This window comes from Podarcis bocagei (assembly GCF_964188305.1).
Source record: "Podarcis bocagei genome assembly, chromosome: 4".
NCBI classification, from domain to species: domain Eukaryota; kingdom Metazoa; phylum Chordata; class Lepidosauria; order Squamata; family Lacertidae; genus Podarcis; species Podarcis bocagei.
Genome location: NC_138128.1, coordinates 95401108 through 95460421, shown reverse-complemented (window position 1 = coordinate 95460421; position 59314 = coordinate 95401108). Strand labels below are relative to the sequence as shown.

Below are 59314 nucleotides of genomic sequence, written 5' to 3'. Positions count from 1 at the left end.
TAACAATTGAGTCAAGTCCTGGTGATGTAAGTGATTTTATCCTCAAAATGCTTTGCAAAAAACAACAACAGCAAGATACCGTCAGTCCCACCACCTCCAGGCCAGACTGTAAGAAGCCCCTCACTCTCTGGAAAGCTCTAGGTAAAGGTAAAGGGACCCCTGACCATTAGGTCCAGTCGTGGCCAACTCTGGGGTTGCGGTGCTCATCTCGCTTTATTGGCCGAGGGAGCCTGCGTACAGCTTCCGGGTCATGTGGCCAGCATGACTAAGCCGCTTCCGGCGAACCAGAGCAGCACACGGAAATGCCGTTTACCTTCCCGCCAAAGCAGTACCTATTTATCTACTTGCGCTTTGACGTGCTTTCGAACTGCTAGGTGGGCATGAGCAGGGACTGAGCAACGGGAGCTCACTCCGTCGCGGAGATTCGAACCGCCGACCTTCTGATCAGCAAGTCCTAGGCTCTGTGGTTTAACCCACAGCGCCACCTGCATATTGAGGATGCAATGGAGGCAGCAAAGTATGCCTTCTTTACTGTCTCCACTGCCACTAGTGAAGCCTCAGGAGTGTTCAATTGCTGGAGGCTTCTCCACTTGGGTTTGAGCTGTCTCCCAGCTTGTTTCCTTGCCCTAAACTCTGGATTATACCAGGGAGCCAAGGGGACTCCACAAAGTGGGAGAAGGCACTCGGGGTAGTGGTGTCAACAGCCTGAGCCATTCTGATGTTCCAGCAGTTGGCTGGGGCTTTGACAGGAGCATCAGTCATATCAGCCAGGAAATCCCCCAGTGCTGTCTGGAAACCCATTGGAATTTCCAATTATTATTATCATCCTAATAGCTCTCCTGCGTCTACAGATGGGAAACGGTGCTGAAAGCCTAAATCTCAGCTCATCTGTGAAGCTCCCTGGGCTGCCTTGGGCGAGTCACTGTCAGCCTACATCTCAAGGTTGATTATTTTCATCAGCTAAGCAGAGAAGATGGGCAGAAATATTGAGGAAGCCTCTCAGTCCGGGAAATGCTTTAATACACTGTAATGCCTGAGCGGCAGGAGACTGAACCATGGCTGCAGAAGTTTGGGGGGACTAGAATCTTTGTAGGGCTACACCCCACTTTGCTCAACAGAGGAGCTTCCGCTGATTAAGGGTTACACGGATGTAACCCTTAGGCAGAACACTGATGCCAGATCGATACTGCAGGGTGGAGTCTCCCTTTTAACATAACGATAGATCAATCAAATATAGAACGCTGCTGACTGGAGAGCAGGTCCCCACCAGACTTCTCATTCTCTCCCTGACCCAACTGCTCTTGGGCTTTAGTTTCATGTCCAAAATCTTCCTCTGCTTTCCAAAAATAAGCCACTGCCACCATGCTGAAGGGAGAAAAACAAGAAGGGTGGTATTTTTAGGGCCATTAATTCTGACCACGTGCCCAGGAGGTGAACGGATGGCTATTGCACAAAGGCTTCTCATCACTATGTCCTACGAAGCCAGCATTCACTTGACGTTCCCTGCTTTTGTTCTCCTGGGCTTTCTGGCTGAGATTCTCTTTTCCTACCCAGTTGTCGTCAGAACAAATGGCACCCTCTTGGACAGAGGATGGGAGTCTATCTTATCCAGGTCTCTTGCTGGAATGTCAGGGGAGAAATCTGAAGTCAACTGGGAGACTGACTATTTGCTAGGAATCAAGAGGCGGCGGAGGCTTTACTGCAACGTGGGCATTGGGTTTCATCTCCAGATATTTCCAGATGGACAGATAAGTGGTATTCATGCTGAAAACCAATACAGTGAGTTGCAAACTGCATCACAATGCAAAATGGTGGAATTGATATCACTTTTTGACTTGATTTCTAACACCCTACCTAGAACCTGAAAGCTACTGCTGATTATTATTATTATTATTATTATTATTATTATTATTATTATTAGTCTTAAGTACTTCTGTGGCCTTTTTAAATGTTTCAGGATCAATCAGCACCCAAAACCTCCAGGCTGAAAGACGTCCTGAATACTTGGACAAAATTAGATACCAACTTATTTTTAGTTGGTTTGACTTTACAGCCTTGAAAAAGCAAAGAGGTTGGGATCTTTCTCTCTCTCTCTTTTTTTTAAGATGCTCTTCCAGCTCCCCCATGCCCCCCTTTTTTGCAGGTAGATGGACTTGCAGCCTGTATGTATGGGATGTTTGGGAAAAAGTTGGGAATACTGAGAAATCTTAAAAGACGGCTTTCACGGCAATAATATAGGTTGTTAATTTTAATCCAGGAAATTAAAAGACTGCTTTGAAAAATAATGCCAGCAATTGGTTGCGAAGTATAGAAAATGACTTCATCATTCATTTTGTGATCTACATTGTGGAGATCACTGTAAATGGGTTGGAATTTGAAGAGCTGAGTGGGAATTATATTTATGGTTTGTTTTAAATGCATTGCTGCAAGTTCTGAGCTTGCCAAAAATGCAGAGAAGGCGGGGCTTGCTGGCTCTGAACCAGCAATTACATTATGACAGCATCACCACAGATAAAAGAGAGGGATATTTGTTCATTAAAGCACCTATTATCACGACAAGAAATCACTACTTAAGCCTTCCATTTCGTTCCTCCTGCTGGATAGAGTATGTATATGTTCTGGAACAATATGTCCTGTATCAGATGTGCTACTAGATTGAGAACAATCATTTCCTGCTTTCTTTTAACAAATTAAGAATGCAAAAAATAATCTTTTATCTCACAATGGATCTGACTGCAGAAGAATGAAATCTGCCACTCAAACACCTTGAGCCGTATTTACTGTCTGGACAGATGGCTTGGGAGGGGGAATGGAAGGAAAACCAGCGTGTCTGAATCCCTGTGCGTACTTGTATACTAGAGATAAGATGCACACACATGGAGCGCTTTTACATCTAGAGACATGGAAGAAGGGGAAGAAACCTAAAGAACGTGTACATTTATGTACATGCTGCCATTTTTTTAAATGTTGCTCAAAAGGCAATACACAAATGAGGAAACAGTGTCTAGTTATGGACAGAAAATAGTCTGTGAACAAGCAAAACAGGATAGCTACCTATCACACAACAACTGGGCTGGGGTTTTTTTTTGGGGGGGAAGGGGTTACGCTGCTGCCCAGCTTCAGTTATGTTAAAATATTGAATTACTCCATTGATTTCTATGGGCAACTCTCACTTCCATCCCTGGGAACATTTAAGAATAGTTTCTCAGTAAGAACCAGGAAATTACCTAGCCAGACAATGAGATTGTGCGCTCTCTCTCTCTCTCTCTTTCTGGCTCTCTTCTTCTCCTTCCCAGCCATTCCGTTCCATTCCCTCTCTTCCCAAATTTTCAGCCTCCTCTCCCAATAATAGAATCGTAGAAAGGGACCCCAAGGGTCATCTAGCCCAACCCCTGAAATGCAGGAATAGGAGGCGGTTAGCATTCTGTTAGCACTATTCAGTCTTTGGTGTGTTGTTTTGGGGTCTCTTCTAAGTGGAATTGCCCTCTGGTGTGCGGCACACTCTCGTATAGACGCACAGAAAAGAACTAGAATTAAAAGAGGATGGTGATTTAGTGCACAGTCCAGCCACACTTAAACATATGTGTGTTCCTTTGATTAAGAATTAAGCTTTTAAGCCTCCCCCTTGAAATCAATGAGAAATGAAGGTGCTTAACTGTCGGGTTCTAAATTCACAGTGCAATCCTATATATGTCTACTCAGAAGGAAGCTCCATTCCTTTCAGTAGGACTTGCTTTCTCAGGTAAGTGTGCAGAGGATTGCAGACACAAATGATTTAATTCCTTGTCTAACTGATTATTCACTTATAAAAGGCAGATCGACTAAAATCCATTTATTTGTGGATCAGCCTATTTGTGATTTTTTAAAATTTGGTTTTAGTTTCTTAAGATCAGTTAGATGAAAAATCTGTTGCACAAAAGTTATTGTTTTCTATTAATTTTGTATAACTTTTTAAAATAGGGGTTTCTATATTTAATAATGTTCCTTCAGCAGCTATAAAAAAAGCGGCTTTCAATCTCCATTGCATCTGTCTGCTTCTCTAGGTCTCTTGGAAATATCAACAGTAGAGAGAGGTGTGGTTAGTCTGTTTGGTGTCAAAAGTGCACTCTTTATTGCAATGAACAGCAACGGGAAATTATACGGCACGGTGAGTAGTCTTACAATCTGGTTTTCAGTCAAGGAAATGCTAATACGTTGCTATGCGTTTTGCTGAGAAATCTTGAATATTTTCACCTTTGAAAAAGTATCAGCTCCTGTCAAGATCTGCATTCACTGGCATTCCAAAATGTATGAGATTAGTTGGTCCAAATTACCGTATTTTTTGCTCTTTAAGACTCACTTTTTCCCTCCTAAAAAGTAAGGGGAAATGTGTGTGCGTCTTATGGCGCGAATGCAGGCTGCGCAGCTATCCCAGAAGCCAGAGCAGCAAGAGGGATTGCTGCTTTCACTGCACAGCGATCCCTCTTGCTGCTCTGGCTTCTGAGATTCAGAATATATATTTTTTCTTGTTTTCCTCCTCCAAAAACTAGGTGCGTCTTGTGGTCTGGTGCGTCTTATAGAGAGAAAAATACGGTAACTGTATTTATTGTGCAAGATATAGTCTCTGTAACTTTTGTAGGATTCTCGTGTTGCCTTGTAGGCAGTTTTCCCATCTCTGTATGTTGATGGCTTTTACTGTACAACTGATGAATCAGAGCTGCATGTGTGAACTGTTTCTCAAACAGCGGCCACGGCCACCAATGTCACCAACCCGCTTTCAAAACCATGGGGAGTTTCAAAACATATTTGTGATGCATAGCGGGAACTTGCTGCTCAAAGGAAACTGGTGCTGGTGTGTTTTTAATCTATGGTGCTCACCCAGCCATCAGGAGATACCGAATTTTATCTGAGACGTTACAGCTATGATCACTGATTCACACATGCAAGTTACCTTGATAGCTGTATTAGCCAACAGGGGTCAGCAAGGTTTACCTCGCCTGGACTGGTTAACCCCAGTGGAGATCCCTCCGTGGGCTGGATCGTGCGCATGTGTGAGCACGCTCAGCTGCGATTTTCGGCGTCTGCGCAGACACGATTTCCGGCATCTGCGTCTGTGCAGACGCGATATTTGGCACCTGAGCATGCGCAGACGCGATTTCCAGCACCGCGGAAGCGAGTCCCCGTGCTGTGCTGCGCTGGTTTAGCGCAGTGGGTGGGGACTCTTCAAGCTCAGTTCGGGGGCAGCTCTTGGGCCGGTTAAACAACTCCTGTGGGCTACTTGTGGCCCATGGGCCTTAGGTTGCCTATCTGAAATATACTCGGAGTCAAGAATGGATTTCATGCTGTTTATTCAGCTTATAGTGGTGAGGAGGAATGGAAGTTCCCCCACAATATCTGCTTTATATACATAATTTACACAATGGGCTGCACGTGATTGGCTAATTCCGGAATTCTCCTGTGGGCCAATCAGGTTGTGGATTCATTTCCATCTGGAGCTGGATTGGGTGGCTCCTGCAGACCAATCAGACTGCTGCATTGCTCTAGGACCAATCAGACTGCTGCATTTTGGATCCTATTGTTCTAGGATCAATCAGACTGCTGCATTTTGGATCCTATTGTTCTAGGACCAATCAGACTGCTGCATTTTGGATCCTATTCAACTCAGTACATAACACTATCCCTGAGCCAACCATTGGTCTGCATTTTGCACTCACGGGAACCGTTAATTTACATGGGTAACGGAATACAAGGAGCCACCGTTTTCTGATTTATTCTATGGCAAGTCCAACCCTCTAGAGGCTGCAATCTACTCCCAGTATAATAAAACTGGCAGTGATTTACCCATTGTCATTGCCAAGAGTTTTTTGGGGGGAGCATTCCCCAGAGTTGTTGAGCTTTTTTGGGGAAGGATAGGCAAGAGTTGTTGGAGCGATCCATATAATCCCGCAATCAACAAGGGGTACCCCGGCAATCTACCAGTCAACTGTCTGTTCTATGGTATACTACCATGGTCTTCCGTGCTCAAAAAGTCATTGGGACTTCTGACCATGTTTTTCTTAGCATTTCGTTACAGGCTATTACATTTCCAATAAAAGGCCCTCCCAGTAGCTTTCCTGGCTGGAGAGGTGACGCGCGGCTATGGCAGGAACCTCTACAGCCCCGTGTCACTTCTCCAGCTGGGAGAGCGCACGCGCGGGGCTAAAGCAGCCCCCCGCGACCCTCTCCTGGCTGGAGAGGTGACGCGTGGCTATGGCAGGAGCCTCTCCGCTGCTCCCTGACCTGCTCTTTGGGGCTGGTGGTGGGCTTCCCCCTGCCAGCCCCAAAGAGCAGGTCAAAAGGAACCTGAATCCTGGAGAGCGAGAGGGGTCAGTGCACACCGACCCCTCTCGCTCTCCAGGCTTCCAAGGTAGCCGCCTGAACGCACCTTAAACGGCACCTTGTTTTAGAGCGAGAAAACAAGAGGGGGAAAGTTCTCCCCCTCTCTGTGCAGCGCCTCCTGCCGCTTCACTGAAGGGGCACTGGGCAGAGAGGGGGAGAATTTTTTTTCTTGTTCTCCCCCCTCTAAAAGAAAGTGCGTCCTATTGTCCGGTGCATCCTATGGTGTGAAAAATACGGTAGTAGGCCATTAATTATCACTCCCTTGAGAGAGCTTGACCAATCAGGGAGCTGTCTCCATGCCTCTGTTATCACCAGGCAGACTTACTCCTTCAGATTGCCTTCTGGCTGTCTGCCAAACCTTGATTGACTCTGTGTGAGTAGCTGCACGTACAGTTTCCCAACAGAAGCTTCCCATCCTGCTTGCACCATGGCAGAAATGGAAACAGAAACAGATCTTGCCAAGGGGCGCAAAGGATCCTAGTTGTGCCTCTGGATGGGGGCAGTGGCAAAGAGGCCCAGTGTTGGCACCTGAGCTAGCATGGGCATCCCTGGTCCTAGCAGCCATGACACTGGTTGTTTCGGCTTCCTTTCTTCTGATTTAAACATACAAAAGTAACAAGTGGGGTGCCACAGGATTCTGTCTTGGGCCCATTGTCGTCCAACATCTTTCCACCTGGACGGAGGAATTGAGGGGATGCTCAGCAAATTTGCAGGTGACACCAAACTGGGAGTGGTAGCTAATGCCTCAGGAGGCAGAATCGGGGTTCGAAAAATGACCTTAGCAGATTGGAGAACTGGACCCAAGCTAACAAAATGAATGTCAATAGGGACAAATGTGAGGATCTGCACTTAGGCAGGAAAAACCAGATGGGGAACACCTAGCTTGCCATTATTTTCATTATTTTATTTCTATACTGCCCTATACCTGAAGGTCTCACATTAAAAATCACTTACATAAAATCAAAACAAAAACCAGATCTCAACCCCCCCTCCAAAAAAAAAAAGAGCCAGCATTTTAAAAAGGGTATAGGATGTCAGGTCAGGCAAAGGCCTGCTTGAAGAGGAATGTTTTTGCCTGGAACCTAAAGATGTATAGTGAAGGCGCCAGGTGAACTTTCCTGGGGAGAGCATTCTACAGGCAGGGAGCCACTGTAGAGAAGGCCCCGTTCTCGTGTTGCCACCCTCCTGAGCTCTCAAGGAGGAGGCACACGAAGAAGAACCTCAGAAGGTGATCTCAGGTTCATATGGAAAGAGGCGGTCCTTTTTTTTTCTTTTCCCCCCAAAATTTTTTTATTGGTTTTCACAACATTATAAACAAACAAACACATAAGACAAACAAACATAAATCATAGCCTTATTGAAAATTGCACTTGTTAACATTGTTAAGTGACTTCCTTGCTTCCCCTTGGTTGAATTTCATTGCATGTCCTTTTAACGGTTTTCCAAATCACAGTTCTTATAAAATTTAACTTAAACATTAACATCCTTAGATCTTCACATTATGAAATTAAACATATTAATTCGATATTCAACATAAATAAAATCCTAAGCCAATTAAGTATCTGCAAATTGTTTTCAGTTAATTTAACTTAACATATTTAACTAAGTAATCATTAAATTTAATCCACTCTTCCTGATACTCCTCCTTCTGGTCGCGGACTCTTCCGGTTAGGTCGGCTAGCTCCGAAAAATCCATCATCTTCATCTGCCATTCTTCTATCGTTGGGTTTTCCACTTTTTAAGGTCCTTAAGGTATTACGGTCCTGAGCCATTTAAGGCTTTATAGGTCAAAACCAGCACCTTGAATTGAGCCCAGAAACTAATCGGTAGCCAGTGCAGTTGGACCAGGATTGGTGTGTTATGCTCACACCGTCTTGCTCCTTGTTGATACTTCTGCATCAACAGAAGTATAGCATTCAAATCTGCCTTGGAAAGAACACACCTGCACTCCTGTGTCCAGTTCCTGGCGCCAGAATATCATTTTTCCTATTTCTACCTTCTCTGTTTGGAAGGAGTATTTTCAGGAGAGTAGCAATAGGGGCATGGACCACAGGAACTGGCCATTTACCTTTCTCTCTCACACACATGCACCCATTAATTTAATTGATGTATACATTCCCATCGATTCATCTACCTACCTACCTGTATTTAATGTATACACCTTGAAACAATATGAAGCAATACAGATTAAAGGTGCTATTCCAGAAATGAAGGAATTATACAGGCAACACGTGATGACGAATGTGAGCAGATGTTGCAATCACACTGTGTTTCTTTCTTCTCTCTATCCAGGCAACTTTTCAAGACGAATGTAAATTCAAAGAAACTCTTCTTCCCAACAACTACAATGCCTACGAATCAGCCATGTACAAAAGCTTTTACATAGCACTCAGCAAACACGGTAGAGCCAAAAGAGGAAGCAAAGTCTCGCTTGTTCAGACTGTCACACACTTTTTACCCAGATTATGAAGACCAGCGTAAAATGCATTTAAACTGCCCTATTTCAATTTGCACATGAGAATCATCTCCCAGGTAAAGAATATATATTCCCTCATTTGTTACTATATATATATATATGCATATATAGGTGAAATCATTTGTACAGGATCCATTACACTAATTTTTCTACACTGATTTTAAAACAACTCCTTTCGAGATAGGAATTATTTATCCAAAAGTTACTACTTTGTCTAACTTTGTCAGTGGTGAACTTTTTGCATTTACATAAAGCAAAACAAGCAAATCAGTGGCGTAGCTGCAGAACTGGGGTCTAGCCGAGTTTGGATACTTGCCGCAACTACTGCTCTTTCAGTGTAACTTCAACAGAAAACAAACATATATCTTGAGATTTTTAGTAGTGTGATGAATCATTTTTCAGTTACTTCCCACTTCAATCATTCACATACAATCTTCTCATAGATCAAGCTCATTATATTAGGTTTCCAAATTGTGTTATCAGGAGCCCTGGAGTTTATTGGACCTTTATGAGGGATTTCGTAAAGGGAAGACTTGCTATGTTTGCAACCCTAGAGGTTTGCTGGGTGTAGGGCACAGGCAGTTCACACAAGGCAGTGGTGAGGATCAGTGTGGTGCTCAGAGACCCGGGACTCTTAGAAATAAGAACTTGACTTAAGCTGAACTTTGCAGAAGAACTGATTTATTGTTAGGGTTGCCATATTTCAAAAAGTAAAAAACAAGGACACCTCGAAAGTTGTTGAGCTTATTTTAGGAAAACCCAAATGCTGTTGAGCTTTTTTCAGACAAGATCTTGACTTGCCTAAGATCCAGGGCAAAGCACCGCCTTTCAGAAATCCACCCCCACCCCCCCGGACGTCAATTCCACCTTTGAAATCCCGGACGTATGGCAGCCCTGTTTATTATAGAGTTCAGCTGCCTGCAGGCTGGTGTTCTTCCTTGTAAAATTCCCCTTGCTGTGTCCATCTATTGTATACCGTATTTTTCGCCCTATAGGACGCACTGTCCCATAAGGCGCACCTAGTTTTTTGGGGGGGAAATAAAGGGGAAAAAATTATTTCCCCCCCAGGCGCGGGGCTGGGGCGGGGGAGGCCCAAGCTTGCCCCCGACCCCAGCCCCCAAACAGGCAGCTCTCTGCAAGCCGTGGGAGCCCAGCGCTGGCTCCCGCTGCTTGCGGAGAGGTCCGCGAAGCCTGGACGCACTGATCTCAGCGTGCGCAGGCTTCGGGATGCCGGCAACTCTCCCCAAGCAGCAGGAGCACTCCCGCTGCTTGCGGATAGGTCCGCGAAGCCTGGAGAGCGAGAGGGGTCGGTGCGCACCGACCCCTCTCGCTCTCCAGGCTTCAGCGAAAGCCTGCATTCACCCCATAGGACGCACACACATTTCCCCTTCATTTGGAGGGGAAAAAGTGCGTCCTATAGGGCGAAAAATACGGTATACATCAAGGCTGTGTTCGTACTCAGTTTTCTTTCACTCAGTGTTTCCAGTGTCAAGTTTTTAATCTGTGCTTAGCGTAAGCCTCCTGAAATCCTGGTGTAGGTCTACCATAATGGCCCTTCTGTGGTGCAATGGGTGAGTGTGCCTGGCTGTTAACCAGAAGGTTGGTGGTTCGAGCCCCAGGGATAGCTGTAGGCAAGATTGCAGACTGGATGACGGTTGGACTCCCCTTGAACTCTACAGTTTTAGGATTCTATAAACATAACATTAAATAACTTAGTTTTCTGCAGGGCTGCCAACTTGAATGAACTATTGTGGGGGCCCAGGTAAGCCCCACCCTGCACAATGGATCACATGACACAATGCACACACACCATTTGAATGGAAACGTCCATCAACTTTGTGCTCAAATATTTTATTGTGGAGGCCGAAGCCCCCACAGCCCCTAGGAGTTGGCTCCTATGGCTCTCTGTAATAACTGAGTTGGACATACCCTGTCCTATGGCTTAATGGTGGATTTCAGAAATCGCTTGTAATGTGGATCCATTTGGATCCGTGCCTTGGATCTATGCTTTTGCACCATGGCAGTGCCAAAAAACATTGAACCTGTCCGGGGTTGTTGTTTTTTACAATCTGTCCATGGAGGCAGAGGAGAGATGTGATTTGATGGTGGGCGAACATGTGAAAATATTGAGCGGTATCAAGAGGGTTTATTCTACGAGATCGGATATGTGTGCATGAGTGCACATGCAGTAATACATGCCCTTTTTCCTCCTGACTCTTCCCCCTGGCCCAGTCTCCCAGGCCCCTCCTGGTCCTCCCTTCCCTCTTGGTCACTCCAGGTTAAATCCAGCTTCTGTGGTCCCAATCGGAGTCTTGAAAAGCACTCTGATGGGGTAGCCTTCAATCGTGCCATCAAACAAGCATTTCCACATGCTCGTCGGTAAAGTCTCCCCTCTCCTCCGTCCATCTGTTGTTCTGGGGGGGGGTGTCTCTAGACCCCTGGAGCCAGCTGGGGGGGGAGCAAGAGGGCGATCCTGTTTGGACTTGTGGGGCACTGGCTCCCACCTGCTTAGTTGAATCCAGCCCACGGAGCTGAAACACAAAGTTGGGAAGAACCTAAGTCTTCCAGCTTCCTCCTTCTCAAGTGGTGGTAAACTACTCTCATCACCTCTTAACAAAGGGGACATTGAGCAGGGAGTGGGGACTCTCAGAGGCTTCACGGGCACCAGAGGAGTTCGTCAAGGCCAGCAATGCACCCACACGTGCCACGTGGCGGCCCCGGATCTAGTCCTTGGTTTGGGGGACAATTTTGGGAGGCGGGCTGACATACTCTAGTTATGCATTCCCCAAAATAAGGCCGCCATACATGCTTACCAGTGAGTAAGTCCCACGGAAGCCAGTGAAGCTTATTTCTAATTAGATATACCTATGATTGCACTGCTAGAACATTGTTTGTGCTGTGACACATTATTGACAAAATTTGCCAACTTTTGGATATTTGTTGGAACACATACTGACAGAAGCAGATAAATGATATATCGTGCCACTTGCACTGTTCATTCCTTTAAGCATCAGAATATTAGCCTGCAGTGTATAATTGATAACATGTATAAAACTAATATACACAGACAAGTGTTTTTCAGACTTCCTACTTAGCATACATTATTAGCCACTTCCTTTCCTGCTGTGAAATCAGTGCATGTTGCAGAAGATTCTGGGGCATTTTCTAGCTTGTTAAAAAACCCAGAGGCAGTCATCTTATTTTAAGTCATTGAGTGAAATACGTTTTACTTTGAAGACCTGTAGAGGCCACTCAACTTTACTCATCTGTTTATATAACCTTTCTCCAGAATGCCGGTCATGCCACATCCTTTAAAAAAGTATTTTAAGATACCCTAAGTCAATAGACACTATAAATATCTATGACCAGAAGCCTTGAGATACCTGAGTAGAGGGGGGCATTCCTAAATTTGAAACATCATTTACAGCCCACTCCTAACCGTGTCCACTCAGAAGTAAGTCCTACTGAATTCAAGGGGTCTTACTCTCAGATATACAGAATGTGAAGCTATAATCTGTTATCAGAACACGAGGAACTGAATCATATGCCCAAGGGAGAGGTTTGTTCCATCTCATCTGCAACCAAGAGCAAAACTAGACTTTTCTTTCTAAACTGTTTTTATTGTCATTTTTAAAAACCATAATGAAGAAGCGACAAGAAGAGAGTCACTCTATACAATTCAGAAAGAGAAACTGATAAAACACCAGAAGTTGCAGACTATCAAGAAATATCAAAATGAGAAGGAAGCTGAGGGTGGCCTTCTGTCAAAATCCGTCTTTATTAACAAAGCAGAGAAACAGGTGCCAGATCACCACTGAGTTGACAGAGTTGGTCCCCCACTACTACTGGAAGTTTCCCTGCATTCTTGTGCCAATTTCTTGCCAAGGGCCAATTGCCATAACCCATTATACCAGTATTTCAGCAAAAGGTATCCAGTTATTCCCCCATTTATGGCGCTGGCACAAACAGTTTTGCCACTGGGGGTTTGTAACATCTGGGATTCGCCAGCCCTGCTCAGAAAATGGAAAGGAGTGCTAATGTCAGTTCTGGGATAATCACTTGCTTAGCTCCTTACCCAAATATCTAAAGCCAGAACACCTACTCTTTTTTGCAATCTCACCAGAGGTTTCACATCCAGCAAAGTGAGCAAGGTGAACGTTTAGCTCTATGAATCACGCGTACAAAAGAAGCGACCTGAGCTACATGGAAGCAGCTGAAGCATAGGATGGATTAGCGCTGTCTCACTTTAGTAGTAGCTTATATGTGTAGCCTTCTATCAGTCTTCAAGGTGTCCATGCAGAAGCTGCAAGCTTGCCAAGTATACATAGATTTTCTTATTTTTTTTAAAAAAAACCTTTGTTGCATTTGTATATCCTGAAAGGAATTCAGACATTTACAGCCGTATCTTGGCTTTCGAACAGCTTAGTTCTTGAACGTTTTGGCTCCTGAACGTCACAAACCTGGAAGTGATTGTTCCGGTTTGTGAACTATTTTTGGAAGCCGAACGTCGGTCGGGGCTTCCATGGCTTCTGATTGGCTGCAGGACCTTCAGAAGCCGCGCTTTGGTTTTCGAACGTTTTGGAAGTTGAACTTCCAGAATGGATTCTGTTTGACTTCCAAGGTCTGACTGTATTTATTTTAACCCAGGCATGTCCAAAGTCCGGCCGGGGGGCCTAATCCGGCCCGCAGGTTGGGTTAATCTAGGGTTACCTGACATCCCCGGTTCCCTGGGACAGTCCCTGGATTTGCAAATCTGTCCCCGGACAAATTCTGTCCCCGGAATGTCCCCAGATTTGCAAATCTGTCCCGGGAAACGTGGCAGCGGCAGCCTCAGCAGCCTGTTGGTGCAGTTGGTTCTGGCTGCTTTCAGGAACTGCTCGCTGCCATGGCGTCTGCCATTTTTCCTGCGCCACGGCAGCGAGCATCTTCTGAAGCCAGCCACAGCCAACTGCGCTACCAGACTGGCCCCTGGGCAATGGCCACCCGCCTGTGACTCCCGAGCCTCCCCTGCTCTGTCAAAACAAAGGGAGAAGGGGCAAGGAGATCAGGGAAGGCTTGGGAGTCTTCACAGGGTACGAAATAAGGGCTTTGCACCTTTATGCAATATGCATGTGTGCTTGGGCCCAGGGTCTTTTGCCTCACCATCCCCACTACTGACTCCCTGTTGCTACTCGGCTTCAAAAGAACAAAAAAAGTGTCCCTGGATTCATTGAAAATAATCTGGTAACCTTAGTTAATCTGGCCCCTGTGACAATTTATTTCAATCCTTAGCTCAACAACTTTGGGGGGAAATCCAAAAAGAAGCTCAACAACCTCCATCCCCCCAAAAAGCTCAAGAAATTCAACCCTAAAAAAAGGTCAACACGCAAGTTCACTTCATCAAATCTGACCCTCTTTGAAAAAAATTTGGACAGCCCTGTTTTAACCTCCTATCCCTGTAAAGCTGTCAACACTGGGATAAAGTGACTTGAATGATCAAGCTGTGGCCAGGAAAATACTTTCTGAGACTTCAAGGTGATATGATGGAAGAATTGTTGCAAGGAGCACACATACTATTTTAATTAATGTGAGTCCTGCAGGGAACAGCAGCTCTTACTGCTTTTGAGTCTCTGAATACTGATCGTGTAGCTTGGAAAGGAAGCTGATGACAAAATTGTAAATACATCCAGTTTTTATCATTAACACCATCTGAAAATTTGTCCCCTAGATCTGCTTAGATGTGTACGTCAACCCACATTATCATTATACGAACAATCTATTTACAAAGGGTGCTCTGTAGGTAGTTGTTTCTGTGTCAGATATTTAACTAGGATTTCTGAATTGTTCTATGCTCATCTCAAAAGTCTGAGAGCGTGGAGCTTTTTGGCCTCTTAAACACTGAAAGATCCTGTATCTCTCACCAACTATGTACTTCTCAGCGAGGTAGACTTGAAAGGCTCAGATGTATCTTGCATTTATTGCAACTTATTGCTTCTGGTGAATGTAGAAGAAATTCAGACATTTTTGAGAAGGCAAAGGGTGGGAAATAAAATGGCATCTCGCACTTCTCTTGTTTGAAATGTGAAAACCAGCATATTATGCATCACACAAGGGCCAAATGGGATAATATCCTTCAGTGTGAAACACAAAATAATAAATCTAGGATTTAAATACAGTGGTACCTCAGGTTAAATACGCTTCAGGTTACAGTCAGCTAACCCAGAAATACAGTGGTGCCTCACAAGACGAAATTAATCCGTTCCGCAAGTCTCTTCGTCTAGCGGTTTTCTCGTCTTGCGAAGCAACCCTATTAGCGGCTTAGCGGATTAGTGCTATTAGCGGTTTAGCGGCTATTAAAGGCTTAGCGGCTATTAAAGGATTAGCGGATTAGCAGCTAAAAGGCTATTAGCGGCTTAGTGGCTTAGAAAAAGGGGGGGAGCGGAAAAAAATCGGAACACTTGCAAGACATTTTCGTCTTGCAAAGCAAGCCCATAGGGAAAATCGTCTTGCGAAGCAGCTCAAAAACGGAAAACCCTTTCGTCTAACAGGTTTTCCGTCTTGCGAGGCATTCGTCTTGCGGGGCACCACTGTAGTGCTTCAGGTTAAGAACTTTGCTTCAGGATGAGAACAGAAATTGTGCGGCAGCAGCAGGAGGCCCCATTAGCTAAAGTGGTGCTTCAGGTTAAGAACAGTTTCAGGTTAAGAACGGACCTCCGGAACGAATTAAGTACTTAACCCGAGGTACAGTACCACTGTACACAAATGAGGGAACAGTGTCTAGTTATAGACAGAAAATAGTCTGTGAACAAGCAAAACAGGATAGCTACCTATCACACACCAACTGGGCTGGGTACAGTGGTACCTCGGGTTAAGTACTTCATTCGTTCCGGAGGTCCGTTCTTAATCTGAAACTGTTCTTAACCTGAAGCACCACTTTAGCTAATGGGGCCTCCTGCTGCTGCCGCGCTGCCGGAGCCCGATTTCTGTTCTTATCCTGAAGCAAAGTTCTTAACCTGAAGCACTATTTCTGGGTTAGCGGAGTCTGTAACCTGAAGCGTATTTAACCTGAAGCGTATGTAACCTGAGGTACCACTGTATACTCTTCATAAAATCATTGAGGGGGTGGTGTAGGCCAACTTACTGCTTAGTGCAGGAAATCCAGAGCTGGAATATCTCCAACAGGTGGCTGTCTTGAAGACTTCTAGGGAGCGAAAAATCCTTCTTTTTTTGGATGGCTCTTACTGTTAAGAAGTTTCCTCTAAGGCTCAACCAAAACTATCCTCTAACTTAAGCCAGTTCAGCACAGTCATGCCTTTGCCCTCTGCAAGAGTCCTCCTCAGCCTTCTCTTCTCCAGACATCCCAAGCTCCTTCCATCTTTCTTCACAGGACTTGTTTTCCACACCACTGACCATCTTTGTTTGCCTTCTCCGATCCCATTCCAATCTCACCTCCTTAAAACGTGGTGCTCAGAACTGGATACAGCGCCCCAGATGAGTTTTTACTGCTACAGAATAAAGCGGAACTGCCAAATATACCTCATATCCTGATTCAACATGAACTTAACAATGGAAACTGTACATTTGTCGGAAACAAACATTTGTGTTCAACCACACGTCTGTCAAGTATATGCTTTTATTTCTCATATGTATGTGCTGTGCACAAGTGTCATTTTAATGTGCTCTTAAATAAATTACATTTTATGTTCCTCGTCGCATTTGGAGTCCAGCTTCCTATAAAGTTTGTTTCTTCCTTACTCCAGAGATGCTGTATTGAGTAAGGCAAATGTCTGTGTTGACTTTATTACCACACTGTGGTCATTTTTTTGGTTTGGGGAAACTCCATTGCTAGTAGGTCAAAGCAACAGTCCCATCTTGCTAAGCACATGCAAGTGTCTTGTCTGGTCAATACATGCATCCATATCTTCACACACTCAAGCACAAACAGGCATCTCCATTACTCAATCTGCTATCCTTGAACAATGGTTTAACAGGCATGGCTGTCTACATTTGAAGATCATTAAGGGAAAGTTTTGTTAAAATAGATACATGGAAAAGAGTTAAATTGGCTTTAGGTGGGGGGGCGGATAACCTACTTCTAGGGCTGCTGGAGATAGTGGTGGCATGATGTTAGCAAGCCTTCTTTGTAAATACTCCTTTCCCATACATGTATTCCCATACATAGGTGCTCGGAATCTTGTGAAACTGGATTTTTAAGCAGTGACGGTAGTGCATATTGGTAGATTTACGCAGTACAGTGGTGCCTCGCAAGACGAAATTAATCCGTTCCGCAAGCCTCTTCGTCTAGCGGTTTTTTCGTCTTGCGAAGCAACCCTATTAGCGGCTTAGCGGATTAGCGCTATTAGCGGTTTAGCGGCTATTAAAGGCTTAGCGGCTATTAAAGGCTTAGCGGATTAGCGGTTAAAAGGCTATTAGCAGCTTAGCGGCTTAGAAAAAGGGGGGAGCAAAAAAAAATCGAAACACTTGCAAGACGTTTTCGTCTTGCAAAGCAAGCCCGTAGGGAAAATCGTCTTGCGAAGCAGCTCAAAAATGGAAAACCCTTTCGTCTAGCGGGTTTTCCGTCTTGTGAGGCATTCGTATTGCGGGGCACCACTGTAGTATATATTTGCACAAGGGATGCGGGTGGCGCTGTGGGTTAAATCACAGAGCCTAGAACTTGCCGATCAGAAGGTTGGTGGTTCGAATCCCCGCAACGGGGTGAGCTCCCGTTGCTCGGTCCCTGCTCCTGCCAACCTAGCAGTTCGAAAGCACGTCAAAGTGCAAGTAGATAAATAGGTACTGCTCAGGCGGGAAGGTAAACGATGTTTCCGTGCGCTGCTCTGGTTCGCCAGAAGTGGCTTAGTCATGCTGGCCACATGACACGGAAGCTGTACGCCGGCTCCCTCGTCCAATAAAGCGAGATGAGCATCGCAACCCCAGAATTGGCCGCAACTGAACCTAATGGTCAGGGGTCCCTTTACCTTTACCTTTACCTATATATTTGCACATGTCTTAAATTGGTTTTTTTTTTTATCGCAGAGAGAGAATAAAAATACACATTTTCAATGGGGAAGAGCTCAGCAACAATACATAGATATTTACTTATTTTCAAAGAGGGAATTTGATAATTAATTTTAACCATGAGTAAGCTAACACACACACACACACACACACACACACACACACACACACACACACAAAAGAATGGATTGTTTTGTTTATCTGGAAAAGAAGCCCAAAGGAGAATCAGAAGACTTAGATGGGTGTGTGGAACCTGTAGGTGTGCAGGCAACAATTTGTAGGGAAAGCACCAGACAAGACAGAGAACAATGAGCAAGATTCTCAGCACTCTGGGCAATAAAAATGGAAAAAGGAGAGCTAGGACACATTGAAAGTCCCAAGTCAGGCAAGAAAACAGTCCGCAAGAGGGAGCCCTTAGAAGGACTTCTTGGCAGCTGCGGCCAGGATATCTGCTTCAGCAAGCAGGGATCCAGAGAAGCGGGGTTAAGGAGCAGAGCTCTGGAAGGGACCTTTGTAGCAGCTGCAGGAAGTGGGGTGGTCCAGAGGAACAGGAAGCCACGAAGGAAAAGCAGGTGAGGAGGACTGAGTCAGTCCACAGGTTTTACCTGGTGTAAGAGATGTGGGTGGCGCTTTGGTCTAAACCACTGAGCCTCTTGGTCTTTCTGATCAGAAGGTTGGTGGTTCGAATCTGCACAACAGGGTGAGTTCCCACTGTTCTGTCCCAGCTCCTGCCAACCTAGCAGTTTGAAAGCAAACCTGTGAAAGTAGATAAATAGGTACCGCTGTGGCGGGAAGGTAAACTGCGTTTCCGTGCACTGTTCTGGTTTTTGTGTTCCGTTGCACCAGAAGGGGCTTAGTCATGCTGGCCACATGACCCGGAAAGCTGTCTGTGGACAAATGCCGGCTCCCTCGGCCTGAAAGCGAGATGAGCACCGCAACCTCAGTCGCCTTTGACTGGACTTAACCGTCCTGGGGTCCTTTACCTTTACCTTTTTACCTCTATCTGGTGTGATGGGATCCAGCAGGAGTGATTTCAGGCAGCAAGTGAAATGGTGCAATAAAACTATTCCATACCCACCAACATTTTTCTGGCGAAAATAGGGATGTCCTAAGGAAAAGTGAGGGACGCAGGTGGCGCTGTGGGTTAAACCACAGAGTCTAGGACTTGATCAGAAGGTCAGCAGTTTGAATCCCCGCAATGGGGTGAGCTCCCGTTGCTCGGTCCCTGCTCCTGCCAACCTAGCAGTTCAAAAGCACGTCAAAGTGCAAGTAGATAAATAGGTACCGCTCCGGCGGGAAGGTACACGGCGTTTCCGTGCGCTGCTCTGGTTCACCAGAAGTGGCTCAGTCATGCTAGCCACATGACCTGGAAGCTGTACACTGGCTCCCTCGGCCAATAAAGCGAGATGAGGGCGCAACCCCAGAGTTGGCCACGACTGGACCTAATGGTCAGGGGTCCCTTTACCTTTACCTAAAGAAAAGTGAGACATATTGCAGGATCTAACCAGAACAGTTTCTGAAAATCTGGGACTGTCCTTGGAAAATAGGGACACTAGAAGGGTCTGCGTATTTTTGCTGTGAAGCCTGGGGTTTATATAGCCTCTAACAAATGCTTCAAAGCAAATTGCAAATATGACTGGACAAAAGAAGGCATCATTTCCAATGTCTTGTATGGTTCTGTGGTTCATGGCAGGATGGAGCAGGTCTCCACCCTGAGATTATTCCCTTTTGTTTCTTCATTCCTTGGCTAGCACAACTGGATTTGGATTCAAACATTGGCTGCATCTCCTATTGTCATGGCAGCTAATTGGATGGCATCAAAAAGGTCAGGTCGTAGGCATATGACTTGCAACACCATCTCCATCCGAGACCAGGGATGGTGGGAGGCTGCTGCCTGGAAGACACCCATGGAGAAGGGAGGAGGCTGAGGGAATATTCCCCAAGGGAGGGCGTTCAATAAGGGGCAATGGGCTGCCAGCTCTGCAGGAAGAGGTGACATAACTAGGCTCCTGAGCCCCACAGGGGACTTGCAGAAAGTATGTAGTAGGTCAAGGGAGCCGTGGACTCAACAAGGATGAAAACCTCTGCATTAAGTATTGGTAATGTAGATCACAAAATGCATTGTGTTGTCTTACACACACACACACACACACACACACACACACACACACACACACACACACCAATTCAGCTCAGCAGTCTTCCCCAACGATATGTTGGACTTTCTGTCTTACTAGAGTATCCCCTCTTCTTATTTTTCAAAGCCGCAAATAGCATTCCAGGAATTTTTCTAAGGTAACAATTCCATAGATGGAGGAAAACATGCAAAAAGAACACCGATGCATTTGGCATTGCATATATTGTGGATTTAAGCCTCAGTGGATTGTGTTGACTTGATTTGTTTCATGTAGTTAAGCCGAACCAGGATGTTTTCTGTGTGTGGGTTGCATGACAAAGACAGGCTGTCCCAAATACAGCCACTGCAGGATGTGCGATTTAACAACTTTTGGACTAAGATCTGCGGTGAGAAATGCACGCGTAATCCACAGTACATGTTGTTGACTTGGTCTGTAATTATTCCTGGAATATAACTGCTATAGAATAAACAGCCCACCTTCGTATTTCCACTCACACACTCATGTACTTCCTAGATCCCATGATTATAATGATGCTAAAAAGGAACAGTGGTGACTTTTGTTTTCTGTTAAAAATGCTCACCCTTCAAAATCTTTCTGAGCATCCAGAAACATTTATTCATCTTGGAAATTATATAAACCAATTTCTCAGCTTTGTTAATAATCCAGGGTGTGTGCTTGCATGAAGTCTCTTTGCTCTCCCCTATATGAGCAGAGAAACAAACAAGGAAGCCCATTATCTCCAAACCAGAAAACTATTGTTAATGGCTTCCAAAGGAGCGGAAATATGAAGGGATCATTTTAAGTTGGCTTTTGAATCCTGGCTTTGGAATGTTGTTAACTGGTTTGAAAGTAAGAGGAGGCTTCCTGGTTTTCCTTGAGGAAGGAAATGAGGCATGATGTGAGAGCCACAGGGCCTGTGGGTTGGTGCACAAACCTCATGTGTATTGTGGCTTTTTAAGACAGGATTTGATCGTCCTAATGCAGACATCCCAAGTGTAAAACTGCCCTGCTTATCCTTAGAATACTTATGTAAATTTATGTTCAGTAACCTTAATTTTATTCTATGAAAATGTCCCTTTTTGACTGTTTCTTCATCAGTTCCTTCCCGTTTTAAAGAACAGTATTCCTGACTGATGAGACTCTGTTGTCCAATTAGTTGTTACTGCATCGGTGACTGAAGACAGTAGATACTAGCTTATGCATTAATAGGGAGAATAGCACTTCTTCTTCATCTACTTCATCATCTTCTTTGGCAAACCCTCACCACGATCAACTCCTGCCCAGAAACCTATGTCCCCACTGTGGAAGGACGTCTGGATCCAGAATTGGCCTCCACAGTCACTTATGGACTCACTGTTAAGACCGTGTTCATGGAAGACAATCTTACTCGGCTACAAGTGATTGCCAAAGAAGACTAGGGTCAATAGCACAAACTCTCTAGGTAGAAAGTTACAACATCAATCCCTCGTTTCTCCATTTAAAAAGTATGAAGGCGCAGAAGATGTCAAAGACCTCGGTCAGACATGCTGAAGAGCTGTTGCTGCTGCTTAAGCAGACAACACAGGGTCAACTGGGTGAGCAGTTTGACCTGCTGTAACCCTGCTGCTGCCGGGTTTCGGCAGGTGGTGTTTCCTTCGCATGGAAGGACGTGGGTGGCGCTGTGGGTTAAACCACAGAACCTAGGACTTGCTGATCAGAAGGTCAGCGGTTCGAATCCCCGCGATGGGGTGAGCTCTCATTGTGCGGTCCCTGCTCCTGCCAACCTAGCAGTTCGAAAGCACGTCAAAGTGCAAGTAGATAAATAGGTACTGCTCAGGTGGGAAGGTAAATGGCTTTTCCGTGCGCTGCTCTGGTTCGCCAGAAGCGGCTTAGTCATGCTGGCCACATGGCCCGGAAGCTGTACGCCGGCTCCCTCGGCCAATAAAGCGAGATGAGCGCCGCAACCCCAGAGTCGGCCACGACTGGACCTAATGGTCAGGGGTCCCTTTACCTTTACCTTTAAGGCAGGTAAGGTTCCTACACTGCCTACAACAGGAGTTAGAAACCCTTTTACGCTCTTTGAGAGAATGCCAAGGGCACGGCTGCCATGGGTCCCTTCTGCTGCTCCCCTAAGACCTGAGACATTAAGTGAATCTCTACACACTTCACTTTTCCAAGGGATCTGTGCAAATTCTAGAAGAATTGGATCTGTGCAGTAGACAGTATCATTCTTCCAATGTCTCCTTCAGCTCCATGTAAGACTTCCCATAGTCTTAGAAGCGCAAAGGCTACGTGGTTGTCAAGGAAAGACCACCCCAGGGCAGCACTGATCCTCACTAGCACATCAGATTCAGCTGAATTGTGTTGCTTTTCCTGTCTCACCCATGTATTTTACATCAAATGAATAACTTGTTTCCCCGCCTCTTCTTTTGACAAGAATTTAAATACTAATCAATATAATTTTATTCCCAACATGTAATTTAGGCTGTGATCCTGCCTCTTACGTGGTTTGTAAGCACCATTGGGATTCACTGTTGAGAAAACATGCATAGGATTATACTGTTAGTCACCTTATTCTTTTAGAGATTATATACGGAGGCAGGATTCTCCTGTGTGGACTGTGAAAAGATCAATTGCGAGAGGGCAATATAATTCTGCTTCATCCTGGATTTTATATATATATATGTGTGTGTGTGTGTGTGTGTGTGTGTATGCAATTTGTGCTTTTATGAGAGACCTCCGTTGAACCCAGCAAGTCCTCAGAAATAAATGCCTGAGAAGTAATGGACTCGAGTCAAGGGAGTTCTTGTGTTTTTATGCCAGTGTAAATAAATCCAAATTTGTATGGATGTTTTGCGTCGTACCAATTGTTTACATCCGCCCCACTGTGCCAGTTTACGCTCCCAGATAAGCACATACACCTGTGTACAAGTCTGTTGCGTTCCAACACCCATGGTTCAGTTCCAAAAGGACACCTGTGTAAATGACAGCACCTCTCTTTGCCCTTAAAGGTGAGAACATGGGGTACAAACCCAGACTGCAATCTTACGTAAGCCTACTGGGAAGGTTTTCCAACTTTTCCCCTTCAGGGAGCGGTTCTTCAACAGAGGCAGAAATTCCACAGGTCCAGCCTTCACTATGGCATGGAGAAGCAATGTAACAACTGAATTTCTGCCCAGCGCACAGCTTTTAAAAGCACTGAATTACAGCAAGAAAAAAAAGGTAGCCAGAGGATACACAAAAAACAGAGAGATTGGTGGCTGAGTCTAACTTCTCCATGCTATGAAGATCAAGCTTACAGACTTTAGATAAGATTAAGGAGATGGGACGCAGGTGGCACTGTGGGTTAAACCACAGAGCCTAGGACTTGCCGATCAGAAAGTCGGCGGTTCGAATCCCCACGACGGTGTGAGCTTCCGTTTCTCGGTCCCTGCTCCTGCCAACCTAGCAGTTCGAAATCACGTCAGTGCAAGTAGATAAATAGGTACGGCTCCGGCGGGAAGGTAAACGGTGTTTCCATAAGCTGCTCTAGTTCGCCAAAAGCAGCTTAGTCCTGCTGGCCACATGACCCGGAAGCTGTACGCCGGCTCCCTCGGCCAATAAAGCGAGATGAGCACCGCAACCCCAGAGTCAGCCACGACTGGACCTAATGGTCAGGGGTCCCTTTACCTTTACCTTTACCTTTAAGGAGATTTCAGGACAGTAAGAGAGGGTCACCCTCTACTGTACGTTGTTACAACTAAACAACAGGCGAAATCTTAAATGTTTCTGTATATCAGTAAGAAGCAAAGTTCTAATTCATAAAGAACTGGAATTTGTCTGCAAGTACAACTCCTAACCAGTCCCCCAAGATTCCTCCTGGCACAGAAGCAAAATATTTTCTCCCCCATCCAAACAGGGATCTTTCATGGCAAGGGTCAGCAAACTTTTTCAGCAGGGGGCCAGTCCACTGTCCCTCAGACCTTGTGGTGGGCCGGACTATATTTTGAAAAAAATAAAAATGAACGAATTCCTATGCCCCACAAATAACCCAGAGATGCATTTTACATAAAAGGACACATTCTACTCATGTAAAAACACGCTGATTCCCAGACCATCTGCGGGTCGGATTTAGAAGGCGATTGGGCCGGATCCGGCCCCCGGGCCTTAGTTTGCCTACCCATGTTTCACGGCATGCATTTTGGGAAATGTTCCTAGGGTCAGTGCTGCCTGTCCTAACTTTGCTAAGCTGTGTTTGCTTAAGTTACAAGGCCAAAGTAAATTTGTTTAAAGACTCCACTGCCATATGGTGACTTTGAAGGTCTTACTTGCTATCAAACTTTCCCCCTTTTAAAATCAGTGTGTGTGTTGTCTGGGATTGTTAACACTTTCCCACCAATTCTGTGAGAAAGTGATTTCTTGCTTTAGTGATTTGAAAACTTTACTACATGCATAGCTTTACAGAATAAAACCAGCTTTTTCCGTTAAGGTGGACTCATCCATCCACAGGTTGGAATCAGACCTGGTCCAACTCCTGGCATCACCAGTCTGTGGCCGGGCAACCCTAAACTGAGCTTTCTTTCTGCCAATACTACCAGGAATTCTGGTGTACATTCCCTGCCTTTCCAGAAGCAAGCTACATGGTAGGCTTCTTCCTGGATCCAATCTCTGCTTTTAATGTTTTATTTTTAGTGAGAGACCATGTGGCTCATTTGGAAACTGCAATATCCTCACCCCTTTAGCTCCTGTTACAACCTTGATTACTGGTGCGGGTGGCGCTGTGGTCTAAGCCACTGAGCCTCTTGGGCTTGCCGATCAGAAGGTCAGCGGTTTGAATCCCCATGACGGCGTGAGTTGCCGTTGCTCTGTCCCAGCTCCTGCCAACCAAGCAGTTCGAAAGCACACCAGTGCAAGTAGATAAATAGGTACCGCTGCGGCGGGGAGGTAAACGGTGTTTCCGTGCACTCTGTCACGGTGTCCCATTGCGCCAGAAGCGGTTTAGTCCTGCTGGCCACATGACCCGGAAAGCTGCCTGTGGACAAATGCTGGCTCCCTCGGCCTGAAAGTGAGATGAGCGCCGCAACCCCATAGTCACCTTTGACTGGATTTAACCGCCCAGGGGTCCTTTACCGTTTTACCTTTTCTGGTATTCTGCAGCCCTGTAGAATCAGGATCTATCACTGGTGTGTGTTTGGTGTGTTAAACTTCACTGGTTTGCAGTGCAAAACTCTTCAGCCATCAGATAGCCAGGGAATGTATCATAACTTTACGTCAAACACGCCAATTCTGCCTGGAAAAGCATGTTTGGGGGGAAATGACCTTCTCCCACGGTCTGCCATGTTTTCTGTTACAATATTAACAATTTACAACATTCCATTTTTCTATTTCATGGGTGGGCATAATGGGAAGCAATGGCAGAACTTATACAATTTGCAGCACATCAGTAAGAGTTTCTGATTCACAATGGTTTAACAAAAACAACATGAGAATCTGAAAATCTGAATTAAGTTGCTGAAATGAAAGAAAGCAAGGTAGAGCCGACCAGGAGGGGTTTTGTGGGGGAAGGGATTGTGAGCTCTGTTGTTTTCAGTTAATAATTATATTAAATTTCATCAAACTGGTAAATTAAAACTGGTCAAGTTCACCATCTAAAAATTTAAGAATATACAGACATAGCCAGAAAAATGAAAATGACATCTCAGAAAGTAAAGTAAATAAATCCCACTCAAGAAAAGAGGAAAGTAATATTTCTAGCTACAACATCATGTAAATAAATTTCCCATAATATGGAAATAAAAGGTGCAACAGTTCTTCAAACAATCATTAACCAAAGAAAATCTATATCACTGAAAAAGATGTAGAGGGAACTAGATGGGAGAAAGTAACACTTTTGAAGTGAAAAATGCCAGAAAATGAGAGGATCATAAGGCATGATTTCTTACCTTCTCTGCTGTTGAAGATTTCCAGAGCCTGTTACTTTCTCTAAACTTATGTGTTTCTCATGTACAAAACTGAGCATTGCTGCTGTGCATGTTTGCTTACCTGAGGATCCTTTGCTTTCCAAACATTCAGGTGTAAATGTTTAGTAATAGTGACATGTGATAGGCAGCTTCCTGTAGCTTTGCTAGAGCCCATGCAGCTGAAACCTATCTAGTTATTACAGTTACAAAATTCAGCAAACAAACAGGAGTCTGAGGGAATGTTCCGTCGCCTCAACCCCAAAACATCTAAAAGTGCTTTTATTTGTTTAAATTCCCATCCTGCCCTTTCCTCCCAATGGAGACCACGGCAGAAAGCAACACAGTATTAAAACAATACAATTAAAAACCAAACCAAAATGCATTTAAAAACAATTGAGGGTGTCTAGGAACTTTTTAAAACAACTACACACAGAGAAAGCTATAATTTCAAGGTTACAGGTGCCAACTAGGCAGCACTCAGCTTAGGTCATCAAATTGCACCCCTATTTTCCCTGTGCTATTCTTAAAATAAATTTAAAAAGCAAATCTGAATGGAACAGAAATGTAATCTCCACAAGTCTGGATCTAATTGGCACCGTTCTTGTGTCTTTTCAAGAAGTGTAGTTTTGATGTGTGCAGTAGCATATCAGGCATGCACCTTTAACTTTCCACACCTTCACTATTCTCTTTCCACCTCACTATTGACGTTTAGTTTTTTTAATGGCCTCCTTGAGCGCTTTGGGCTAGCTGGAATGTGTCCTTCAACTGTGATACTGTCTCTTACTTGCCTTGATAGAGAACGGAGAGGTGTGTGAGTGGAAAGCAGCCAAGTGTACCAAGGTAAAAACAGCATCCTTTGCCACACTCCTTTGTGCTTCTTGCCCTGCCTGCTTTTGCCTCTAACCTTGGTCACCTGCAGGCAGTTCCCAGACGTTTGCCTGTGCAGGGATGCAATCCTCAGCTGAACAGAAGATTCCTTATCCCTGCAAGAGAGGACCAAAGAATGGGCAAGAGGGTTTTCTCTTAATCCATCTAAAGTCCTCTTCAGGTGAGGGCCAACAGATGATCAGAAGTGGGATGGCAGGCCTAGTGCGCATGGGGACATTTCAGGCAGGGCTGATGAGAGCATCTCGCCACACTTTTGTCCTCTTGTGTCCAGAACAGCTGAAGAGAACAAGTTGCAGACGAAGCAAGGTCTTAGGGTGTTGAAAACTCCAATGTACACATTCCAATTGCTCATCCAGATTCTTCGCCTCATTTCCATCTCATCAGAGTCTAGACACCCACAGGGGTAGTGGATGGTGAGTGAGAAGTTGCACATGCTTGGATACACACACATCTCACAGGTAGGAAAGCAGTAGGATCTCAGCAATCACACTGTGTAATACCCCCTTCTCAGCTGCCCAACTGACTGGCTCTGGGGATTGCTGAGAAGCATGATGATCTGGCGCCTGCTTCTGATCCAGAGCAAGGGGGAGACTGAGGGGACCACAGTGAATCCACCAGCAGTGGGGAGGTGGATGGGTAACTCACTCATCTCTGATTTAGAGGATATAGAGAGGCCAATACCCATATGTCTAGCCCCTTTGAGGACATCATCTTCCTAGCTCATAAATGGTTCAAATGATGGTTTGCTGGAAGTGCCTTGGGCCATAAAGGTAAAGGGACCTCTGACCATTAGGTCCAGTCGTGGCTGACTCTGGGGTTGCGGCGCTCATCTCGCTTTATTGGCCAAGGGAGCTGGCATACAACTTCCAGGTCATGTGGCCAGCATGACTAAGCCGCTTCTGGCGAACCAGAACAGCTCACGGAAACGCCGTTCACCTTCCTGCCAGAGTGGTACCTATTTATCTACTTGCACTTTGATGTGCTTTCGAACTGCTAGGTTGGCAGGAGCAGGGACCGAGCAACAGGAGCTCACCCCGTCATGGGGATTTGAACCGCCAACCTTCTAATCGGCAAGTCCTAGGCTCTGTGGTTTAACCCACAGCGCCACCTGCGTCCTGCCTTGGGCCATAGCGGGGAGTCAAAAAGGGTCCAACAAGATATTCAGATTTTGTGTCTGACACCACATATTTACAGAATCAGCTGCACGGAAAGGTGGGGAGAAATGAAAATATCCTTCCCTTACAAAGGAATGGGTTGATCCCACCAGTGGGAAGCATTGTGATGTCAGAGGCTTTTTCCAGATAACATTTGAACATGTCATTAGTGCCCAAAAGCTTACTTTGGAAGCGGCGTAACCTCCCCTAAGAAACCTACATGCATTCCTTTTTTGCCCCCGCCTGGATTTGTTGAGGTCTCAGGACACTCCCAAAATATTGCTATTACAAAACAAAAGGGATCCCATGTCACTCCGCTGCCCTTTATAAAGCTGCTGCAAAAATTGTAGGGAGCCTATCTGAGGATTCACTCCAAAGGAGAGGGAGACACAGGCGAAGGGAGGAACAGATTAACGGATCGAGTTTCAGGTTTCAGCCACTCAGAAAGAAGAGCCATGTGCCCGGTCACTCGCTGCAGCTTCCTGAGGTTCATCCTGCTGGCCGCCTGTGGCTGCAAGGCAGCTACTGCTTTTCCCAACGCCTCGCCGCTACTCAACCAGAACTGGGGAAACACAGACAGACTCCTGCACTTGTACACATCCACAGCAAGAAACAGCTTCCACCTGCAAATCAACTCCAATGGCCATGTGGATGGAAGTCCTCACCAAACCGTTTACAGTAAGTACCACTGAAAGGTTGAGGGGAGGGGGAGATGTTTCTCTCAGTTTCTCATTTTTCCAGTAATAAATCCAGTTCACCACATTACAACGTTGCTTGCTTTTTAAAAAAAAAGTCCTCGTGAAAATTTGTCAGCCTTTTTAATCTGCATTTCTCCCCATCCACACATTTTCCCAAGCAATTATGCCTAACATGATTCATTTCTCTATGTTGTTTTCATTTCATTTATGCATTCTTACGGAAACTAAGCCCCTAACCTTTTGTGAACTGCTTTGGGGTTTTGTTTTGTTTCTTTTACAATCAAAAGGCGTATAAACTTTACGAAATAAATCGATGGCAACATAAGCATTTCCATGCACGTTATTTGCTTGGAGAACTGTGTGGCAAAGTTTGGAGAAGTGCGGATTGTGAAGGGCAGATTTCTTTGAGTTTGCATATAGTTTGGTAAGGTGCGAACTGCGGAGGTTTGCAATAAAAAATGTGACCTAAAACGACATTCCCTCCATCCTAGCCCCTCCAGAGGAAGAATGCTGGGAATAAACAAGGGAAAATGGGCTGCCTTCATTTGCTGTTAGTGGCTTCCTAGAAGTATTATTATAACAGCTGCATTACCGAGTCCACTATTAATCCCATTTTAGGTGGAGAAACATGAAGCCCAGAGCTCCTCTCTAGTCCTAATGTTTAATATGGAGATTTAATATTTCAAAATCTGTAAAAGTGGCAGACTTAATAGAAAGAGAAGGTGCCCATGGTTTGTTTCCATTAAGAAAAACCAGAAACTGAGCTCTAATTAAAAGCAAGATTCAGTCAAAAAATAAACGTCAACTGCATCGTGCCTTAAATTTCAAATATATACAGAAACGGATTTATTCATTCCTTTCACTGCAGACAAACTGAAGCACAGTTTTGCATAGAGGACAGGGAGCGTTTCCTGGACACGTCTGCATTTTCCAAATTTTAGGGGGAATTAGAACCTATATTTTGTAAGTGGAAATATTCATTCCACAAGCGGGGACCCACGATAGAAAAGGGCTGTTCTCGTGTTGTCTCTGGACCAGGAGCCTTGGAGGAAATTGGTTTTCTAGATCCATTTCAATCAGGGTTTAGGCCTCGTTTGTCAGGAGGAGGCACACAAAGAAAGGCCCCAAGGGATGAGTGCAGGGTCATATCACGAGAGGCTTGGGTATTATGGTCCTGAGCTATTTATGGCTTTATAGCTCAAAACCAGCACTTTGAATTGGGCCCGGAAACTAATCGGTAGCCAGTGCAATCGGGCCAGGATTGGTGTAATAAGCTCAAACAATCGGTCCGGAAAGATATCATGGTCGATGGTATCAAAAGCCGCTGAGAGGCTGAGGAGAATTAACAAGGACACGTTTCCCATGTCTCTCCAGACAGAGGTTCTCATACAAGGTGACCAAAGCAGTTTCTGTGCCAAAGCCAGACCTAAACCCCAATTGATATCGATCTAGAACAGTGTTTCCCAACCGGTGTTCCGCGGCACACTAGTGTGCCGTGAGACGTTGGCTGGTGTGCCGTGGGAGGGAGGCGGGCGAGTCGGGCGGTGAGAGGCGGCGGCGGCGAGGATCCGCGTCGAGCCGGGGGCGGCTCCGCGGTGGTGGTGCCGAGGTTTCTCTCTCCATTCTCCCCTCACACACACACACAGGAAATAACACAGGATCAGCTGACAGGACCCAGCCAATGGGGCGGCGGCGGGGCAGCGCGTGCAAAAGGGAGGAGCGCGAGACAGCGGACGAGGAGGAGGCCGGCATGTCCGGGCAGCAGCAGCAACAACAGCAGCAGCAACTCCCGGCGACGGCTCCTCAAGCCCCGGGCAACCCTACTCCCTCACTGGCCTCGGCCGCCCTCCTGCTCCACCCGCCGCCGCCTCCCCCGCCGCCGCCGGCCACCTCGGCCCCGCCGCCGCCCCCTCCTCCGCCCGCTATCGCCGCCACCACCACAACAGCCGCCGCCGCCTCAGCTGCCGCCGTCCCTCAGTCCCTCGCTTTGCTGCCTCCTCCCCCCCCCACCCCCAAAGCTTGGAGGTTCCCCGGCAAGGGGGAGGGAAAAAAATTGAAAACTTTCACTTTCGTGCGTCCCTCCCGGCGTGACGCTGCGCGCTGACGTCACGGGGCTGTAATGGTGGTGTGCCGCGAGATTTTTTTCATCAAACAAGTGTGCCTTTGCCCAAAAAAGGTTGGGAAACACTGATCTAGAAGACCAGTTTCCTGCAAGACATCTGGATCGGGTCCACAACCACCTGCTCAGAAACCTTGCCCAAGAAGGGGATATTGGCAACTGGCCGGTACAGTAGTTACTTAGATTTTCCAAATCTAGGGAGGGCTTCTTGAAGAATGGTTTTACCATTTCAAGCAGGCAGGGGGAGGCCAAATCTTGCAAGGAAGCATGCATACACACATACACAGATTGCGGCAGAGGTATTGTTTAGGGGTTTTTGTTGGGGGTGGGAGTTGTTAATTATTATATCTTTCTTTTGGATCTTATGATTTATGTGAAAAAAATTCAATTTGGTTGTGTACTCAATATTTTGTTCATGACTACTTCTGTTACATTTATAGTTACATAATTTTGCATGTGTTGTAAGCCGTCTTGAGCATGGTTTGAACTTTGGAAAGGAGGCATACAAATAAATGATTGATTCTTTGCTTTTCCACGGGGTCTAGCAAAAAGGGAGGTGTGGTGTGATGCCTCAAGATCAATGAACTGCTTGCCAGAGCAGGTGAAAAGTTTTTAATCAGCCAATCACTTTTTGCCTTAGCACTCCTTCGCTCGATATGTACGTTCATACTTATCTTTGGATAAGTTAATAATAATAATAATAATAATAATAATAATAATAATAATAATAATAATAATAATAATTTATTTATACCCCGCCCATCTGGCTGAGTTTCCCAGCCACTCTGGGCGGCTCCCAATCAAGTGTTAAAAACAGTACAGCGTTAAATATTAAAAACTTCCCTAAACAGGGCTGCCTTCAGATGTCTTTTAAAGATAGGATAGCTGCTTATTTCCTTCACATTTGAAGGGAGGGCGTTCCACAGGGTGGGCGCCACTACCGAGAAGGCTTGGTAACCTCACTTCTCGCAATGAGGGAACCGCCAGAAGGCCCTCGGTGCTGGATCTCAGTGTCTGGGCTGAACGATGGGGGTGGAGACGCTCCTTCAGGTATACAGGACCGAGGCCGTTTAGGGCTTTAAAGGTCAGCACCAACACTTGGAATTGTGCTCGGAAACGTACTGGGAGCCAATGAAGATCTCTCAAGACCGGTGTTATGTGGTCCCGGCGGCCACTCCCAGTCACCAGTCTAGCTGCCTCATTCTGGATTAATTGCAGTTTCCGAGTCACCTTCAAAGGTAGCCCCACATAGAGCGCATTGCAGTAGCGGGAGATAACTAGAGCATGCACCACTCTTGCGAGACAGTCTGCGGGCAGGTAAGGTCTCAGCCTGCGGACCAGATGGAGCTGGTAGGCAGCCGCCCTGGTCAGAGAATTGACCTGCGCCTCCATGGACAGCTGTGAGTCCAGAATGACTCCCAGGCTGCGCACCTGGTGCTTCAGGGGCACAGTTACCCCATTCAAGCCCGACATCCATCCTCCAACCGCACTTATATGCTATATGCACTTATATGCTATATGGGAGGCTTAAAATCCATAGAATTGTAGAGTTGGGAGGGACCATCAGGGTCAACTAGTCCAACCCCCTGCAATGCAGGAATCCTCTTGCGCAACGTGGGGCTCAAACCCACAATCCTGAGATTACGAGTCTCCTGCTCAACCGACTGAGCTATCTCCAGAGCATCAGTCAGGACCAGACATTACAATGCTTGCCCTGCACCTGCAACACGTATAGCTTCCCAGTCATCCAAATACAATAGTTACAACCAAGCTGGTACACCGATGGCAGCATGAATCTATCCATCCAATTTATTCAAGCTATCCAAGTGTGTAACCAGGAACAGCTCATCCAGGGGCGTCTTACCCATAGAGGCTAGTGTCGCGGGGCGCCAGGGAAGAGGCGGAGGCTGGATGCGGTGCCTCCTGGCATCAGCTCGCCATGCCGTGCCAATGCAGCGCCATGTCTGGAGCCTCCATCTGCCGTGGCCACCGCTGCTCAAAGCGGCCAGGTGAGCCGGGAGGGGTGCCGCGTCCAGCCCTCGCCTGTTTCCCGCTGGTGGAGCCACCCTCCAGCCGCTGCCCGCCTCCTCCAGCCCTGTCCTCCCTAAAAAAAGGTGGACAACTCTGGGAAACGGGGGGGTGTGCGCGCCGGAGGGAGCTTTGCACCACAGTGCCGGATATGCTTAAGACGGTCCTGAGCTTCTCTAAGCTCCCACAAAAGTGGCTGCTCTCCTCAGCACTCCCCTCTCACCAGGCAGCTAACACACTTCCTTAGACTTTGTCGTCAGTGGAGACCCATCGTCTCCAGAAGAGCAGGTGGTGGTGCTTGCGCCCTCATTGCTCCCTGCAGGGAATGACACCAAAGGAAGTTGGCTGGATCATACCCATTTCAAAAAAAAAATTATATTGGAGGCTTATAAAAAGAGAAAGCTTGCAAAACATGTAGCCAATGCAGACAACACTGCCTGTTTATTCCAACACAAAGAGTATTTCAGGGCATAACTAGACAAGGCAACAGAGATCTGTGACTGGAGGGGGGGATGTTGGGGCATTTCTCATACTGCAGGGGACCTGCATGAAATGAGTGGATGTTCAATCAGCTATCTGATCTGAACCTTCCATGTTCTTCCTTATTTATTTACTTTAGTCAAAATATTTCTAGAACACACTTTCTTATAAATATTGCAAGAAGACACACAACCCAAGAATGCAATACGGTGGTACTCGGCGTGTTGAACGGCTTGGCTCCCGAACAAATCGGCTCCTGAACGTCGCAAACTTGGAAGTGTTCCAGTTTTCAAACTTTTTTTGGAAGCTGAACGTCCAACGCGCCTTCTGCTTGAGTGCAGGAAGCTCCTGCAGCCAACTGGAAGTCGCGCCTTGGCTTTCAGACAGACTCCCAGAACAGATTAAGTTCGACAACCAAGGTACCACTGTACTAAAAGCAACATAAACGCCAAACAGACCCTTAAAAGCAGGCTGAGTGTTTTATTTATTTCTTCTCAGGTGGAAGAAGCCGCCCTTTGTGGGCCATTTTTTTCATTCATTCATTCATTCATTCATTCATTCATTCATACATACATTCAATTTGTATACCGCTTTTCATCTGAAGAACACAGGGCAGTTCATAACACATACCATCGACCCTATTATGGGGAATGTTTTGTTGAGATGTCATTGGTGTGAATTGCTAAGGGTTTTTTTGACAGTTAGGTGAGACCCTCCTCTCCGATCTTAGCACTTAAGAAATCTAGACTGACAATAGGTTTGGTTTGCTCAAAATGTCCTTATGGGCCAAATTCAGAGGCCTGCCAGGACTAATTAGGGTGGAGGTACAGAAGCTCCACTGGGACGCGGGTGGCACTGTGGGTTAAACCACAGAGCCTAGGACTTGCCGATCAGGTCAGCGGTTCGAATCCCTGCGACGGGGTGAGCTCCCGTTGCTCAGTCCCTGCTCCTGCCAACCTAGCAGTTCCAAAGCACGTCAATGTGAAAATAGATAAATAGGTACCGCTCCAGTGGGAAGGTAAACGGCGTTTTCATGCGCTGCTCTGGTTCACCAGAAGCGGCTTAGTCATGCTGGCCGCATGACCTGAAAGCTGTACGCCGGCTCCCTCGGCCGATAAAGCGAGATGAGCGCCGCAACCCTAGAGTCGGTCACAAGTGGACCTAATGGGCAGGGGTCCCTTTACCTTTACAGAAGCTCCACATTGCTGTCCTATAGCCTTGGGGGCTGTTCTGTTCTTCAGACAGTCTAGAGCTGGTTGTTGGTTAGGGGGTACATACTGAGTGCTCCGACTCCATAACCAAGTTGACTGGTTGGCATCCATCTGTCTCAGGAGACAATGAAGGAGTGTGCCTTTGGGAATGAGGTCAAACTGTTGGCGGGTTACAGTGCCTGCTGTGGCTGTAGAGATGGGATGTAGGCGAGACATGTTTTGTTGCAGCCGGTGCAGAGGAAGGTGCCTGGCTGTGCTGCCGCAGGTGCACGATGGCGCTTATTCTCTCTGCGCTCTTCCCAGTGGTGATTTCTCCGCTGGTCACTGCTGTGGATGCACTGCCCGTCACCAGGCACTGTGGCCATCTGCAGGGGATTCCCACATGGCAGGGTTAATGCTGCCAGCCTTAATCTCACATTTGCAGTCAATTGGCCAGCTCCTCATACGGCACATTTCAGCATGTACAGAAGTATAGCATTACATATAAATATTAGCATACATATTGCAAACCAAATTCGAAATGAAGTGATAGCATAACAGAATACACTATCTTTTCTTAGAACTTTCGTGTTCCGATTAAAATTGTGGGCAAGCTTTTTTGCCATACCTCAACTAAAAAATGGAAGGGTTAGCCAGATAACTCTTAATACTTTGGGACTGGGTCTTGCCCTATGGCCACCAGATGGTCATCTTTGGTTTACGGCATTAAATTATCTCCTAATGTTTAACCATTTAAATTTCAGGTGCCCTGATGATCAAATCTGAAGGTGCAGGCTATGTGGTGATAAATGGCGTAAAAACTGGGCGCTTCCTCTGTATGGATATTAATGGCAATATCTTTGGATCGGTGAGTTCTCATATGAATTTTTCCGGCATCTTTCAAGTGGTGCCACGTGCCACAACAGCCAAAGTGTGATTCTTTAACTTGGAAATGCAATAAGCCAGGTCTGCTGCACTTCTAAGGAAACCATTGTCTTTTACCCTTTCGCTTATGCCTGGGATATCGTTTTCCTTCAGGCTCCTGCAGTTCTTACGAGACACAATGATTTATGAAGGATGTCCCACATTTCTTTCTGCCTGCACAACACCACCGGCATGCCACACCTGTGCTACAGACAACACAGAGGGCTGCACAATTTGCCCTCTTCAGTTTGATATTGTGAAACCCAGGGCTTTACATAACTGTGAGGCTGTTAACCTAAGAATAGGTAAAGGTAAAGGGACCCCTGACCATTAGGTCCAGTCGTGACCGACTCTGGGGTTGCGACACTCATCTCGCTTTATTGGCCAAGGAAGCTGGCGTACAGCTTCCGGATCATGTGGCCAGCATGACTAATGCTGGCGAACTAGAGCAGCGCACGGAAACGCCGTGAAACACACGGAAACGCCGTTTACCTTCCTGCTGGAGTGGTACCCATTTATCTACTTGCACTTTGAGGTGCTTTCGAACTGCTAGGTTGGCAGGAGCAGGGACCGAGCAACAGGAGCTCACCCCGTCGCAGGGATTCGAACCGCTGACCTTCTGATCGGCAAGCCCTAGGCTCTGTGGTTTAACCCACAGGACCACCCGCGTCTCTTTTTAACCTAAGAATACAGGTGGCCAAACCTGGAAGATGTGAACTCTCCTTCCACCCACAAATATGCACACAATCTTGGCAATCACTCAAACAACTGCCAGTCTGCATGTTCCTCAACAAGTATTTCAGATCAAAGTATACTGCTTTATATCAGGGATGGAGAAGCTTTGGGGCAGGCATCTTTGTCTCTTCCCCTGCAGACCAACAGCTTAGTCATGACCTGGAAGCTGTACACCGGCTCCCTCGGCCAACAAAGCAAGATGAGCGCCGCAACCCCAGAGTCAGTCACAACTGGACCGAAGGGTCAGGAGTCCCTTTACCTTTACCTAAGACAACCCATCTGCCCATCACCTTATGACATAATGACATCAGATAATTGTCCAGTGGGTGGTCTAGTCCACTGGTTGATGTTTTATTGAAACTGCTGCTAAAAAGGAGCTTTTCCTTTCCATTTTAGCAGTGGTTTAAATGCAAACCACTCTGTGCTCCTGGAACAAGGCCCACTCCCACTACACCAGCAAGAAGATGCCAGGGCAGCTGGGCACTGTTTGCAAGGAATAGTTCTATGGCCCAAAGTGGTACCCCTGCCAAGCCACATTTGGCTCATGAGATGGAGGTTCTCACCCCTGCTTTATATCTTTATTCACTGCAAAAAAGTCCAGGTGTCCATTTATTAAATGGTAGCTTATCACGGGACATATAACCATTTGATAAAGCTTAGTTATCACACTTTTTAAAAAGGATTTCATCACTTTTCTGCTTCTGTGGATTTCTGATCCCCTCCCCCCAGCATTATTTGTTTTGAATGTGGTATTTTTCTCTGCAGAATCTGGATTTATTTTTTATTTTGTGTTATTTTTGGTAAAGGTAGAAGGGTTATCACTTGGAGAAAGAAAATAAGTAAAAACAAAGAACCATTGACAATGCAATGGGAAAGACTAATAACTCATGAGTTCAAATGTTTTAGATGTGAATGGTTTGGAAGGTACCAAACATCTCACAAGCTGTAATCTGTCAAACAGTAACACTGTTATCTATAAAATACTGCCAATGCTAATTCCATTGCACATGCAATTAAAAATACTAAAATATAAAATGTTGAAATCAAATATCGTAAAGACATTTAGACATACCAAATATGTGGTAAGAACCCGGACACCATCTGTAGCAGAGAATTTTGATGAGCATTTTCCACTCGAATTTTAATACTGTTCTGATTGTGGTTCTTGTTTCTTCCTTCAGCACTTCTTCAGTTATGAGGACTGCACTTTCAGACATTGGACCCTGGAAAATGGCTATGATGTTTACCAGTCTCCCAAGTACAACTATCTTGTCAGCCTAGGAAAAGCTAAGCAACCTTTATTCCCTGGTATGAATCCACCACCGTACTCCCAATTCTTGGCCAGAAGGAACGAAATTCCTTTAGTCCAATTCAACACACCAAAACCTAGCAGACATACGAGAAATGCGAGTGCCGATCCCTGTGGCAGTATCATATCAGCCGGAAACCTCTCTGACAACCCAAAGGCGCAATCATCCACATATCATGATGTAGATGATTCACATGCCGAAAATGGAGACCCCAACGGTGCAACGTTCAGCAGGTGGTTTTCAAGCCCTAGGACTGATATCAAAACCTGAACGAATCTGTAACAGTAACCTGTTTTCTGTCCTGACGAGGACATAATCTGAACAATTATTTTAAAGTATTTGAAAAAATGCTTTAGGACTCTGATACAGTTCACAGTATCAGTTTAGAATAAGGGTTTAAGAAATAATTTATATATGTTTTTAAAATTCTGGAATGTTTAGGCATTTTTGTCTATATAAAAAAAAGAAAACTCAGCAACTTTTGGGGTGCCCTGGTTTTTACATTTTGAAATATGGCAACTTGAGGCTAAACAGTACTGAATCAGAATAACCCATGGTCTGACAATATAAGGCAGCTTCATGTTGAGAACTTGTCTTGGAAGCAGCCATAACTCACAGAAGGGATAATTTTGTAATGTCCAGTATCCCCAAGAGTTGTTGCCTGACAGGTAGATAGATAGATATAGCATGGGGTAAGATGGACCAATGGTCTGATCCTGTGTAAAATACATCACTGTTTTCCTCCCTTCTCTCCTTCGCTGCAACTTTTACTACCAATTGTCCACTGTGTTTAACCATCACTTATTAAGAGCAGAATAGGTAAAAGGTAAAGGGACCCCTGACCATTAGGTCCAGTTGCGGCCGACTCTGGGGTTGCGGTGCTCATCCCGCTTTATTGGCCAAGGGAGCCGGCGTACAGCTTCCGGGTCATGTGGCCAGCATGACTAAGCCGCTTCTGGTGAACCAGAGCAGCGCACGGAAACACCATTTACCTTCCTGCTGGAGCGGTACCTATTTATCTACTTGCACTTTAACGTGCTTTTGAACTGCTAGGTTGGCAGGAGCAGGGACCGAGCAACAGGAGCTCACCCTGTCACGGGGATTCGAACTGCCAACCTTCAGATTGGCAAGTCCTAGGCTCTGTGGTTTAACCCACAGTGCCACCCGCGTCCCTTGATTAAGAGCAGAATACAGTATAAGAAATATGAATATGCTTCTCTCCTGCGCAAATCATTGCCATAATGTAAGGGATTATTTGAATATTCTCACATGAAATGAAGCAGTGTAAGCGTGACAGATTGGCTACTAAACCATTATAGTCTGAAACAGAGCAAAACTTGGAACAACTTCAGCTACAGCTGAATTGGAACCAGGAAACGTAGCAAATGGACTGCCTGGTTCTGTTTGCAAGGACCAAATTTTTCTTGACTGAAGCTGTGGGTGAATACATAAGCCATATAAGCCATGGATGAGAAAAATAGAAATAAACATCTGTCTGGGGTTTTAATAATACTTGGCATGTGTATCAGAGATACTAAGCAAATACATTTGTTTCAGCCCTAATGTTTTTGTAGCCTTTCAAGCTCTGAATTTTTGGTGTAGCGTGAAGAGGTGGCAAGTTATTAATACTACCACAATGGAACATATTTCCTTCAATTTACATAATCCTGCTGAGCTCTAAGAAACAAGCCAAGCTACATGATCAGCAGAATTATATGCCAGAGCTCTTAGTGGAGACAGTATCACTTCAGACTGCCAGTTAAAAATTACATGTTTGAATGCTTTTAAAATCTGTTAACATATCCCTTGCTCTTTGACTTATAGCCAACTGTCATACTCGAAGCAGAAACACTGAAATCTGTAGACTTTAGTTAAGTCCACAGATTTTTGTGGGCAGACTCCTGAGTATGACTTAATTGGATGCCACCCAGATCCTCCACATTTGATGTACACATTTTGTTCATCTCTGCAAAAGCTGGTCCAGGAGCTCCCATGGGGTGCTTCAAGACTTCAAACTGGTTTTCTTCCTTTCTTCAAATCTCTTGAAAGTGCAAGTAGGAAAATAAACCTACAATACGCTGGAGAGATTTCACACTTTTCCTTAGCACACTATAATAACCTCTAGTGCTTTTCAGAACGGCTTTTTGTTTGCACTGAACTATGAACTCTTCAAGATACTAGACCTTATTAATAACGAAACAATTTTGCTGACCTGTTCTTAGGATAAGGGTGCCAGACAATCGTGGTCATATTTACTCAGAAGTAGGTCCCACCGTAGTCACTGGAATTTACTCCCACAGAAGTATGCGCGATTGTGGCCCCAATGCTCAGTTCTAAGGAAACATTGATATTATACTGTCAATTAACCAAACCGCAGGACTGGCTCCCTGCCTAGAACTATTAAGATGGTATACAGAAGAGGTTTCAATGTATGCTTTCCCTGTTATGAATCATTATTTCCCACACTATTAAAACTACAGGACTATTACATCACTGGAAAATGTAAAATGGCTTTCTCCATAGTTGGATATTCCTAATCTCAAACAACAAGGGAATTGTTGAAAAAAGAGCCCCTGGATGTTTCCTTAGCTAATAGGGAAAATGTGGTTTAATGCATTTTATGTTGCTCTATTTATTTATTTATTTATTTGAATTCTTTACCGCATTTAAGAGTATTTATTAATATTTATAATGATTATGTATACCCACCATTTCCAATTTGTAATGAAAATGCAAATAAACTTTCTGAGAAATAAATCATGCCTTGTTTTCTTCCTCCTGTGTTTTAAAAAATGCCCCTTTCCAAGCCTATCCAATGTAATGATTCCTAAGCTGTGAGCCAGGGCATCCAACTGGACCATGAGAATTAAGTAACTGAAAGGTCCTGGGGTCACGGTCACACCACACGTTTAAAGCATTGAAAGTACATCATGGGTACGTAAAGTGGTATCTTAGTGGTGCACTGGCTCCCGGTGGAGTACAGGATCAGGTTTAAGGTGCTGGTTTTAACCTTTAAAGCCCTATACGGCCTAGGACCCTCGTACCTACGGGACCGCCTCCTGGTATGTCCCACGGAGGACCTTATGGTCTTCAAATAAAAACATCTTGGAGACCCCGGGCCACAGGGAGGTTAGGCTGGCCTCAACCAGAGCCAGGGCTTTTTTGGCTGTGGCTCTGATCTGGTGGAACGCTCTGTCACAAGAGACTAGGGCCCTGTGGGACTTGACATCTTTCCGCAGGGCCTGCAAGACAGAGCTGTTCCACCAGGCCTTTGGCCAAGGCACAGTCTGACCCCCTCCTTTGGTAATCCTCACAGAACTCTAGCCCAATGGTTGCCATTAATTTCATTTTGAATTGATTTTAGAACGAATTGGTTTTAGACTGCATTTCAATTAATTGATTGTGATTTTATGTAAACTGTGTTACTTTTATTGTTGCTAGCCACTCTGAGCCCGGCTTCGGCTGGGGAGGGTGGGATATAAATAAATTATTATTATTATTATTAAATATATAATATGAACACGGCCTTGTAAGCCTAGCAACAAAGGAAGCTACCCTTTACATCTTTGCATCATGTACCGCACTGGCCTTGATACCTTCCAACCAGCTGTTACTGGTGACGGGCAATTCTGTTCTTTCTATACTTGGAGTCACAGGAGTAATGCATCACTCCTGAAGAGGCCAAATTTTTGAGAGACACAGATCTGGGTTTGACTCCTTGCGTGTACCTGCGTGTTCTAGTACTGATCCAGCCTGAGTCCTGCCTAACCTTTATAAAGTAGAGGTGGGGAGACAAAGCATAGTAGGGATGGACAGGAACTCTTCCACCCAATCTGTTACTTTAACACACCCTAACTGTATTCCAGACATTTTTCTCTTGTGAGGGGTTACTTCCAGTTTCAGACTCAAACTGTAGATCAGCTACAACATTCTATATGGCAAAAAGTGCAGGCAAAGCCCAACTCCCTACCATGTCTGAACTTTCTCTCAGGTTAATAATAATAATAATATAATAAATAATAAATTTTATTTCTATCCCGCCCTCCCCAGCCGAAACCGGGCTCAGGGCAGCTAACAACAATAAAACAGTACAACACAACACAACACTCTAAAATCATTTCATTATAAAATCAGTTCAAATCAGATTAATGGCAACCATTGGGCCAGAGCTCCGCGAAGATTGCCAAAGGAGGGAGTCAGGCTGTGCCCTGGCCAAAGGCCTGGTGGAACAGCTCTGTCTTGCAGGCCCTGCGGAAAGATGTCAAGTCCCGCAGGGCCCTAGTCGCTTGTGACAGAGCATTCCACCAGATCGGGGCCACAGCCGAAAAAGCCCTGGCTCTGGTTGAGGCCAGCCTAACCTCTCTGTGGCCTGGGACCTTCAGGATGTTTTTGTTTGCAGACCGTAGGTTCCTCTGTGGGGCATACCAGGAGAGGCAGTCCCGTAGGTATGAGGGTCCTAGGCCGTATAGGGCTTTAAAGGTTAAAACCAGCACCTTAAACCTGATCCTGTACTCCACCGGGAGCCAGTGCAGCTGGTGTAGCTCTGGGTGAATGTGATCCCGCAGCGAGGACCCTGTAAGGAGTCTCGCCGCGGCATTCTGCACCCGCTGGAGTTTCTGGGTCAGTCTCAAGGGCAGCCCCACGTAGAGCGAGTTACAATAATCCAGTCTGGAGGTGACCGTCGCGTGGATCACAGTGGCTAGGTCAGGGCGAGAGAGGTAAGGAGCCAACTGCTTAGCTTGGCGGAGATGAAAAAATGCCACCTTTGTCATAGCTGTAATCTGCACCTCCATGGAAAGGGAGGTGTCGAAGATTACACCCAAACTCTTAACGGACGGTGCTGGCACTAATTGCACCCCCACAAGAGATGGGAGGTTAGTATTAGAGATGAGAAGGCCTGGGGGGAAAAACCCAGAAAAATTGGCAAAACCCAAGCTTTTCCCCAGTTTTTCCCCCAAGCCTTTTCTTCTGGAAAAAAAAAGTTTGATATAGTTGGAATATTTTACACACTTTTTTTTCAAATTTTCCGGGGGGAAATGGCTTTGGGGGAAAAACGGGGACGGGACGGGTCCCCCCCCCCCATTTTCCCTCCAGGCCTTCCCATCTCTAGTTAGTATTGATCCTACAACAGCAGCCTATAACTAGTCCTAATGATTTTCCATCCTATATACATAAAAAATGTAATGCTGTCATCAGGCAGCCCCCATTGGAGGATTTGTGGCACTGCATCACAATCCCGGATTTGCACGAAGTCAGGGTGACATAAGGGAGTAAAAGAGAATGCAACCTGTGAGCATGGCATGGGAATGAGAAGGGAGAGACAGTGATGTGGGGGGGATAGTGGTTTTAAATAACAGCAGAGGTTTGAATAAGTGGGAACCGAGAAAACTGGGAGGGGAAAAGTGATAATCTTAAACAGTGGCAGAGGTCTGAGTAGCGTGAGCAAGGGGCGATGGCAGTTTAAAGCAAGGTTTGAGGACCCTGAGAAGGGAGCTGGGTTCTGTTGTATTAACTTTCTGTGTTGTGCCCATCTCAGCTATTTCTCCTTTTTAAAACTGGTTTATCTCTTTACTCAAACTTCTGTTGTTGGGTGAACAGTGAAAAATGAGAAACACTGAAGGGGGGGGAGCTGACCAATGAGGAATTTATCAGCAAATGGCAGAAAACCATGGCTAAAAAAGCCACCTCTATTGGTCTGTCACCCCCCCAACTGTATTACCTGGGATATGAAGGCGCCCAAAAGATGTTAAAGCAAAGATTATGGGATAATACACACAGTGACTTGCGATCTCAATCACACACAGTCTGTAGTCCGCTGGCAGTAGGGCATGTCTTTAAGTTAACATCTTACATTAAAAACCTGACAGTACCAAACTATCGAAAGCTTTTCACCAAAGCCAGACTAAATCTTTCATTCTGCAGTGTTGGATGGCAGGTTGAGAAGAGTTCCCTACCAGGACAGACTTTGCTCGTGTGCTCAAGACATCGATTCCATAAAACATATTTTGTTGCACTGTGCAAAATATGAGCAAGCCAGGGCTGAACTGATACTACCATTGCTGGTACCTTTCCCGGGAAAATCAAAGGCTCACTATGTCAGGTTCCTATTGGAAGACCGGACAAATGCTAGAACATTAGCAGTGGCAAAGTTTTTATCGGTGGTTGCAAGAACCAATGATCCCTATATTCTGAACAAAATGCTTGTTTAACCTGGAGGTAGGCTGTATGAATTGTGTATTGCTTTGTAACGATTTTTTGGGGTCTCTGGACCGTAATAAAGATTGTTGTTGTTGCTGTTTAAACTTCTCCCTCCTCCATGGCTCAGCGGCATCATGTGAGAGAGATAAAGAATGCACAGCCCTCAAATATTCCATAATACCTTCCCACAATCATGGATTTCACTCTTGGTACCGTGTGTCGCCTACAACAGGAAGTTCCAGATTCAATGTAGAACAGATACTTTATTAACAAGCAAACATCCACACATGTACAATATTCATCAGTTGAACTTAACATTCTCTGATTGAGCTGACAGCCTTAAGAGTCTATTCAACTTAAAGATACAGTAACAGACATCAGCTTGGAGTGCATGCGCCAAGGGGACTGCAGAACAGAGGAGAGGGGGAGGCACAGAACTGGAGGTGGTCTGTGTGCAAGGGAGAGCAAGGAGGAGGGAGGGGAAAGGGAGTGCAGGTGCCAATGGTGTGTGAAAAGCGGGCTGCACACTAGAGGAGTGGATGTGTGTAAAAGAGTTGAGAAATGCAAGGAAAAAGGCAGTGCAAAGGGGGTTACAAAAAAGGGGAAAGGGGGGCTGAAGGGAGGGATGCAGGCTTCATATTTGGGTGGAAGGTGAAAAAGGCGCTTAGCTGCAATGTGTGGGCATTGTTTGTGTGCAGGGGGGCTGCACAAAAGGAGCAGGGAAGGTGCAAAGTAGGATTGTAGAAGAACTGGCTTCAGAAGGCGAATGGTTGGGTGAATAATGAGCTTCCTAGTTGCATGGGGTGGGAAGGGTAATCTCTAGGGAGTTGATATGGGGGGGTGGCAGGGGGTGGTTGACGAGCAATGTGTGTGTGCATGTAAAGTTCCTTAGACTTGATTACTATTTCTGTGGGTCTCATCCATGCATCCATGGAGATATTGAAATTATGGTATTTCCACGTGAGCGGGAGGACTGAAATTTGGTACACATGTAGTCCAAAAGCGGAACACTTTTCGGACCTCTCCCGAAAAGCGGACCTGCTGTGTAAACCAGGATGTGCAGAAATTTAACACACACATCTCCTGAAACACACTGGTTATATCAAAAAAGACTGAAAGAGGACATTTCTACATCTCCCTTAAAATGAGAAGCATGATTTTTATCTCCCAGTATAGGGCAAAATGCATGCTCCTTTACTAGGAAGGGGATATCTGAGACATGCCAATTTTAAGTCAGATAAATCTAATTCAGATTTTCATTTGCTCTTTGAGGTGGAGGCGTGCCATGCAGTTGGAACGATGCCCTCTCAATGAGGCATTACTGACTGCTGTCAATCAATGGGACAGCACTATTTTGATTTAATTAACAAAAATCTTTGGGTTGAACATGTTGTGTTAAATGCTTCCCATGTCAACTGAGCACTTAACAGGTGAATCATTTAGACAACACTGATATGTTTTGTTATCGTATAATGCGCTGTGGTTAGTTGCAACCCTAATTCATAACTTCTTCCATCTTTTTTCAAAAACGCATTCGTTGCTACAGCTAGAAAAGCAGTGGTAGCCAGCAGAAGTTGGCAAACCCATAAAGGATGGAGAAACCTGCTTCGGGAAAGGAGGTGGCAACTCTTATTTCAAACCTTATTTCGCTTAATAAATGAGCTGTTTGTATCTGGCCCACTGGAAGAGCAATGAAGTGCTTCACTAAACTTCTCCCGCCCACCTCCCCCTCACTGATAGGAGGTAGTCATGTAAATACCTTTGCTATCATCTGAGAAAGCAGAAATACAGAAAAGGGGCCTAAAGGATATAACATTATGTGTCAGGTGCTCTACACTAAGATGCAACATTGGGGGAAATTTGCTGGGTCCACTGGTGTGAACTATCCAGGACAACTGCTTGGAGAGGAAAGAGGATGTGTGCTCTCCACTGTGTGTAGGCCCAGGTGGCTGGTGTCGATTGGGGCTGGTGGGGTAGGCAGGAGGTGGCATAGGGGGCACAGTGGCAGAGCACACTTGAGCTTCTCTGTGCTGTGCTGAGAGAAAGGATGTCCTTTTCACCCAGCCCAGCCTCCAAAAGGTCTTCTCATGGCTCCCTGCCCCTGCTTTAAACCAAAGCAAGCGACAAACCTGCTTTCTGCTCACCTACTCCTTCCACTGTTTACCACCTTGGGATCTGAGTTACCATTGCCTAAACTTCTCCCAGCTTCTCTGTCTCAGAACAGAACTTCGGAGGCAGCAGTGACTGGTTGGAAGCACCCAGAATGAACCACGACTGGTCCTGGGACACTAAATTGGGGGGGGGGGGGATTGAAGCGCTTGCAGTGGATTGGGTGTGGCACTGGTCTGTTTTCAAAAAGTGCACTAATGCTCTTTTGCTCTTGGGTTGGCAATTGACGCTAGAGGTCTTCAGTTAATCCTTTGTATATAATACACCCACCTAATCTCTGCAGCCTGCAACTTCATCTAATGTTAGTTGTGACAAGCAACATGTCAAGATCACATTACATAACCATCAGATTCCAAAAACACATGAGGACACTATGCATTGTCACCAACTCTGCTCCTGGGTCTGCTCCTGGAAGAAAGCAATTTGGGGCGGGGGAGCAGCTCTTTATCAAAGGCAAGGCAACCAGAACGTCTCCGACGCTGGGCAGGAGTTGCTGTTCTTCTGCCAACACTGGGCAGGAGTTGCTGTGCTTCCAGACAAGAGGAACTTGTGCTGGAGCTTTCTTTTCCCTCTTCCCTCCCCTTACTTTTTCCTCCTGTATCATGTCTTTTTAGATTCTGAGCCTGAAGACAGGGACTGTCTCAATACTGATTTTTGCCATTCTGAGAGCCTTTTTGACAAAAGGCCAGGGCGTGAACATCTTAAAGTGAGTTAGTACAAAATAAAATGAAATCCAATCATGTACTTATTAATTTATACAAATTAAATGTTCACACAGCAGAGGAAAAATGCATGCTCAAGGGCATCAGAATGGCATGGCTCTCTGTAGAACTGGGCTACGCACCCGAGTGCTACAGTGAACAAGTTGCTGTGAACCACACGCATCCAGGTTTAGCCATTTTAAGTCTTCATGCAGCAGAAATAAGCGCAGGGGGTGGGAGGAAATACGAGGCCCCCGCTCCATGTTTCCTCATGCTCCTTCATGCATATTGAAACAAGCAGCCAGGTTTAGAATGGGGTCAAAATGGCTCCAGAGGGTGAAATCTTGCTTTGGAGAAGAGCCACCACTGAAAAATAATCCTCCGGTAAATACATGGGGTAACCGTATAGAGTTCTCTGTGCACAAATAGAACGTTTTCAGTTAATACTGCAGCACTTGCTAAAACGTTAAGGTAATTTCAGCCGTGTATATGAGTAAACAAGTGCTGCTTTCCATTTATGCAATACTGGGCTGCATGGCATGCTACCAATAAGCAGTTGCTACAAACTTTCCAAACTGAATCAACTCCATTTTTTCCCCTCCCGAGTAAGAAGACCTTTGCCTTCCAACAGGCTCGTCCACTAAAATACTTCCAAAGAAAATATGCTTTTACAGATTGCATACATAAGCTTTGTGATTTTAATGTTTCAGAGCTCCATGTTCCCAGCCATCATCTTCTCACCTAAATGATCATCTCTATTAAGAAAGACGCAGTGGATTTTAGGTTTACTATCCTCTCTCATCTCTAGTGTTATATTGAACCGACTAATTCCAGTATTGGGACTCACAGAAGACAGCTCAGTCTTTGACAAAGCGCTTGGTAAAGTGCACGCCAGGTCTGAAATGAAATAGCCCACCCAGCTTCTCATGAATGCCCCGTGACTCACAACCAGTATGTTGGCATCCAGTATTTCAGCACCTCGGTCGGAATTAAATTCCAGTCTGCTATGGTGGTTGGTCAATGAGCTGCTAGAACTTCCACCTGCCATTTCTGTGCTACTTCCTTCTGTCTCTTCTTCAGCTTTATTTTCTGGACATGCTTCTTGGGCAACAAGACAGCAAAGGTGTTCAAAAAAATCCTTGCCACGTGCTTTTACCTAAAGCAAGGGGGAAGGACAGAGTAAAGTGATTGCAAATTATTTCAAAAACGCTTTACCCTATTGAGGGGCACTGTTTGCTTCTTTCGTGCAAGGCCCTGTATCACCTGTCCCTCCTTCCTTCTTTTTAAAAGTTAACTTAAAAAACAAACAAACTTTTCTTTCAGGGTGCACTGCAACACACTGCCAGCCACATGCAATCTTAAGTTGCTTTCTAGTTGTGGCACATGTTGTATTGCTCTGTGGTTACTTCCTGCAGCCAATCAGAAGCTGCGCTTTGGTTTCCAAACGTTTATGGAAGTCAAACGGACTTCCGAAACGAATTCTGTTCAACTTCCAAGGTACGACTGTATCGACTTGCATACAAAAGAGCGAAAAACATGCACACAAACCATAAAAGGGACTTTGTGGGGTGACTTTCTGTATATGATAGAGCTCATCTTCCTAGGCATTTTGGTATATGTTATATTTATGCCACATTCTTTGAGGCTAAGTACTATCTGAACCAGGCCAACTTCTCTGAATGGCAACTAGAGACCCTTCAGAGATGCTATCATTCTTTGGCATTAGGCAAATTCCACTAAATAATAGTTCTAGTGAGATAAAGGCTGGACTTGCAGTATGAAGATATATGCTACTGATACTGTATAGAAAAGTTTTTGCATGACAGCCAGGTATGAGTAAAGGTAAAGGGACCCCTGACCATTAGGTCCAGTCGTGGCCGACTCTGGGGTTGTGGCGCTCATCTCGCTTTATTGGCCGAGGGAGCCGGCGTACTGCTTCTGGGTCATGTGGTCAGCAGGACTAAGCCGCTTCTGGCAAACCAGAGCAGCACACGGAAACGCTGTTTACCTTCCCGCCGGAGCGGTACCTATTTATCTACCTGCACTTTGAGGTGCTTTCGAACTGCTAGGTTGGCAGGAGCAGGGACCAAGCAACAGGAGCTCACCCCATCGCGGGGATTCAAACCGCCGACCTTCTGATCGGCAAGTCCTAGGCTCTGTGGTTTAACCCACAGTGCCACCCACGTCCCGACAGCCAGGTGTACTGGACAACGAATCACTACGAAAAGTACTGCTTACTTCTTCAAGTGTTTCTCCTCCAGGAGGTGTAAAAGACGGACACTGCTCCCCTGCAGCTTTTGCCATTGTCCTGAGATCACTCAGAGGCCTTCCTTCTGCTGCTCCATATTTCTGTAAAAAATAGTAATAGGGCTGTATTAGGTGATGGTGGTGCAAATCAAGTGTTGAGGATGCTAGAAGGCATCCCATGGGGAGAGAGCAGAGCCCTGCCAAGGTGATTTACAATAGTCTTCTGGCTAGGAAAACTCTTCTACCAAGCATCCAATATGCCTGAAAATCCAGTACAGTGGTGCCCCGCAAGACGAATGCCTCGCAAGACGAAAAACCCGCTAGACGAAAAACCCGCTAGACGAAAGGGTTTTCCGTTTTTCGATGCGCTTCGCAAGACGAATTTCCCTATGGGCTTGCTTTGCAAGACGAAAACGTCTTGCGAGTCTTGTGATTTTTTTCGCTTTCCCCCCCTTTTTCTAAGCCGCTAAGCGCCTTTTAGCTACTAAGCCGCTAAGCCTTTAATAGCCGCTAAACCACTAAACCGCTAATAGCGCTAATCCACTAAGCCGCTAATAGGGTTGCTTCGCAAGACGAAAAAACCACTAGATGAAGAGACTCGCGGAACGGATTATTTTCGTCTTGCGAGGCACCACTGTAAATGCCAGTTTCTACCAGGTTCTTCCCATGCCCATAAAGATATAAAAGTTAAAGGTAAAGGGACCCCTGACCGTTAGGTCCAGTTGTGACCGACTCTGGGGTTGCGGCGCTCATCTCACTTTATTGGCCGAGGGAGCCGGCGTACAGCTTCTGGGTCATGTGGCCAGCATGACTAAGCTGCTTCTGGTGAACCAGAGCAGCGCATGGAAACGCCATTTACCTTCCCGCCAGAGCGGTACCTATTTATCTACTTGCACTTTGACGTGCTTTCGAACTGCAGGAGCAGGGACTGAACAACAGGAGCTCACCCCATCACGGGGATTTGAACTGCCGACCTTCTGATCGGCAAGCCTAGGCTCTGTGGTTTAACCCACAGTGCCATCTGCATCTCTATCATAAAGATATGCAAGGCTTCCTTAAATACACACACACACACACCAGATTCTGTCCTGCAGAGACCAGCACTTAGGGAATCACTGCACAAAGGCGCATGCTGAGGAAACGGTTCTATCCCCTGCTGTCATCTTCTGCATGCCCCGCTAACTCCCCTTAAAAACACAGAAGTGGTAAGCAATGTAGGAACTGCCAACAGAGCTGCCCAGCAGGGGAAATATGAATCAGGCCTATGTTGCATAACAGAGAAGACAAAAGCAGACTTAATTCATATCGCTTGGCGACTCGGCTTCCTCCTCTTCTGCTTTCAAAGGGGCTTTTGCTCTTGAATGCTTCTTGTTCTTTCCATCCTTCCTTTGCTTTTCCCAGGGCATGAAGGTCCTTAGTTTGATTTTAGTGGGAGTGTTGGCAGGCTACCTAATTACTGACTGCATACGGGTTCCTTCATTTTGACATTATTGGGGGTTACTTCTGGCACTTAATTGAGATAAATTTGGTGGGTGTGGATTGCCTAATTGTGGGGAGGGGGAGGTCCTGCCTTAGGCTGTTTTTTTGGGTGGGCCTTTAGGGCAAACAGAAGTAAATACAAATAATAAATAGAAATAAAATACATTTCATGGCATAATTTTTTAGTTTATCGTGGTTTTTTTAGTTGCAGAAAACAATTCAAAGGCTATTAAAACTACCTCCAAATTATCTTCGCCCAAGAATTGGTACACTTGCCATACATATTCTCATCCTATCTAAAGCCACTTTGCGCACATGAATTCTGACATGGACAGACGTACATTACAGAATCACAAATGCTGAAAGAAATGTAACAGTAGAAATAATAATTTCTGTTCTTACCCGCTCTCTGAGTCTTGCATCATATTTTACAGCAACATCTTTGCAGAACTTACTCTTCTTTAGAATTGCGTCTGTTGTCTGAAACATTAAGCAGGCAAGTCATGCTTAAAAAACACACAAATACTATGAAAGATAAAGGGCTTAAAACTTGAAGTTCAAACCAGGCAAGACAGATATCACAGAATCATAGAGTTGGAAGGGACCGCAAGAGTCATCTAGTCCAACTTCCTGAAATGCAGGAATCTTTTGCCTAAAGTGGAGCTCAAACCCCATGACCTTGAGATTAAGAGTCTCTGATGCCCAACTGAGAGATATGATCCCTTCTGTTTGCCACTGCTGGCTGCAATAATTTCAGCAGATCTTGGACGGACTGTGCAAGCAGTGGAAGCATCACAACCAGATACAGTGGTGCCCCGCAAGACGAATGCCTCGCAAGACGAAAAACCCGCTAGACGAAAGGGTTTTCCATTTTTCAATGCGCTTCGCAAGACGAGTTTCCCTATGGGCTTGCTTCGCAAGACGAAAACGTCTTGCGAGTCTTGCGATTTTTTTCGCTTCCCCCCCTTTTTCTAAGCCGCTAAGCCACTAATAGCCTTTTAGCCGCTAAGCCTTTAATAGCCGCTAAACCGCTAATCTGCTAAGCCGCTAATAGGGTTGCTTCGCAAGACGAAAAAACCGCTAGACAAAGAGACTCGCGGAACGGATTATTTTCATCTTGCGAGGCACCACTGTACTTAAAAGCAGTGGTGGTGGCACTGTAGAAATTGCAAGTAACAAGCAGGCAAAAATTTCAGAGTTCCCACACAGCCCTGAACAGCTACAGCAGAAGTTTCTGCATAAACATGTTGATGCGCAAGTAGGGAGACTGGGTCCATAAGCACATGAAACTATCTCTGGCAGAATTTCGGGATGTACGCCAACCTCCCCTTACTGATCAGGTGGCGGTGGTAACGGAATGGCAGACTCATCTAGAATCATTCATTATTTGATGAGAGAGAATAGGCTTGCTGCAGGCGTACTGCCCATGATGCAACCCAACAGCGACCCTGACTAAGCTAGTGGCGACTGCCTCTGATATGGTGTTGGAGGCTCCCTCTTCTGTGGTGCTGGGCAACTTCAACATTCATGCTGAGACCTCCTCTAGTGTGCCAACATGGGACTTCAGTGCCCTCCCTCCATGAGAACCAGGGATGTCTCAATAGAGTCACAGCATCTATGATTGAACCTGCTTTTTTTGCCATGGAGTGGGCTAGTGGGAATCAATATACGATTAGGGAGGTGGATGGCAAGCCCGTTGTCATAGACTGTTAATTCTCTAGGGAGAGTGAGACTGTCAGCGGCAGCGCCCCCTCAGACTGCCCAGAAACATGTGGCATGGCTGGGGCTCCTTGTTGGAATACTCTAGAAGAAACTTGTAAATGGTCTTGAACAAGTTGCTAGGCAATTGGAAATTTCCTCAGCAACAGGTGTCCTTAGCAGGGCATGCGATTAACTAAGTCTGGGTCAGTGTAAATGAGTATGTGAATGAGTCAGCATTAGGTCTCTGGCCGAATGGCTAGAAAGAGAAAAAGATTATGTTGCTTTATTTGTTTTCTTTCTTAATGGCCAGTGTAAAGTTTCTGTAAATAATAAAGACTCTGAGAAACAGAACCAAATGGTGTTTATTCCTGTAATGGGAATTTCACCAAGAGATAGCTGGAAGACTGCTGATGCTATAAAGAAGTAAAAGATTCAGGAAAGCTTTTCTGTAAAAGGAACTCTGCTGTAGAAAGAAATGAAAACCGAAGAGTAGATGCTTATGCACCAACACTCCTACAGAGACTTTTCTTGCTTTGCAGAGCCAACTATAAAACTGCTCTCATGTGCCCTCATCAATGTTCTGGAGACCATGGAAAATCAATGGGACTGACCACTGGGATCACTGTGCATCTGATCAGACACAGGTGAGAACATAATATTGTGCCTACCATCACCACTGCATCTTTGTTGAGTGGCAAGTCAGTGAGTAGCATCTGGACTGAAGGAGAAGATAAGGGTACCTGGACGCCTGCTGTGATAAATTTGAGAGGCACTTGGGCGATAAAATCTCTCATATTCACACAGAATTACCGTATATATTCGAGTGTAAGCCGACATTTTCAGCACATTTTTTATGCTGAAAAAGCCCCCCTCGACTTATACTTGAGTGAGGCGGGCGGCGGAGGGACGAATGGCCCGAAAGGAGCCCTTTCTTGCCGCTCGTCCTGCTGCCGCCCACCTCTTGCAAGGGCAGGCACAGGAGCTGCGGTTGGGAGGGCTGCTGTGCCTCCTCCTTCTTTGCCTTTGCCGCTGTCAGCGGTGGAGGGACAAGCAGCCTGAAAGCAGCCCAGCTTATACTCGAGTCAATAAGTTTTCCCAGTTTTTTGTGCTAAAATTCGGCTTATATTTGGGTTGGCTTATACTCGAGTATATATGGTAGATGCCTCACAAAAACAAATTAAACTGAAATTACAGAACGTCTGATCTTGCATAATCCCAATTGCATCCTCTACAAGCTTACCTGCTTTGCCCGAAGCAGATCACTTGTGAAGACATGAGTAAATGTTATGTTACTGAGATACAGGCCAGCTGCATTGGCTTGTCTGAAGCCAGTCTCTGAGAGGGGCTCATCTATACCTTGGCCTATAGGAGTCAAAATAAAAATAGGCCAAAGTATTAAGGAAAGCCTGTTTTACCAATCATCAACTTATATACAGACAATTTGTGCATGTATCAGGTCCCTCCACTGAAATTACTGAGAATCCTTTAATGTGCAAAAACCCCACCCATGAAATCTTTGGCTTGACCCCTTAGTTTGTAGACAGAGAAAAATCAAAATTGTACTAGATTCATTCCATAACCCTTGTCTTTTCCCAATCCCAATTCACATGTTCCAAACTCAGAGGAAATCTTGTCGGAGCAGAGACCTAGCTTTTGTTACATTCCTCTCAATAGTACCATATATATGAATGGCATGGTCGAATTCATGTATGCTTCTGAAAATTCCATAAATGTCTGCCTCTTCCCCCTCCCACTGCTTTTCTGAATTCCACAGAGGGGGAAATTCTTATTAATTTTTGCCTACTCTGCTAATTTGAAAGGGTTCAATTGCTTTAAAATAGCTCTACACAGAATGAACACATCTGTCTGCTTGCCCAGGTAGAACTGCAATTCTCCCAGGAAGGCTAGTTATTAATTTCTGGCTTTGAAAACTTGAAATTGGGTCACCCCAAGCTAGTCTTTCTTGTGCTCTAACCACTGACCCACAGCAGTTACACAGCTGGAGATATCCAATAGTTATTAAATTTGTTCCTATGAAGCCTTGACTGATAATGAAGTTGTCACACAGAAAAATGACCAGATTTCAAGGTACTACTGAGCCGTGTCAGCAAAGGCACTTAAAGTGAACAGAGTCTAGAGAGAAGATAAATCCTGTTAACAATTTACTGAGGATACTAAACAAAAACAGTGTATAATTTAAGAAGGAACAGAAGTTTTTATCTTTCTTGCACAGCAGGGAGACATTCAACCAAACATACAGAAGAAAACTCCCTCAGAACTGCACAGCCAATCAGAGCATGTGCTACCTCAGCAAACACCATGCCACTCTGGTTTTAAGCAACACTTCTACCCCTTCAGTTGACTTTAACAGAATTAACCGTTTAGCTGCACTCAGAATAACATTGCAACTCCAACATTTACTACAAATGAAAGATCTTCATTGGCTCCCAGTATGTTTCTGAGCACAATTCAAAGTGTTGGTGCTGACCTGTAAAGCCCTCAACGGCCTCGGTCCTGTATACCTGAAGGAGAGTCTCCACCCCCATCGTTCAGCCCGGACACTGAGGTCCAGCACCGAGGGCCTTCTGGTGGTTCCCTCGCTGCGAGAAGTGAGGTTACAGGGAACCAGGCAGAGGGCCTTCTTGGTAGTGGCGCCTGCCCTGTGGAACGCCCTCCCAGCAGATGTCAAGGCAATAAACAACTACTGTATTTTACTTTTAAAAGACAACTGAAGGCGGCCCTGTTTAGAGAAGTTTTTAATGTCTGATGCTGTGTTGTTTTTAATATTCAGTTGGAAGCTGCCCAGAGTGGCTGGGGAAACCCAGCCAGATGGGTGGGGTATAAATAATAAATTATTATTATTATTCATCTTGCAAATCTTCACCTGATGTTTGAAAAAATGCAGGGCGACACACAGAGAAATGATATTTGAGACCACTCGGTGATGGACTTAGTCTGTTCTCAGGCTACTGAACGGGAAAATGTTTCTGCCCTGCTTTTTCAAAAAACCATGCCCAATCTAATTAGGGCTCTGTGTGCACCGAAGCAAGCTTCTATGGGCGTTTATCAGCTGTTTAAGAAAGTGTATGTACCAACGGGTGCCTCTGTGTTTCTCCAAGCTGAAAAGGCTTGGGAATCAGAATTGTCTGGATCCACCCACCCACCTGACCTGGCAAGGTACTGCATGCTGCTTGAGTTCTTTAATAGCTTTTCAGCCCATGGAGCTGCTGGCCAGAGGCTTGAGGTATTATTTTAATACACTCAACATAAATAATCATTTGACTTCAAGACAAAGCCAAAAATATTTGCCAAAATATTTCAGCATTTAATGAGAGTGCAGAACTGAAGCTAAAGGCAATTGTGACTTGTTATGAAGCATGACTTATTACTCTTGCTGCAACAGAAGAGACACACACCTTGCAGAATCTTCTCTTTGTTGTATCTTGTTTCCCCACTGAAAGAGAGAAAATATTTTAAAAAAAGAACTCTAATTTATGGAGACAACTTACATAACACAGAGGAGGAGGGTAGAGAGAAAGGGAAGGGGTAGAGCCATGCTGGAAGTGGCCCCACCATAAAATTCAGGTGTTTATTTTCCTTACTGGTCAAATTGAAAAAAATATGGTTCAGCAGATTGTGGCTGAAACGGACTGCGCATACCATCTATTGCCAACCCCAGACACCAGTCAACACACAAACACAAGTACATGCATGCACTCCCCAAAGCACTTTTTTAAAAAAAGAAAACAAATGAATTTATAAATGCATGAACATTCATATAATAGCAGACAACCCACCTGAAGCAAGGGAATAAGGGCAAGGCTGATAACCAAGTCAATACTTAATCTGCTGCTTGCACATTTCAACAGGGAACCTGGGAGGAAGCCAGGCTCATTCCTCGGCTGAGGAACATATTGCAAGCTATTTTTAGATTTATTCTGCCTCTCTTTAACAGATCTCAAAGCAGCATATGAATTATTTCCCTGGGGAGGTCACTTTGGTGCAGCTAGCACAATCCATTGTCTCTGAAGACAGATGGATGCCAACAAATGTCTGAATTTTTTGTATTTATTGATATTATTATTTCCAATTGCTTCTAGTACGTTTTTTGAATTACTGTTTATATATAGTTTTTCATTTTACATGATGTGAGCCACTTAGGGCACCATTTTGTGGAAAAGTGGCATATAAATAAACAGATTATGACGATCCTCCATGCTTAAAAAGCACTGCAGCTAAAAATACGGTTAGTAACTAAAACCAACATTTTCCTGTATATCACAATGAATGCATTTTTTATTTTTGGAAAACCTGCAAGTATTTCTGTGGAGCATTTGGATACAAACATTACATGATCATTGCAAAGCCATGTATGTATTCTATCTTTTTATGGATTTTGTATAGACCCTCATACTAGGTTTCCATTAAAACTTATTTAAAATCTGGAATAGGCCTCATCAGGCCTCCTTGTGCAGAAATATATTCTGTGTGTGTGTGTGAGTATGTGTTAATATCGGGTTTTACGGTATGCAAGTTACCATAAAGACGGCTTTCAAACCTGTTCATAAATTAATTAAAAGGTAGCAAATTAATAAATTTAATTAATTAAGTAAAGGTAGTAAGAATCCTATTTAAAATGAAATAAAAAAGATTCTTGTTTTTGTTATTTGGCATCCACAACATGAGTTTAAACCAGTAGGACATCTATAGTAAAATTTACACCTGGGTTTGGAAATCTGAAATCTCAAGTCATCGTTAGTAGTAATCAGGGTTTGATGATTTTGGTTTGATGAGGCCCTAAGCTACTGAAGGTAATGGGGCCCTTTATATGTCCAGGTGTCCTTCGTCAACAACAAATTGCTGCTGTTTTTTGTCTTGAATATATGCTATATGGTAATTAATAATAATAATAACAATAATAATAATTTTTATTTATACCCCGCACTCCCCAGCCAAGGCCAGGCTCAGGGCGGCTAACAAGCAATAATAAAAACAAATTGAATGAATACAACTTAAAAACAAGATTAAAATACAACATTAAAATATTAATTTATGGACCTCATAGGTATCTAAAGCCATTTGCACATGCAGAATGGGAGCCTACACAACACAAAACACTGTTGCTGCATGTAGGTTTTATTTGTTTTTTAGCTTATATTTTGGAAATTTACATCCAGTCCCTACCCGTAATTAGCATGTTTAGCATATATGTAAATCCGCCCCTCCCTCAGGTTCCCGAGAGGCTCTCTCCCTCCCCCCCACCCGAGCCAAGGGCAAAGGGCGGCCGCGCGAGGGGGGCCGTACTCACTGCCGGACGACGGTTAAGCCGAACGCGGCCGGCCTCATCCTGGCCATTCGCCCGCCCGGCAGCCGCGCTCCGGACCCGCCCCTCCCCCAACCCAACTGCCGGCCGGCTTCTTCCTCCGTCGCGCGCGGAGATGACGTCACGCGGCGCGCCAGCCGCTCCAGCCAAGGGGCGGGGGAGAGTTAATTGTTCCGGATCTGAGCCGGGCGGGGGGGGGCGGGGTAAATACCTCAGGCCGCCTGCCGGTCACCTTCATTTAAAGTAAAAAGTTCTGATTTTGGCAGAATAAAGGCTCGCGCTTGCTCAAGGCTAGCCCTTAATGGGTGAACAAAATCCCCGCTTTAGTTTCCCACGTGCCTCGTCCCCCCCCCTCCGGGTGAAAGAGAAGCGGGCGGGAGTTCCCTTTGGCAGGGCCGGATTGAGGTTTGATGAGGCCCTGGGCTACTGAAGGTAACGGGGCCCTTGATATGTCCAGCTGTCCTTTGTCAACAACAAATAGTCGCTGTTTTGTGTGTTGAATATATGCTATATATGGAATATATGGTAATTTATGGTATCTGAAGCCTTTTGCACATGCGGAATGTAGGCACCCTATATATAAGGTAAAGGTAAAGGGACCCCTGACCATTAGGTCCATTCGTGGCCAGGGGCGCGGACTTAAAAAAAATATTGGGGGGGCCCAGGAAAGCTCATGAATAATAAATAAGCTCATGAATATGCAGATAAAGTGGCGCCGCCTCCTCATGAGCGAATAGGGGAGAGCGTGCTGCGCCTATTAATCAGCTCCAAAGGAAATTGGGTGGAGCGTTTGCTTGGGAGGGCAGGAGGCATGCAGCCCTACCTTGTGCATTTTGGGCTGGGGGAGGGGCGGCGGTGGCGCTCTGCTGGAGGGGCGCCCGAGATTATTGGGGGGGCAGAGCCCCCCCAAACGAATTTTTGAGGGGGCTCGGGCCCCCTCAGGCCCCATGGAGTCGGCGCCTATGTTCGTGGCCGACTCTGGGGTTGCGGCGCTCATCTCGCTTTATTGGCCGAGGGAGCCGGCGTACAGCTTCCGGGTCACGTGGCCAGCATGACTAAGCCGCTTCTGGCAATCAGAGCAGCGCACGGAAACGCCGTTTACCTTCCCGCTGGAGCGGTACCTATTTATCTACTTGCACTTTGACGTGCTTTCAAACTGCTAGGTTGGCAGGAGCAGGGACCGAGCAACGGGAGCTCACCCCGTCGCAGGGATTCAAACTGCCAACCTTCTGATCAGCAAGTCCTAGGCTCTGTGGTTTAGCCCACAGCTCCACCCGCGTCCCTATATATATAAATGAGCAAATCAGTGATATGGTAATTTATGGACCTAATAAGTATCTAAAGCCATTTGCACATGCAGAATGTAGGCACCCTATATATAGAAATGAGCAAATCGGTGATATTTTGGGGAGCAGGCTAGCAGGCGGGGCAAATGACTTACATCATAGGAGCCTACCTATGGCTTTGTTTTATTTGTTTTCTATCTTATATTTTGGAAATGTACATCCAGTGTTTTTTTTCTTTGAATTTTTTTTTGGGGGGGCCCTAAGTTATAGCTTGTTCAGTGTAATGGCTATGAGTTACTCGTGCATAAACTGGTGCCTCTCTAGGCTAATTTGCCTTGTTAAACCTTTCTGACTGCACAGCCCTTGCTCATCGCGGCTGCCTCAGCCGCTGGCAGAATCCGTCAGTGGGCGTTTCTTGAACCTCTTCCAACATAAATGTTGTTTGACACCCAGTCTCCTCCTCCTCTCACTGCGCGGGAGTCTTCTGCACAGGGAGGGCGTGGGCAGCGGAGGACCTGGGCTCTCCTCACTGATGTCCAGTGAAGAGTCCTGGAGCCCTCCCTCCGATTCCCCCATCTGCCCCCCTTTCTCCCTGGTGTTGCGCTGATTAGCTTCCCCCTCTACTGAGTTGTTTCTCCCCCTGCTGCTGGGTCCTTCGCCAGCAGAATCTGTGAGCCTCCCCTTCGCTTCTCGCTCTGATGTCAGTTCCCTGACATTCAGCTTATACATAAACCTGGCACTGCCTGTTTCATTCACAGACCTGTTGCACATGGTGCGGCGGAGTGGCGGCCCGAGAAA

General features: G+C 45.5%; 3 protein-coding genes across 6 annotated transcripts; 2 read left to right on the top strand and 1 right to left on the bottom strand.

Annotated features, from left to right (window-relative positions):
* The first annotated feature begins 1264 nt into the window (after positions 1-1264).
* FGF6 (fibroblast growth factor 6) lies at positions 1265-17058 on the top strand. Its single transcript, XM_081191908.1, has 4 exons — positions 1265-1779; positions 4044-4147; positions 8650-8889; positions 16200-17058. Exons 1-3 carry the CDS (start codon positions 1317-1319, stop codon positions 8824-8826), a joined length of 744 nt encoding a protein of 247 aa, XP_081048034.1. The 5' UTR covers positions 1265-1316; the 3' UTR covers positions 8827-8889; positions 16200-17058.
* A 9089-nt stretch (positions 17059-26147) lies between these two features.
* On the bottom strand, positions 26148-57331 carry TIGAR (TP53 induced glycolysis regulatory phosphatase). Of its 4 annotated transcripts, none has more exons than XM_081191893.1 (7): positions 57216-57331; positions 55324-55361; positions 53148-53269; positions 50609-50686; positions 48719-48829; positions 47427-47636; positions 26148-26869 (listed from the first exon to the last, which is right to left on the bottom strand). In XM_081191893.1, the coding sequence occupies exons 1-7, from the start codon at positions 57260-57262 to the stop codon at positions 26864-26866; spliced, it is 612 nt and encodes a 203-aa protein (XP_081048019.1). In that variant the 5' UTR covers positions 57263-57331; the 3' UTR covers positions 26148-26863. The 4 variants fall into 4 exon arrangements, with proteins under 4 accessions (XP_081048019.1, XP_081048018.1, XP_081048017.1 ...); XM_081191892.1 differs by lacking the exon at positions 26148-26869 and adding an exon at positions 33016-33089; XM_081191891.1 differs by lacking the exon at positions 26148-26869 and adding an exon at positions 43854-46895.
* Positions 27899-39335, top strand: FGF23 (fibroblast growth factor 23). Its single transcript, XM_081191911.1, has 3 exons — positions 27899-28606; positions 35208-35311; positions 37284-39335. The coding sequence occupies exons 1-3, from the start codon at positions 28384-28386 to the stop codon at positions 37680-37682; spliced, it is 726 nt and encodes a 241-aa protein (XP_081048037.1). The 5' UTR covers positions 27899-28383; the 3' UTR covers positions 37683-39335.
* Positions 57332-59314: the final 1983 nt, after the last annotated feature.

Bases quoted from the DNA above. Each gene is read 5' to 3' on its own strand.
- FGF6 (XM_081191908.1), top strand. From the start codon at position 1,317: ATGTCCAAAATCTTCCTCTGCTTTCCAAAAATAAGCCACTGCCACCAT. The intron at 1,780-4,043 runs GTGAGTTGCAAA...CTGCTTCTCTAG, and splicing joins TCATGCTGAAAACCAATACA to GTCTCTTGGAAATATCAACA. The intron at 4,148-8,649 runs GTGAGTAGTCTT...CTCTCTATCCAG, and splicing joins ACGGGAAATTATACGGCACG to GCAACTTTTCAAGACGAATG.
- FGF23 (XM_081191911.1), top strand. From the start codon at position 28,384: ATGTGCCCGGTCACTCGCTGCAGCTTCCTGAGGTTCATCCTGCTGGCC. The intron at 28,607-35,207 runs GTAAGTACCACT...TTTAAATTTCAG, and splicing joins TCCTCACCAAACCGTTTACA to GTGCCCTGATGATCAAATCT. The intron at 35,312-37,283 runs GTGAGTTCTCAT...TTCTTCCTTCAG, and splicing joins ATGGCAATATCTTTGGATCG to CACTTCTTCAGTTATGAGGA.
- TIGAR (XM_081191890.1), bottom strand. From the start codon at position 57,262: ATGGCCAGGATGAGGCCGGCCGCGTTCGGCTTAACCGTCGTCCGGCA. The intron at 48,830-50,608 runs GTAAGAACAGAA...TATTTTTTACAG, and splicing joins ATGCAAGACTCAGAGAGCGG to AAATATGGAGCAGCAGAAGG. The intron at 47,637-48,718 runs GTAAGCAGTACT...CCCTTGCTTTAG, and splicing joins GAGGAGAAACACTTGAAGAA to GTAAAAGCACGTGGCAAGGA.